Consider the following 67,917-nt stretch of genomic DNA (forward strand, 5'->3'; position numbering starts at 1 on the left):
CAGGGAAGGTGAGCCTCTGAGTCCAGGAGGAGGCAGCCAGTCTCTCCCAGGAGGCCCCTTCCCGGTGGCTGGCCCCCTCCCGCCTCTGCAAATGGAACTGGTCCAGCTCCCTTGGCTTCCCGGACAAGGGGAGGTCAAAGTAAGAGATCCTCAGAGGAGGTTAAGGAGGGGGTTTGTCAGAGCCGTAGTCGGGGGGCACCCCCAGGGCCGCTATTGGGGGTCACCGCCAAGGCCGCTGTAGTGGGGGGCACCCCCAGGGCTTCTCTAGATCCAGCACCTCCTTTCTCTCCCAGAGAGGCTGGCTCACGGCCCTGCTCCATCCAGGCTCTGGGGCACTAGGAGTGCCCTCCTCTTCCATCTTCTCCAGCCCCCCCGCCCCCGTCCCTCAGTCCCCTCCTGTTGTTGTCCAGCATCCCTGGGAGAACTGCCCCCATTTTCCTCTCAATGACCTCTGACCTCCTCACCCACTGAAATCCCTGCTGCCCACTCCCAAGGCCCCTTCTCCATCCCTGGGCTTTCTTTGCCCTCTGCCGGGATGCCATCCCTCCTGCAACATTGGGCCTGGAGCCTGGGAGTTCAAACTGAGCCCTCGACACTCCAGGCAACTCTTTTAGCCTCAGTTTCTTCGACTGCACAATGGAATTAATAGCATCTGCCCCCCAGACTGGTTGAGAGGAACAAATGAAACCCAAGGAGCACTTTAGCACTTCTCTCTTGCCCCTCTCCTCTCACTTTTTGGGACTCTCCCTTGGTCCTCCTACTGGGGCCTTCTTTGCTGGATCTACCTCCAGGCAGCGCCCAATAACCATGGGTGGCCCCGGACTTTCTCCTTCTTCCCTTCTCCCTCCTTACCACCCCCTTGGTGCCCTTTTCGGTTCCTGTGGTCTTGGTTCCCATCTTTCTGCTGAGCATTCCCAGACTTCCTTTTTCAGCCCTAACCTCTCTCATCTCCGGCTGCCCCATGCCCCTCAGGTCACCACATCCCCGCCTGAGCTCATCCTTCCCTCCACCCCGGACCCTTCCCTTCTTCCAGACTCAAGCTCACCCTCCACCCCTCCCTCTCTCATCTCTGGGACCCCATCAGTCAAGGCCTCCGGATTTCACCTTGGGGCCCTCCTGGGTCTCACGCAGGTCTCCTTTCCTGCAGCTGCGCCCCCATGCTGGCGCAGGCCCCTCACCTCCAGCGTGGACTATTATTGCGGTAGCAGCCAAGGTCGGGTTCTGCTCTAACCTCCCCTCCACTCATTGCCCCTTCCACGAAGCTGGCCACGTGGTCTCCCTCCCGTGGCACACACACACCCCATTACTAAGTTGCTGTGGTTCTCCTGGATGAATCCACTAGAAAATCCTGGGTCACAGTGAGAGCACCCTTCGCCTCCACTGACCCTGCTCCCCCTTTTACTGCTCTCAGCCCCAGCATTTTCTCTGGCTGTCCCCCACTGTCCCCCCTCCTGGCCTCCTCTGAGTCCCAACTGAAACCTCCCCTTTTACACAGAGGAGGCTCTTGCCGCCCCGCTAGTTTTCTCTCTGCTAAGTAGCTTCCCTGCGGCCACCGGGCTAGAGTTTGGTTCTAAGGAGCGCTTTGCTTGTGCGTCTCCCATTCCAAGGCAGGCAGAAAGAGACCCGGGGCTCCGGCGCGAGATGGGGAGGGGGCTCCGACGCGAGAGGGGGCGGGGCTCCGGCGAAAAGAGGTCGCGGGGAATTGCCCACGGGCGACCCAAGATGGGGCCGGAGCCGCTGGCCGGGGCGAGAGAGGGGCACCGGGAGCCCCGAGCCCCCGTGACCGCGCCCCCTTCACCTTCAGGCGCTTCTCGCTGCTGCGCATCGTAAACGTAGAGAAGCGCCGGGACTCGGCCCGAGGCAGCCGCTACCTGCTCGAGCTGGAGCTGCAGGAGCGCGGCGGGCACGGCCGGCTGCGGCTATCCGAGTACGTCTTCCTGCGGCTACCGCGGACGCGGGCCGGGGCTGACGGGGAAGACGAGACCGAGGTGGACGGCGACGGCGACAACGGGGCGGCCCCGGCCCGGACCCCGTCCGAGCCGCCGAGTCGTGCCCCCGAACCCCTCCTCTGCCGGCCAGTGCGCCTGGCCTGGCGCCAGGACGTCATGGTTCACTTCGTGGTGCCAGGTACGGGGCGCTGGAGAGCAGGGGCCGAGGTGGGGCGCGCTGTGGCGGGCGAAGGGCTGGGCCCAGCTGAGTCCCGGCCGCCCGCTCTGTCCCCAGTGAAGAACCAGGCGCGCTGGGTGACCCGCTTCCTCTGGGACATGGCTTCGCTGCACGCGCTCACGGGCGACACGCGCTTCAGTGTAGTCCTGGTGGACTTCGACAGCGACGACATGGACGTGGAGCGGGCGCTGCGGGCGGCGCGACTGCCCAGGTAACGCACACCTGGGGCCCCTCTTAGCGTCCTCTCAGCTGGAGCCCGTGCCCCGCCCTCAGACTCCGCCCTGGCCCGTGCCCCTCCCCGAGGCTCCGGAGTCCCGCCCCAACACTCTCCACAGCCCTAACCCACCTCCCACCAGGTACCAGTACTTGAAGCGCACCGGGAACTTCGAGCGGGCCTCGGGGCTCCAGGCGGGCGTGGACGCCATCGAGGTGACCCGCGGCGGGGCGCGCGGACGGGGGAGGGGCGGGGCGGGCCGCGCGGGCTCGGCGGGGCTCGGCGGGTGGAGCTCGCGAGGGCCCGGTCCGGCGGCGGGCCAACCCTCGCCGTGTCGCAGGATGGCAGCAGCATCGTGTTCCTGTGTGACCTGCACATTCACTTTCCCCTCAACATCCTGGACGGGATCCGCAAACACTGCGTGGAGGGAAAGCTCGCCTTCGCCCCTGTGGTCATGCGGCTCGGCTGCGGGAGCTCTCCTGTAGACCCCCATGGTAGTCCCCCGGTCGTCGGGCAGGGAAACGACCCCAGGAGGGACCCCAAACCTCCCCCCCCCCGCCGCCTTCCTGAAGCGTGGTCGTTTCCTTCCCACCTGAACAGAACCCAAAGGTGAGGGGCGGGAGGCGGGAGCGGGGCAGATCCTGGGGTCCCAGATGCCCCCTTTGTCCTCCCTCTGCTCTCAGGCTACTGGGAGGTGAATGGTTTCGGGCTTTTCGGGATCTACAAGTCAGACTTCGACCGAGTCGGGGGTATGAATACGGAGGAATTCCGGGACCGCTGGGGCGGCGAGGATTGGGAGCTACTGGACAGGTGTCTGACTTCCCCTTCCCCCCATTTCCCCCTGTGTCCAGTGCCCAGCTACACGCTGGGAGACAAAGGCAGAAGTCAGTCCCTGCCCTCAGGGACCTTATAATTTAACACAGAGCTAACTTATATTCAAACTATAAACCAGATAAATTGTAGGCTTGGGGAAGGTGACTCCCAGAATAAAGTGGGCTTGGGGAGGGCTTCCTGTAGAAGATGGGGTTTGGGAGCAGCTGGGTGGCAGAGTGGAGAGAGCACCTGAGTTCAAATCTGGCCTCCGACACTAATTGTGTGATCCGGAAACAAATCATTTAATCCCATTGCTTACAAAAGCAAAAAGGATGGTGAGGAGGGGGAAGAGATTGATCTGGGCCTTTCAGGAAATGGAGATGAAAGAATTGGGGGGCTTTGTCCTCCTGGAAGAGCACACGCAGCCCCCTCCCCCTCGAGTGGGGTTCCTGACTCCGCTTTTTCCCGGCCTTCCTCGCAGGGTCTTGCAGGCCGGCCTGGAGGTGGAGCGCCTCCGGCTCCGGAACTTCTACCACCACTACCACTCGAAACGGGGGATGTGGGATGCCAGGAGCAAGAGGGCCCCCCGGGACTGAGCTCACCTTCTGCCGATGCCTTGGAGTCCGTGGGTGGCCTTCCAGCGCACCGTCCCCCAGCCCCTTGGAGGGGGCCGCACCATGGTGGCTGCAGGTCTTCGGACAGGACCCTCGGGGAGCTTCTTTCTCTCCGAGGGAAGGGGACTCTGGGAAAGCTCCCTCAGTTTCAGAAGAGAAACAAGCCCTGTGCCTCCTCCCTCCTCCCACTGCCCCAGAGGAGTCACCTCTGGGACTGAGAGGTACCAGAACTTGTTTCCCTTCCGAAAGGTGAACCCCCTGGATTGGAGAAGAGGATTCAACCTTGTCTTAGAGGCCCACAGGGGGAGAGGGACCAGGGTCCTGACAGAGGAGGGTGGGTCAGCCACATGACCACAGTCTGAAAGAGGGGATGGCCCCAGGGATCCCCCTTCCTGGGGCCCAGAGACATGCCATTCTGACTGAGATCAAGGCAGAAGGGGGAAGGGAGGAAAGGACAAGTCCCAGCCTTCCCTCCAGCACCCAGCCTATTGCAATGGTTGGGTCAGGGTCCCCCCAGAGTACTTGGGGAGCAGGCAGTCATTCCCAAGAACCTGATCCTGGGGCAAGTGACCAGGACCCACACTGTGCAAGATGATTTCTGTGAAATTGTGTCCTAGAGATGAAGTTTTTCACAATTCCTAACTGTTCCGTCTCTTTGAGTTTTTTATTCAAAATAAAATGAAATGTTTCATTTTTTTTTCCTGACTTGTCTACTGTGCCTGAGTCATTGACAGAGGGCCTTGCCAAGGCAGAGCCAGATCCCCCAACCTGCCTTGGGGTGTCCTGGGCAGGAGGGGCCCTGGTTCAATTGAAGGGCCAGCCTCATTCTGACTTCCAGGAGCACTCTTTCTCTCTGATCCAAAAGATGCCCTTCCTCCCCCCTCCCGCATTCTGGTTCACCTGAGATGGAGGCTTTCAGAACAGACTCAGCCTGAAGAGAAGGCTTATAGCAGAGGCCCAGGAGGACAGGTCTGATGGGCCTCAGCTTACAGGTGTCCAGCTCCCATTTCTATGCCTGGCTATGCCTTACCCCAGAAGTCCGGATCCAAGATGACTCCACTGGATCTGCTGCCCAGCATTCCTCCCTTGGACTTCGGGATAGCCTGAGCTGATCCACCGGAGGGGTCTTAGGCTCCAACCCCAGCCTGTTTCTCTCTGGCCAGAGGCTTTCACTGCCTGCCTGTCAAGATTGTTCTGCCCCTTCGCCTGGTTCCAAGTCCATATCTGGGTTTTGCTTTTTCATAGCAAGGCCTTTCCATAACCTCTATTGCAGGGGTCCTCAAACTACAGCCCGCGGGTCAGATGCAGCAGCTGAGGACCATTATCCCCCTCACCCAGGACTATGAAGTTTATTTAAAGGCCCACAAAACAAAGTTTTGTTTTTACTATAGTCCGGCCCTCCAACAGTCTGAGGGACAGTGAACTGGCCCCTATTTAAAAAGTTTGAGGACTCCTGGTATTGCTTCTGCAGATCCCTCCATGGCCAGCCCACAATGTGCCTTAGTGAGTGGGCTTGTTAGAGCATAGTTCATGGTATTTTACAGATCCACACTCCGGAGCCACTCCTCCCCAACCCCCACTGTGTCTAATTTTCATTAGTCAGAAGATGCAATTGGCTCAAAGAAAAGGCATTTACTGAAGTGATGGATTTGTATTAATATTGATAACAATAATAACTCTAAAAGGGACCATAACAGATTCATAAAGTGTCCTAACAAAACACTATCAGTGATACACAGGAGAGATTTCAAACATGTAGTCTTCAGCCATAATCTCCAGAATCAGATTAAAGTGTGATTCAGGAAAAAACCTTAAGTGAAATTTGAAAATATTTAACAATATAAAAATTCAACAAAGCAAATACTATTACATTTAAAAACTCAAAAAGCAGCCTGAAGGGATCCTGCTGTGTGGATGAGTGGGCCAGTGAGTTTGATACCATTGATGTAAAGAACCCCTCAATCTAAGGCAGCTTTAGAAAAATGAACATTTCCTAGCCAAAAAGGAAGAGAGGTTTGATCAGATGAGATAGTATCTATAAAATACAATGTCTGGCACATAGTAAGTGCTATAAAAATGCTGGATTTTTTTATTGATAAGTATTCTTAAAACAATAAAACAAAATAAAAAACATAAAAAAATACCTCCACTGTGATGCCACGGACAGCCTCTACTCTGGTGCCATGGATAGCCTCCGCTCTGGTGCCACGGACGGCCCCCACTCTGGAGCCATGGTGCCACGGACGGCCTCTGCTCTGGTGCCAAAAACCTACAGAAATTTGGAGGGAATGAGAAGACCACTGAACAATTGTCAAGGTATATACCACTGAGTTTGTCAAATATGATAAAAAGTAGCTTACGTCCAGAGGGAGCCTGAGGACAGAGTCCCTGCATTGTAAATGTGGACGGCAAGACAGCTTGGAGAATTCAATCAATAAGCCACACTGCAACCAAGTTGTTCTCACAGACTACTCCTCACAACTGCCTGGGTGCAACAATGATCTATCAAGCCTGAGAATAATGTTTGCACATAGGTCACCATAGCCAGAATTCATAATCGCCAAACTCCCTGGGAGAAACTCTAGAAGCTCGAGTCTAGGAGATCACCATTCCAGAGGGACAGGGCCCCCATCTCCCCACAGTCCCCTCTGCACTGGAACTGTCCTAAGGAAGTTTGTGGAGGGTCTGTGTGGATGACCTTCCATTTCACTACAAGAATAGTTGGAACCCTGCTCAACAGTCCATAGAGTATTAAATAGAAAGGAATCATAATGGGACAGTGACATCCTCCTGCCATTTCTATCTGAACCTCAGTCAGAATAAGGTAGTAAAGATACCAACAATAAGAATCTAATTTTATGTTTTTTGTTTGTTTTTGCCAGTTATCGAGGACTTATTAAATGTTTACTGTGCGCCAGGCATCCTGCAAACTGGGGACACAAAGAGCAAAATCCAGGTCCCTGCTTCAAGGAATTACATGATTTTTAGGCAATTTTTTTTGGACACAGCCCACTCTTCCTGACCCGACCGGGGGTACAGACATGTGGCGGTTGCCATTCCCTTCTCCAGCTCAGGAAACTGAGGCAAACTGAAGTGTCTTGCCCAGAGTCACTAGGAAGTGTCTGAAGCTGGATTTTAGCTCGTCTTCCTGACTTCAGGCCTGGCTTTCCATCACCCTGATGCCCTAATAGTAAAAGTATCTATGCCTATTGTATATTTATTTGATTAAATATTTCCTAATTACATTTAATCTGGTTCCTGCAAATAAGGCATTTAGGGCTCAACACTTCTGCTATTTCAGGTCATGCTTTGGCCATCCAGGGTGTTGAATGGGATAAAGTGAAGAGCACCTGGAAAACGTTTTTTGAAGGGTTATATAAAGGCCCACCGTCTGAAGCGGAACCATCCCGGGTGCTAGATATCACGCTGGGTGAGGGAACAAGAGAAAGCAATGTGGACGTGGCCACAAGGTGGCGCTCCCTCCAAACCACCTCATTTCGGCGCGGCCCGTCTCTCTGCTGACCATCAGGGGGGCTCAGGAAGAAGGCTCCCTGCAGCTTCAAGCTCTGGGGATGCGGACCGGGCCAGGGCAGAATCGGTGCCGGCGTGGAGCCCTTCCTCCGGGAACCGGGAGCTCCAGGGCCTGCCCGTAACCCAGGAGCCCCCGCCCGGTCCCTCTCTCCGGACTCCAGTCACAGCCGCCACCCGCGGAGCCAGAGCCCGGCAGCGGCGCACGGGCCAGTGGAGATGGCCCAGGTCTCCCTAGCGGGGCCTCTGGGGTTCGGCCGCTGCCCCCCGTAGTTTCAGAGCCTGGAGGTTAGGGTTTCCCTCCAGAAGGGAAGGAAGAAATGTCCGTTTCCAATTTCCATTTCAGGATTTCGGGTTTGAGAAAGGAATCGGGGGAGAGAGAAGAGAAGGAAGGAAAGAACTTAGGTTTCTCTTCCAGCTCGCCCGTCCAGGGGAGTCACCATTAGCCGTCCATCTCAGGGCTTAGGATCCTCCCTTTTGAAGTCTGGACTCATGTCTGTTCCAGGGGTGAGTCACCTCCTAAACTGCTTTTGGCTCCTGGGAACCTGCCTCATGACAAACCCAGGACCACAGCCCCTTGCAAGCTGCCATGCCATGGCAGTCAGGAAGTACAGCAGAAAGAAAAAGAGGCAGCAGCTCCCGCTCCTCTGTCTAATTGCATAGCTTCCCACCATGTGTAAGTGTGCTCCCCGCCACGGGGAAGTGTGCTCCCCGCCACGAGTAAGTGTGCTCCCCGCCACGAGTAAGTGTGCTCCCCGCCACGGGGAAGTGTGCTCCCTGCCACGAGTAAGTGTGCTCCCCGCCACGAGAAAGTGTGCTCCCCGCCATGTGTAAGTGTGCTCCCCACCATGAGTAAGTGTGCTCCCCGCCACGGGGAAGTGTGCTCCCCGCTCCCCGCCATGTGTAAGTGTGCTCCCCGCCACGGGGAAGTGTGCTCCCCGCCACGCGGAAGTGTGCTCCCCACCATGAGTAAGTGTGCTCCCTGTGTGCTTCTCTTGTCCCTTCCTGAATCCTCATCAGCCCAGGACCAGGAGGAGAATAATCATTGAAAAAGAGAAGGCCAAATGTGGGCACTGATTCCATCGTGGGGGCAGTTTTTGCCGGCCTCCCTCCCAGCATTGTGAAAGCCGCAGGTATGGCAGGTATGTCATCTACCAAGTCATGGATAAAAATGTGGCACAGACAGCTTTGCGCACATCCCAGGGCACTCGGCTGAAGACCTGCTTCCGTGCTGATAGGAAACTCTTCAATGTTCTTTGGGTCCAGTCAGTGGGATCATAATGAGACCCACGGGGGATGAAAAATGAGGCTGTGAGGTGACACAATTAAACCAAAGAAGCCAGACCTGTGCTCCCCATTACAGGACATCACAGCACACCCACAAGGTCTGATTCACATAGTTAATCAAAATATAGGTTACTTAAATACCCTATTAATTTATTTTTTTTCTGAACTTAAACACTACTCACAGCAGAATACGGAAAATAGATTCTCTATGAAAAGTATGAATCTAAATTTCACACTACCTATTTTTAATTATAATAAATTCTGCACATTATTTTCAAAACTGCCTTACTTGTTTGCATGTCTTTCTGAATTTCCTCCCCCTCTGTGCATTTTTTTTTTCATAAATGAATGGAGCATTTGTTAAGCATTGACTGTGCAAAGCATAGTGATGAGCCCTGAGGTTACAAGTAGAAAAGAAATACATAGCATCTTTTCTGATTGGATGGCTCCCCCTAGAACCTCTGCTGTAACCAATAATAGTTTAAGCCTTTAAAACAATCTGGTACTGGCTAAGAAATAGAATGGCAGAACAATGGTGGTGGATCAAATTGGGTACAAATTATAATAAATGACCATAGTAATCTAGTATATGATAAAGTCTAAACTACAGATTTTTGGAACAAAAACTCATTTCACAAAAACTACTGGGAAAACTGGAAAACAGAATGGAAGAAGCTAGATATAGAGAGACATTTCATACCATATACCATGATAAAGCCAAAATGAGCACATTATTTATACATAAAAGATGATACCATAAGCAAATTAGGAGAACATGGAGTAGTTCAGATCTGTGGATAAGGGTAAAATTTACAACCTAAGAAAATATAGAGAGCATCACAAAATGTAAAATTTTGGTTATATAAAATTGAAAAGTTTTTTTTACACAAACAAACAAAACTGAAATGAAAGCAGAAGCTGAGGTTGCAGGGATTTGCAACAATTATCTCTAATAAAAATCTCTTTTCTCAAATATGTAAAAAGGTGTCAAATTTATGATTTTTGTTATATTAGCCACTGATAACTCCAAAAATGGGAAATGATGGATGTTTGAGGGAATGTGGGAAAACTGGGATACTAAGGCACTATTAGTGAAACTGTGAACTGATCCAAGCATTCTGGAGAGCAATTTGGAACTCTGCCCAATGGGCTATACAACTATGCACAACCTTTGATCCAGCAGTACCTCTGCTAGGTCTATATCCTAAAGACAAGAAAAAAAGAAGAGGGAAAGCTCTATTTGCCTATTTGTACAAAAATAGGGTAGCAATTTTGTTTTGGGGATTGTGTGTGAGTGTGTGTGGTGCGTGCATACAGTGATGAAGAATTGGACATCAAAGGAATGCGCATCAATGGGGCAATGGCTAAACAAGCTGAGGGATATGATTATAATGGAATATTATTGTACTATAAGAAATAACAAGCAGGATGATTTTGGAAAAACCTGGAAAGACTTACATGAACTGATGCAAAATGAAGTGAGCAGAAGCAGGACCTTGTTGTACACAGCAACAGCAGAATTGTGCAAGGAAGAATGGTGAATGACTTAGCTATCTATTCTCAGCAATACAATGATCAAAATGATCCTAAAGGTTTCATGATGGAGCATGCTCTGGAGAAAAAACTAATATTCACTGAATACAGACTGACGCTTTCTAGTTTCTTCACTTTCTTCTTTTTTTTTTTTTTATTTGAGCCTTCTTGTACAAAATGACTAATATAGAAATGTTTTTCATGATTTACAAATATAACATATATTTGATTGTTTTTTGTCTCAGGGAGAAGGGAGGAGAAAAGGGAAGAAGGGAGTGATAGAATTTGGAACTCAAAATGTTAGGGGGAAAGACTTAAAAATTGCTTTGATATGTTACTGAGAGAAAATAAAATATATTTCTTTTTAAAAATAATGTAAGTCTTAGAGTGAGTGTGCTCTGGAGTCCTCTTTTGTGAGATGTAACCTTCAAGGTTCCCACTTGGTCTAGGGGGTTATAGCCTTAAGATTTGCTTCACTTCCTTCAGAGCAGCAGTGCAAACTCACATCTCTGGGCAGCATCTCCGCGGGGTAATTCTCAGTCTCAGCCATTCTTGGGCTGGGATCCTAATCATCATTCCCAAAGGTGGCTCTTTAAGGATATCATGTCTGTGCTGACTGCAAAATCTTGACCTAGATTCAGACTCTGGGATTTTTCTGGCTCAATCTCCCAATCTTTCAAAAGTCCCAAGGTAGCAGATGCCATTCCCTTCATCTAAAACAGGAAATAACCACCACCATCAAAGGTCAAAGTCTATTTTTTAGAGTCACAGGAATCTCCCTGGGAACCCCAAAGGATGACTGAGGCAAAAGGGGAAGTAGCTGGTGCTAACAGACCTTTTGAATCTCTCCCAAACAAGTCAGAGGTCTCCTCGTCGCCAACCACACAATGTCTGTGCTTGCTACAATGTGTTTCTCTGGAACTCATCCTCAGGACTCTCCCAGAAGCAAATCCCTAAGATCCTCCACGGGGAGAGGTCGTACCAACTGAACAAGCCAGTGTGTGCCAGACCTCCATTATGTAGCTGGGTTATGCCATGGTAGACCAAAATTAGGAAAACCCGAGTTCAAGTCCAGCTTTGGACGCTAGATAGGTGGCTCTGGGCAAGCGCTTAGCTTCTGCCTTTCTGCCTCCGTTTCCCCATCTATAAAATAGGGATAATAGCCCCTACCTCCCAAGATATCTGTAAGGATAAAATGAGATGATATTTGTGAAATACGTAGTGCAGTGCCTGGCACATGGTAGGCACTTATTATCCTTGGTTCAGGCATTCCCTGATTGTCTAGAAAGTGACATAAAGTATCCTCCCCCCTCCTTCTTTACTTTTCCAAACCCATCCCCTTTATTTCCTGCTACTTGTTTTGTTTCTACAGCAAACTGTGTGTGTTCAGCTCTCCTTTGAGGGCCTTTTCTGCCATCTCCCGGTTGCTCCTTCTCAGCTTTCTCAGTAATCTTGTCAACGCATGTATTCCATTGATGAGGAATATTGACTTTCTCCCCCTTCTTCTTCTCTATTTTTCTCCATTCCTCTTACCCTCCCATCTTGTTCGTATTTTCAAACTCTCAGTGTAGAAGCCACTCCTAGCCCCTCCCACAATATTCTTTAATACTTTCACTATGCGCTTCAGCTCCATCAAGATTTCAATGTTAGCACCACATCATTTTACAGCTCCTTCCAATTGCTCAGTCAAATTTACCTTTTCTAAATTTCTCTGAATGTGTTTGTATTTCAGAGTTTCTGCCCAACTGTGGTCTTTTCATTGGATATGTCTGAAAGTCCAATATTCCATTAAAAGAGCCATTAAAAAATTTTTTTTCACCTTTAGATTAAACTTAGCTTTTCAAGATGAGCTATTCTTGGTTTCTATTGTATTTTTCTTCTGCTTTTTGGAATCATATTCCAGCATCTTTATGCATTTACCATAAAAGCTTTCAGGTTTTGAGTCATTCTGACTGTAGTACCTTGTGACACCCACATCTTCTTTCCAGATGTTTGCAGTCTTTTTTCTTTGACTTTTAGATTTAGATTAAAATATTCCTGGGACTTTTGATTTTGGTGGAACCTTTTTTTTAAATCTTTTTATTAAAAATTTTAATTTTCAAAACATATGCATAGATAATTTTCAACATTCACCCTTGCAAAACTTTGCATTCCAAATTTTTTCTCTCCCTTCCTCTCACTACCTCATGACAAGGTGGTGAGACACCTAGATGACAAGTAATCTAATATATGTTATACGTGCAATTTTTCTATGTTTCCACAATTAGCATGCTGCACAAGAAAAATCAGATCAAAAAGGGAAAAAAAAAGAAACAGAAAACAAAATGCAAGCATACAACAACAAAAAGAGTGAAAATGCTATGGTGTGATCCACACTCAGTTCCCACAGTTCTCTCTCTGGCTGCAGATGGCTCTCTTCATCTAATGGCTCACCATTAGAACTGGCCCGAATCACCTTAAAGCTGAAAAGAGCCACATGTATCAGAATATGATCATTGTATAATCTTGCTGTTGCCATGTACAATGACCTCCTGGTTCTCTCCACTTCATTCAGCAGCAGTTCATGTGAGTCTCTCCAGGCTTCTCCAAAATCATCCTGCTGATCATTTTTTATAGAACAACAATATTTCACAGCATTCAAATACTATTACTGATTCAATCACTCCCCAACTGATGGGCATCCACCTAGTTTTCAGCCACTACAAAAAGGGCCACCACAAACATTTTTGGACATGTAGGCCCTTTTCCCTTTTTTATGATCAATTTGGGATACAGTACCGGTTGGGACACTGCTCAATCAAAGGTATGTAGAGTTTAATAGCCCTTTGAGCATAGTTCCAAATTGTTCTCCAGAATGATCAGATCAGTTCACAACTTGGTGGATTTGTCCTATCTATATATAACCACTTTTTTTTTTTAATAGATCAGAACTAATAGATCAAATAGGAAATTTTCATTTATAAATCATTCTTGATCCATTTTGCAGGTTAGTTTTTTTTTAATAGCAAGTATATTAAATTTTATTTTTTAAAAAAATATTTGATTTTAATATAATCTTTCCTGAAGTCTTTGATTTCTAATTTTCATTTCTTTCATTTCAGTCCATTTCTTGGGTCTCTGGGTCTTGGGTCATTGCACTCTATTCTAAGCTGTTTTCTTCCAATTCTTTCCTCCAACACTAATTTCATTTTGTATTTCATTTTATTTTTTCTCAATATTCATGTAGGCCTTGTGAAATTCCATTTTTTTTATCTGAGCCTCTGCTTGTAATTTTATGAAGTCATTTTCTCCTTTTTAGATCTAAAGTACTTTAAAAAAAAAAAAAAAAAGTGTTTTCTTCACTTCTCATCTCTTCAGTTCCTTTAACTTAGTTTGTCCAAGCCAGGCTCAGCTCCCTACTAGGGATAGTCAAACTAAGGCGGTTCCCAGGTTCCTGGGCTGACCTTCAAGATACTCTCTGGTACCTCAGCACAGTCTTAGAAATCTCAGACCCACTTGAGTGTGACACCCCCATACTAGCTGCTACCTCTTCCTGATTCTCAAAACCCCTACTATGGGGCTTTCTTTGGGGAGTTTCCTGTTCTTGCTGCCTTCAAACACAAAACCTCATAGAATCCATGTTTTCCCAGACTTGCTCTCATTACCCTGGGCTGATACCGAGAGGCTGCAGGCTCAGTGGACACAGTGCTGGGTCTGGAATCAAAAAGGGGAGCATGGACAAGCCACTTAGCTTCTGTCTGCCTGTTTCCTCAACTACAAAATGGAGATAATCCCACAACTCCTAGGTGGTTGTGAGGATCAAATGAGACAGGACTAAAGCACTTAGCACAGTGCCTGGCACAGAGTATCCACTGGCTCAATGCAGTGTCTTGTACAAGGTAGGCACTTTACACTTTACAGGCTTAGTCCCCTCCCTATTCAGCACTGACAGACAAATCCCACCAGGCTGCTAGGGCAGGGCCGGGCTAGAGGAAGTTGCTCCTGCACTTTCTCATTGGAGTTCTTGGTCCTTCTTTGGCGTGATCCCCTGAGAGTTGCAGTTTGACCAGATTAAGTTTGTCAAGTGTGGGGCGGTCCCTCCTGACAGCCATCTTAAGCAGAGCCAGCTCTCTCCACCTTCTGCCTTGGAGAGTGTCAGGTTCTTTGCTGAAATCCCGGCAGGGAGAATGGCCGGCATCCTTCTGCTGCCCTACCAGTCTGGTAAGCTTGTCCCAAAAGGAAATGTGGTTCGTCTGGCAGGACCTGTTCTTGCTGAAGCCTGCAGCGGCTGCCTGCCTCCCTGCTCCTTGCAAATGTCACAAGCAGCCCTCCCCTAACCCATCCAGAACTTCCTTGGGCCTTCTCTGCCCTTGGGAAGATGGGGTTCGCCCTCCAGCTGTGTAGCAAGCTCCCCAGAAGCTATTCAGCAATAATGGGGCCAGCTCCTTCTGCTGCCCCTTCCCTGTCTCCTCCCTGCCCCTTCTAGGTCTCACCTGCCCCGAGCTCCAGCTGCCAGTCCAGAAGCTCAAAGTGGGGGAAATGAACCAAGGAGGGTTCCAGGGATCCCCAAGACCCCCCTCCCTTCACTCAGCCCCAGGTTTCCTGGATTCTTGGGGTGGGAGGAAACCCAACCTGGTGCCCGTAGGATCCACCCAATGGAGGTTGGCAAGAGGCAGCTGGTGCCAGGAGGGCCCGCTGGTGCCAGGCTGTGGTTCTCCCAGAGAGCTACGGCTCCGCACAAACTTGTCTCCAAAACATTTTTCCACCAGAAATACAAAGTCTCTGATGGAAGCAACTGGTTGGATCAGCAGGGAAGGGGAAGGCAAAGGGCGTTCCCGCAGCTGCTGGATCCACCTGGTCCCACCCCGATCCCCCCACAATCCAAGCAACAAGACAGCCCTGGATCCCAGGCTGGGACCAGCTCAGAGAGCAGCTGAGGAAGCTTGATTCTCTCCAGCCCAAGGATGGACAAAGAGATGAGCAGTGTTCGCAAGATGAACAATGTAGGTCTCTGCCTCCCCCACCTTGCTGCTGACCCCCCTTTACTAACCCCCATCTCCCCCCATTCCACTCTAGCTTACAGTGGGGGTGTATTAAGGCTGGGGGTGGGGCCGCGGAGGGTGGGTCCACCCAGGGTCATGGGCAGAAAGCCTGGCTGTAGGACCCCAGGTTGGGGAGGAGGGGGACTGGGAGGGCTGGGGGGTTTTACACAGCGGACAGTGCTGCTGGAGGGCCTTAGTGTCCAGTTAGGGAGCCAGGGGAGCCAAATGCACTTGAGGGGCATCTGAGCGGGGGTTGGGAGAGTCTCTGGCGATGGGGAAAGCCAGGGAGAATGGAGGGCCCACGGAGGGAGCCTGCTGGGGAGACGGGCTCTGACTCTGGGACATTTTCCTCATCCCCAGAATGGGCCCTTCCAGCTTCCCCCACTAGTTTCACACTAAGCCCGAGAGGCAGGTCTAGCAGGGAGCGCTGACCCCGTCTGCTGAGGAACAGGCCAGAGACGCAGCCCCAGCAGCTGGGGCGCTCAGGCGCCCTAGAGACCAAGCTGCGATTCTGGGATCTTGGGGAGCAGCCGCCAAGGAGGACCCCCGAAGGGGAAGGGGCAGCCCCAGATATTTCTGGGAGCCTGAGCCCCGCCCGCCCCACCCCTGCTAGTGTGGACTTGTACTCCGCTGCTCCCCTTGAGTCACCAGCCTGCTCCTCCCAGCTGAGCCCACGTCACGGAGCAGCCCAGTGGGGAGGAGGGGCAAGGGTCTGAGCAGGGGGGCCTCCCCTCTTCTAGAGCCCCCCAAGCTTGCCCAGGCCTGCCCTGTGTCTCTCTCTCTCTCACACACACACACACACACTCACTCACACATTCACACAACCTGAGCCAGGGAACAAGCTCCCCATCTGCCCTTGGACCTGCCAAGGCTAAGGTGGAAGCCCCAAACAGCAGCCATTTTCAACAAAGGCCAGAGTCCCAAGGAACATCTTGGGGGCACCTAAATCACTAAAAAGCATACAAATTGGGAGACTACCCGGGCACTGTAAGGGAGAAAGGGGGAGGGAGTGATCGAGAATAAGGTCCAAAGGAACCCCAAGGCCCTGCCTGACCCAGCCCCCCAAACAGCCCCAACCTAACCTCTGCCCACCCCGCCCCATCCGCTGCCCTGTCCAGGTCTGAATGGATGCGAGGCTTTGGACATTGACCCGGCCTCCCATGGAGTCCACCTTTCGCCAGGTCCCCACAGAGCGAAGGAGGTGATTGACCTCCTCTCCCTCCTGACCTAGACTTGGCCCGGGCCCAGCTCCTGCCCAGTCCGGCCGTGGGCGAGATGCCAGGCCGGGCTGGGCCCCAGCGGAGCCCTCAGGAAGGCGTTAGGTAAATAGGAGGTGGAAGGCCAGCCCCAGTCAGCACCCTTCCCACTGTCCGAGCAGCCATAATAACTGGGCGCTCCCATCCTGCCCTCCCGGCAGCGTCCCAGCCCTGCCCTGGGACCTCCCCAGGCCTCCAGGGTCCAGAGGAGGGCGGAGGCAGAGGCTGGGGCCCCAGAGGCCCGGGGGCTGGGCAGGGCCTATACTTCCCCAGGAATTCCACCTTGGGGAGGCTGTAGCCCCGCCCCCGGCCTTCCCCAGGTGTCCCCGCCCCCAGGTGAGCTCAGGCCTGGGCGGGGTCTGCTCCTGGGTGCGGCTGGCTGGCCGCCGGGACAACTGGGAGCTGAGCGAGCGCCCCACAGGCCCGGAGCTGTTGGAGGGCCATGCTGGGCGCTGTGGGCCGGCCAGAGTCGGATCCCCGCTGAGACCCCGGCCCCCTCAGACCCAGGCCGCCCCTGCCACCATGCAGGACAATAACTTCCTGCTCTCTGCCCTGCAGCCCGGGACTGGGGTCTGCTCCCTGGCCCTGCCCTCGGATTTGCAACTGGACCTGAAGAACAAGGAGGCTCTGGAGGCGGAGCGGGAGCGGCTGAAGGTGGCCCGGGTGCAGGAGCAGGTCCGGGCCAGGATGCTCCAGCTGGGCCAACCTTCCAGGATCAATGGCTCCCTGGCCAGCCCCCCGACGGACTCTGCAGCCAGCACAGGCCCAGATGCCTCCAAAGGTACCCACTGCCGGGAGGGGGCCCGGGGACTCAGGCTGGGCCGTTGGGAGGTGGAGAGGGAGCCATGGGAGAGTTCTAGAGGAAGGAGGGCGGGCCAGCGGGAGGCTGTGCCTCCCTGACTCAGATTGACTCAGCCTAGGGAGCCCCGGCCCCACCCGGGCCATAGAAAGGAGCTCCTCCGAGGTCCCTAAAAGCCTTTCCCGGAGCTCCGCGGGAGCCCACGTCTGCCTTGGGAAGGGGAAGGTGGTCAGGACTGTCTGGGAGGAAAGGAGCCAGCTGTGTTTCCTTAAAGCAGCGGGGGCCCTGCGGCAGAATCACCCCAGAGAAGTCCCCGCTCTAGTTGGGGGGCAATCACGGGCAGGGCAAGGGCTCTGCGAGAGGTCGACATCCCCTTGAGCTTTCTAAGCCAAGCTGGGGACCCCACTTTCCAGTCTCACTGTTCCCCTGGGGCACAAAGGAACCCAGGCACAAGCCAGGGACAGGTCAGGAGCCCCCAAGACTCCCTCCTGCCCCAAGAACGAGGGGGCTGGGGAGCCAGCCCGTCAGGGAGCTCCCGGACCTTCTCTGGGACAGGGAGGGATCCAGATGGTACACCCTCTCCTAAGGAACCCTGCAGACTGCTCTGCTGAAGGGCTAAAGCCTGGGGTGGGGGGGGGCGGCATACAGCCTCCTGGGACCCTGGAGAGCCGGGACACGAGGCGGAGAAGGCCTCAGGCTCCAGAGCAGTGACCTCCTCCCTCGGCCCTGGCTTTCTCAGCCACACAATGGAAGCTCACCAGTTGGGGGAGGGCAGGAAGTAGGCAGCCAAATATGGACACTAATTACAGTTTGTAAAATGCATCAGAGATGGCCACCCATGGCCAGCCCTGACAATTAGGAGGGTGATTATAATTTGGGGGGAGAGGGGTGCAGGGAGCCCAAAATGGGGGTGTGTCCCCCCCTGGCGGAGCCTCCCTGGCGTCAAGGGGTTAATCTCCCCACCCATGAAGCCTCATTAAACCCAGCTGACAGGGGGGCCTGGGGGATGGGAAGGCCTGTGTGGGGGAGGAAGAGGGTGTGTTTACCCCTGGGGGTGGTTGATCTGTCTGACCAGGGAATGAACAGGGCTGGGAACGGGGAGCAAAGGCATCAGGAGAGCTGGCTACAGGGTCCCCAATGAGGAGCTCCCTGAGAGTCCTTGGCTCTCCTCCTAGGCCCCCTAAATGCTGCCCATCTTGCCAAACATTTGGGAAGTGTCCGTGCGCCTGTGACAGACACAGAACAGCCTCTGCCCCGAGGTGGGGAAGGGAAGGGGCAAATGAGAGAGCAAGGAGCTCAGAGAGCCTCGCAGTGGGGGAGGGAGATCGGGGAGGGTCCGAGCCCTGGGCGCTGAAACTCAGACATTCGGAGAATCAGAGTGCAGGGTCCGCACCAGCTTCTGTCCGAAGTTCCTTAATCCTCCAAGGGCACAGGGCGCCAGGCTGGCTCATTGACCTCTGATGCCCTGAGGCAGGGAGGGCCTGGTCCAGCCCCAGGGCGGGAGACATTCTGTGTCCCCATCCCCCCATCTCTCCCTGCTCAGAATCCCACCACCTGGAAGGGACCTCGGAGCCCTGTGCTCAGTCCAGGCCCAAATGGAATCTCTCGGATGCTGACTCTTGAGCAGCAGGCGTTTGCCCATCGTTCTCCAAGGAAATGCCTCCCCTTTCGCTAAGGGCCGGCTCTCCCGGTTAGGAAGCATCTCCCAAGATGGAGGCAAAACCTGCCTCCTGCCATTCCCCTCCCCCAGCTCCAGATGTCCCTCCAAGCCAGGGACTTGGCCCTTCTCCTTCCTTGCGCCCTCCTCCAGCCATGATTCAGCTTGTCAAGGACCTTTCTAAACACAGTCCTCTGGGGTCCCTGCCTAAAGCAGGGACCAACGGGAGCCTGGCACCCCTTCCTGGGGTTCAAGATCCAGGAAGGACTCACGTAGGTCACAAAGCCCCCCAGATCTTCTTCAAATGGCCGCCTGACCTTCTTCCCCAACTTAGCCGCAAGCACTTTATTTTGCAGAGCTGAAGGCAAGACTTGGGTTCCCCTTCTTGAATCTGTTCTTTAGATTGAGAAGCAGCTGCCTGTCAGCCATTCCCATCAGCTTCCCATCCCTCCCAGCTTTGTGCCATTTATAAATGGGGTGAACCTGCCCCCTCTGCCTTTTTCCAAGTCCTTGAGAAAAAGGTTAGCCAGCCCAGAGCTACAGGGACCCCCAGGTCCCTTCCCTGGAGCCCTCCTGTCACCCTGACCTTAGACCATTCGTGACTTGTCTGACTGCCGAATTGTACGATCTTTGCACCTGCCCTTGCAGAAGAACACAGACACTTTTGTCCAAAACTTGAGACTTCAAGCTAGGAAAACTCCGTCCACAGCGTCCCTTGTCTCCTGTCCCAAGCAACTTCCTTTGGCAAGACAGCCTGTGCTCGCTGGAGCCGAGGAGGGGAGAGGAGGGTGGCAGATTCTTTTTCTGCTTCCCCTTCAAGATATTAACCTACTATCTCTTGGGATCTCTTTGGAGATCTTTCCAGGAGTCCAAGCTCCTGGTTAGTTTGCAGGCTCTTCCTTTTATTTTTGGAAAAATGGACTGACAGTTGTCCTCCTCCATTGTGTCCTCCCTCTCCTTGACCTTTCAAAGAAACCCAGCAGTGACTGTGCTCACGTTCTTTGAGGAGGCGAGGCTGCCCCTCTTCTCAGAGAGGAGCTTGAATTCATCAGAGACAGGAAGGGGCTCTCGCTCTTTGTGGATCTCAGGCTTCTGTCCTGCCATTCCCCGTGCAAAGGTCTACCATTCTCCTTGTCTGAGAAAACCAAAACAAGTCCGCCCAGAGCCTCCCTGCCTTCTCTGATGTCACGGTTACCACTGCATCCACCCTGAGCAAAGTTCTCGTTCTTGCCTCCATCGCCTTTCCCTCCCGACGAGCCCAAAGAACACAAAGCCCGAGTTGGGCAGCTTTGGCTCATTTCTTGGGCCATTTGTGCCAGACCCCGACCCTTGGCGGTCCCCGGGGCCCTACTCTTGCAGCTACTTCTGTACAAAACCTGCGTCCCCCTGCAACGGGGGGACCTTCCAGCTACTGCATTTCCCCTCCTTTGGGGAATGATGATCCTCTGCCTTCAGAACGTCATTCGGGGTTACTTCCGGCCCCCCCCTATATTTCCAGCACCGGTCCAGCACACAGGGCTGATAAATGGCCGTCAGCCTTCTAGAGCATGTTTGTTGCCTCCGCTAGCCTGAGGGCTCCCCGAGGATAGGCAGAGGATGCTTAGGAAGGGCTTACTGAGGGATTCCCAACCTGATTTCCCTGCCACCTTTTAGTCTTCAGGATCCAAACTTCAGGAAGTTTGTCCTTCCTCTGGAAACTTTGAGATCCACTCTCAAAAATCGGGGGTGCCGCCTCTCAGCATCATTATCCCAGACCCCAGGAAGGGGGGGGGGGCGCTCTCTTCCTGGCACTTTGCAGCCGCTAGTTCCTTAGCCCAGCCTCCGGGAGCATGCCACCTCTCGGAGTGCCCCATTTTGGGGGAGCTGGAAGGCAGCAATGTTGGGCTTTCGAGGAAGTTAGAATGAGGCAGGGATTGGGGGGAGAGACCACCGCTGAGGGGGCAGCTCCATGGGCTCTGCGTTCGGACGTGGGGTCTGAATTTGGACCCCAGTTCTGATGCTCGCTGCCTTTACAACCTTAGGAAAATCATTTTGTCTCCCTTCACTTCAGGCTAAAATGGCAGGCTTGGAACCATGGGCCCGGAGCTTCCTTTTAGCTCCAGACCTGTGATCCGATCCAGGGCCAGAAGCCTGGTTCGGCTGGGAAAGGGAACGTTTGGAGACAATGCAAAACTATCCCAGGCGGGAGAGGGCTTCGAATGCCAAGCTGAGGAGTTTGCATTTGTCCTGGGGTAACTGGCCAAAAACAGGGCAGGGGCCGGAGAACGTGATTGGGCCTGCGCCTTCGTGACTGGTTGGCCCGTGAAGGGTAGAGTGGAGAGGGAAGGACCCCAGGAGGGATGCAGGGAGGTGAGGACAGCCTCAGGAGTGGAGAAAGAGGATGGGCGGGAAGAGAACCAATAAGACTTGGCAACTGAAGGGATGCAAGGGCTGAGGCAAAGGGGAGGAGAGGGATGACCAAAGGTGACACTGGGAGGATGGTCCTGCCAAGCTGGGAGGAGGCTCCGGGAACGAGGATGTGTCGGATCAGATACTGGGGAGAGGCTCCTGGTCTGGCAGGGCCAGCTAGTCCCATGGCAGGGTTTTCCCAATGGGGAGACAAGTTCCCGCAGAGATTACCCCAAGGAAGTGTCAGCAAGGAGTGAGAGCTCCTCCCAGTGACCTTTCTGCATGGAGAAGGCCGGGCCAGTTGAGGAGGCTTGGGACTTGATGCATAGATTTGTGAGTCACATGATAACCGGGTCCACTGGAGTAAATAAGCTCATTAAGGGAGTGAGTAAAGAAAAGGCTCCCATGGAGCCTTGGGGCACACCCAGAGACTGGAAGATCCAGTAAGAGGCTGAGAAAGCTCGGGAGCATCTCTAAAGCCAGGCAGGAAAGAGCCGTCGCTGAGGGAGGCTGGGGGGAGGCAGCCGGAGCACCCCGGGCCCCAGAGAGGGGCCTCCCACTGAGCGGCAGGGTCTGCAGGGAGCCAGAGTGAGTGAACGGTGGGAAGGGGAGGCCGTGAACGGGACAGGCTTTGGGAAAGGGAAGAAGGAATCTTTGGGAAAGAGTCCTCCTGACCTGAAGCCTGGGGGCAGGGGGATGGCAAGGTTGGGGAGGCTCTCGGCAGGCAAAGAGTTGGGTAGGATTGTATGGGGGGGGGGGTCTGGGCAATGGGGTCCGCCAAGAGACATTAGCAGTGTGGATGGGGGAGCCCAGACAGCTCAGGGAGCAGGACCTCTGCTTTCTCAGCAGAGTGACAGACGAGGTTCCCCCTCTGCGGGGATGGGGGAGGCTGCATGGGGGTGTCACTGATCCAGAAGCAGTCAGTGTGGACCGGGGAGCCCGGACAGCTCAAGTAGCGGGACCTCTAGCTTTCTCAGCCAAGTGACAGACAAGGTTCCCCCTCTGCGGGGAAGGGGGAAGCTGTATGGGGGTATCGGAGGAATGTGGTCCATCCAGAGGCAGTCCGCAGACCCGGAGGAGGTGACAGAGAAGGCAGGCAGCACCAAGGGTTAGCCCCGGGTGGGGTCTGGCCAGCCACGAAAGGCTGAAGTTCACTGGGACGGACACTTTGGCAGAGAACATCTCAGCCACTTGGGTTGGCCAAGTGGGAACAAAGACTGAAGGGAGCCGAGGCAGGGAGGCCCGGGGAGAGGCAGCAGCAACAGCCTCGTGGCTGGAGAGCCCCAGGCCCAGATCGGGGGCCTGCTTCTGAGCACTCTGAGATGGAGCTGCCCGTGGGTCTGTCCTGGTGAACATGGCCCCCCAACAGGTGGTCCCCACACCATGAAACTGCAGGCTTGGCCACAAAAAGTCAGGTTGCTCCGTGACCAGGGTTTACGGGGGACAAAGAGGCTAAAGGGGGCCTCCCTTCTTCAACCTTGGACTCTTTGGGGACACGAGAGAGACCGGGGTGAGAAAGGGGCAAAGGAGAGCCCAGAGGGGAGCCGCCTTTCCAAATATCACGTTCCAAATCTTGCTGAGTGGGGACTGAGAGGATGGAGAAGGGGCCACAAAGGAGCACTGGCCCCCCCATAGCAGAGAGGGTGGCCAGAGTGGGGGAGGAAGGTGTTGGGGGTGAGGGGGAGTGTTAGAGGGGCCAGCTATGCCAGAGGATACGGTGGAAGGAGATGCCGGAAGAGGGAAGAGCGGGACGGAGATGAGCGCTGAGGTCGACCGCCTGGCAGACCGTGACCCCAAGGGATCCTAGGAGGGAGCTAAAGGGCAGGAGGGGTACCAGGAAAGCAGGCTCTGGCCCTCTAGATTCCTGCAGGATAGGACACCGGGCTGGCCAGTTCCTTGATCCTCTCCCAAGCTGGGAGGGCGTGCCACATGCCCAGGAGATACTCTGTGGGCAGAGACCAAAGGAGGGAGACTGTGACCCCTGCGTGGGGGTAGGGCTGCACCGCCATCCTCCCTGGCTCAGGGACGAGACCGTACTCTCGTGGGCAGGGATGCAGGGCTGAGGAGCAATCACGCCACACCTGGTGCCCATCTACCTGCCTTCTCCTGTTTGGTGATACACTCCTAGGCTCCCATAATGGCTGTTTGCAAGTGAGGGCCCATCCCCCTGCCCTCAGGGCCCCCCCCAGGGATGTAGGACAACCAGAAAGGATGGCCTGATGAGGCTGGGGAAGCTTATGTAGATCAGGCTGGTCAGGCTAGAAAGCGGCAGGACCCTCCACACAAGGGAACCTGAGGGAGAGAAATCCAGCCTCAAAAGCTAAGAGAGGCTGGAATATGAGTGAGCAGAGCTCCCCTTAGGACACTTTTCAGTCCTGGACTGGAAATCCAGACTCATTCTAACATTAACGGACAGAAGCCTTAGTGTCCTGGGAGCTGATTGTTGGCGGAAACGTACTGGAGGCGTGCGCTTCCTTCACACGGTCTCTGAGCTCCGGACTCCACTGGGCACTTCCCAGCAGCCGTTCCGCTGGGGGCACTTGCTGGGGGGTGTTCTCTGTAGGAACACCAAGCTCCCGGGGCCTTGGCCGAGGGTCTGCTTTAGCTATTTCTGGGCTATGTCCCTCAGACAAAGGCTTCTTCTAACTCACTGAAACGCAGAAGCTTGTGGGCGCTAAGCACCGTTACCATCGCTGCTAAACGTCCACTGGTGACAACATTTGGCAAAGCTCAAATCCAAGACGTTTTTGGCTTCGGACCCGGGCTGGGAGCCACGCAAACGACTTTCCCTTTAGCTTAAATTTTGTTTTCTGAAGGGATTCTTTGTTTTGACATCTTGCTATCTTATAGGAGGATTGTATAAAAGCTACTGACATAGGAACTCACAGGAGGGCCTTTTTTCATTATCTGTGAAATGCGTTCAGATGTTTGTGACTCCTATGTTCCTCCAGTAGCACACATCCCAAAATAAAATGGAATAAACAATGGGAAAATGGGCAGGAAGGGGACAAAGAGGAAGGTGGAATGATGTCCCCAAGGGCCATGGAGGAGACCACCCCAGCTGGAGGGTCCAGAGTGCAAGATGGGGCTGGTCAGGAGGCTGGGAGCAGACTGGAGGAAGCGGGATGGAAATCTTAGTTTTTATCCCAGAGGCAACAGGGAGCCATTCAGATTCTGCTCAGAGAGCCACCATAGACTGCCACGGGCTTGGGAGAAATCACTGGCTGCAGAGCAGAAAATGGGTTGGAGAGGTGGGGGGAGGCTGAAGTGGCAGTTAGGTGCCCCTCTATGGTGACAACTAGTTCATTTTGTACTGACACACAGTAGGTATTCAATGTTCAGTGGTACAGGCTGAAGTCCATGAGTGGAGATAGGGTGGGGAAAAAACCTAGGGTTAGGGTTAGAGTTAGACAAAAAACCTGGGGAGGGGTGAAGAGCCCCCGAAATGGAGCTCTCTGTAATGTCCGAGGATTCTACAAGGTCAAGGAGGATGAGGTCCACAGGAGTCTCCCCAGCTCAGAACTACACAGGGGGAAGTGTGCTACCGGGAACCCGTAATAGTGGCTGCTGGAGATCTACCCCAGACCTGCAGAATGGGGATCCTCGTGTGAGAGGATGATATAAGGAGACTGAAAGGGTCCCAGAGACCTCCAGGTCATCCCCTTACAGAATTCTGTAGCCTCCCAGCTTTGGCTTGAAACACCCCTCCTCCACAAGGGCCCTCTCCCACTGGGAGAGGGGAGCCTCTGTAATCCGGCTGGGCCTGCCCTGGGGGGCCTAATATCTCCTCCCCTAGAGGAGAGCAGACATCTCTCCTGTTGCCCTGAGCCATCCCTTCTCCAGACTGACACCCCAGCTTCCTCAAGCTCACTCTCATGCACATGGGCTCCAGGCCTTCCCCCTCCAACTGCTTTCCAGTTTATCTGCACCCATGGTGCCCAGAACCCAACAGTCCTTCAATCTCTATCCCTTCCCGTGTCCTTCAGAGGACCTAAGGTCTGACCGACAGAGAGCTTAGGGCATCTGCTGGGAGGGTGGCGGGTGTCTGGCCATGGAGGACATAAGTCTGGTGACCTGCCCTGCCCACTGACCTCCTGCCCTCCCTTCACCCCTCCCCAGGTGCCCCCAAGTGTCAGTACCACCCAGCGCAGCCTGGGGCCGGCTTCAGCTCCCGCTCCCAGGGCATGAGCATGGACAAGGCATCGGTGAGCTTTCCCCCAACCTCCCTTCTCAGAGTTGTTCCTTAGACCTCCGGCTGGGGTGGGGGGAGAGGCCTGGCTTGGAGACAGGGGGCTGGCCCGTCTCCCCACCCCCGCCTCCTCACTGCCTTCTTCCCCTGTCCCACAGACTTTCCGGCCCATCTCCAAGCCGGCATATGGGACACCGGCCTGGTCCTCCCGCTCGGCCGTGGATCTGAGCTGTGGCCGGAGGCTGAGCTCAGCGCACAATGGGTCCGCGGGCTACGTGGGGGCCCAGCCTGCAGTCCCCATGGCCCCGCGGCCTGTCTCCTATCACGACCGCGGGGGCCCTGGCCCTAGGACTGACTATGACACTCTGAGCCTGCGTTCTCTGCGCCTGGTGGGGGGGTCCCATGGGGGCCTGGACGACCGCTACAGCGTCGTGTCTGAGCAGCTGGAACCTCCAGGGGGGCCTTCCTACAGGACCTTCGGCTACGAGCGACAGGCCAGCTCAGCCTCCAGCCGTGCAGGGGGCCTGGACTGGTCCGAGGCCGCAGACGGGGCCCCCGGACGGACCATCCGGGCCCCTGCTATGCGGACTCTGCAGCGGTTCCAGAGCAGCCACCGCAGCCGGGGCACGGCCTCCATGGGAACTGGCGGAGGCTTGGAGCATGTGGCCCGGGCCCCCTCGGTCCGTAGCCTCAGCCTTAGTCTGGCCGACTCCGGACACCTGCCTGACGTGCGGGGACTGGACTGCTACGGGGGTCACCGCACTCTGCAACGGCTCAGCAGTGGGTGAGTCCCTGGAAGCCAGGGGGGAGTGAGGGAGTGCTGGAGTGCAGGGTATGGGGGAAGGGGAGGGAGGAGAATGGGCGGAGAAACAGGGAGAGGCCCTCAAAGCTGACCCCACCTCCATCCTTCTCCCCACAGCTTTGATGACATCGATCTTCCCTCAGCTGTGAAGTACCTCATGGCCTCAGACCCCAACCTGCAGGTGCTAGGGGCTGCCTACATCCAGCACAAGTGTTACAGCGACGCCGCTGCCAAGAAACAGGTGGGAGTTGGCCCGGGCTGCGGGAGCACCCGTTGCTCCCTGGGCAGGGATGCCCCTGGACGGCAGCCGCCCCCGGCCCCGTAACCCTTGACCGTGTCTGTGACCATGTCTGCAGGCCCGCAGTCTCCAGGCCGTGCCCAAACTGGTGAAACTCTTCAACCACGCCAACCAGGAGGTTCAGAGGCACGCCACGGGGGCCATGCGGAACCTCATTTACGACAATGCCGACAACAAGCTGGCCCTGGTAGAGGAGAACGGCATCTTTGAGCTGCTGAGGACTCTGCGCGAACAAGATGACGAGCTGCGCAAGAACGTCACGGGTCAGGCTGCCTCCCCCCCGCAAGGCCCGCCAGCCACACCCAGAGAGGATTCAAGGCCCTGGGGAGGGGGCGATGAGAACTGGGGGGGGTGCCCATCATCGGGCTCCTGGCCATGGGGGGGGCGGCGATGAGAACTGGGGGAGGTGCCCATCATCGGACTCCTGGGCGTGGTGGAGAGAAGCCCATAATTGGATTCAAGGCCACGGTGGGGGGACGGTGAGAACTGGGGGAGGGTACCCATTATCAGATTCCTGGTCATGGAGGGGCACTAATGATGAACAAGTCATGGGGGGGCTCCCCATTCCTTCTCAGCAGCAGCTCTCCAGGGGTGGGGAGCCTGTTGTTGACCCCTGACATCTGACACTCAGGAATTCTGTGGAACCTGTCATCCAGTGACCACCTGAAGGACCGCCTGGCCCGAGACACCCTGGAGCAGCTGACAGACCTGGTGCTGAGCCCGCTCTCGGGCTCCGGGGGGCCCCCCCTCATCCAGCAGAATGCCTCTGAGGCCGAGATCTTCTACAACGCCACGGGTTTCCTCAGGTACCCAGATCCCCCCCCCCCCCCCCCCCCCCCCCCCCCCCCCCCCCCCGCCAACTTAGAAGCGCCTCCTGCCCATCACTGCCCTCCTTGTCTCCAGTCTGTCCTTGGGGTGGGGGTGCCCCATCCTGAGGGGATCTTGGGGGGACAGAACTTGCCAAGACCACAGAGGGAGTCAAGCTGCCCCGTGAGCCTCCCAGACCAAGCTCTTCCTCCAGAGGGGCCCATGGCCTCTGACCCCCTCCCCCGCCTTTTTTGCCCTAGGAACCTGAGCTCAGCCTCACAAGCCACACGGCAGAGGATGCGAGAGTGCCACGGCCTGGTGGACGCCCTCGTCACCTACATCCACCACGCCCTGGACGTGGGCAAGTGTGAGGACAAGGTCAGTCGGACCTGAGCCGGGGAGGGGGGAGAAGACCGAGGGCATCCCCGTCTCTGCCCCACCCTTGTCCCTCCTTGTGTCCTGGGCCTTCTCCCCTCCCCTGGCTGGCTCCATGGGAGGGGGCGCTGAGAACCAGGGGGAGGCCCTCCAGCCACGGCCACTAACACGTCCCAATGTCCCCAGAGCGTGGAGAATGCCGTGTGTGTGCTCAGGAACCTCTCCTACCGCCTGTATGACGAGATGCCGCCCTCGGCGCTGCAGAGGCTGGAGGGCCGAGGCCGCGGGGAAGCCGGGGCTGGGAGACCGGGGGAAGTGGTGGGCTGCTTCACGCCCCAGAGCAGGAAGCTCCGAGAGGTAGGTGGGGAACACAGAAGGCCCAGGGGATGCCCTGGGGACAGGAGGCTGGGGAGATGGGGAGGGTTCTCTCCCTGCAGCAGCCCCACAAGCCTACATAGCCTGTTTTATAGAAAGGTAAACTGAGGCTCAGGAGGGTGACACCCGGCTATACAGCCCGGATGATCTTGGAGAGAGGTCTGAGCAAAGAGGGGCTGGGAAGCCGCTAGGGCTGTGAGTCTGGGAAAGGGAGGAGAGGGGCGGTAGTGTGGCTCGGTCAGCGTGGCCAAGAGCTAAGGGTGACCCGTGGGGAAAATGTGCAGGGGATGGGAGGGATCCAAGGGAAGGAGGGTGGAAGGAAGCAGTAGAGGTTGCTGAGAGCTGGGCATGGGCCTAGGGCTCACAAGCCCCTCCTCTCCCCAGCTGCCCCTGGCCACGGATACGCTGACCTTTGCGGAGGTCTCCAAGGATCCCAAGGGGCTCGAGTGGCTTTGGAGTCCCCAGATTGTGGGGCTCTACAACCGGCTCCTCCAGCGGTGTGAGCTGAACAGACACACGACAGAAGCCGCTGCTGGCGCCCTTCAGAACATCACCGCTGGTGACCGAAGGGTGAGGGTGCAGTGAGGGAAGGGGGGTGAGGGCACGGCGAGGGGGGGTGAGAAACAGGAGGTTCCGGGGGATGAGGGGCGCTCCCTGATGGGAAGCCAGGGGGCTGAAAGGTGTCCTGTCCTGGAGGGGAGCTGATTTGGGGGATCTGAGGGGCAGAGAGACGGGGGATCCCCCAAACCCCTCCGTCCTTCTTTGGCCTTCAGTGGGCGGGTGTGCTGAGCCGCCTAGCCTTGGAGCAGGAACGCATTCTGAACCCCTTGTTGGACCGAGTCCGGACCGCTGACCATCACCAGCTGCGCTCACTCACTGGGCTCATCCGGAACTTGTCTCGGAATGCCCGCAACAAGGATGAGATGTGTGAGTCTTCCTTGGGGCCCCGGGGCAATAATGGCCCTTTGGGCCAACTGACCCCTTTCTTCCCAGATGAGGGGCCGGAGGGGAGGAACCGAGGGCGCTGGGGGAGTGGGGACAAGGACCAAGAAGAGGAGGGGCTGGGGCCACTGCCTGACCCTGTCTGACTTCTGCCCTCTGCCCTCGAGGGAGACAGCCACCAAGGTGGTCAGCCATCTGATTGAGAAGCTGCCGGGGAGCGTTGGGGAAAAGCCCCCTCCGGCCGACGTGCTGGTCAACATCATCGCGGTGCTGAACAACCTGGTGGTGGCCAGCCCCATCGCCGCCCGGGACCTGCTCTACTTCGACGGCCTCCGCAAGCTCGTCTTCATCAAGAAGAAGCGGGACGGGTTGGTAGGGGCTCTGGGGGAAGGGAGGTGGTGGGAAGGGGGGAGACCGGATTCCCCTCCCCTGGGGGGCATTTCCCCTCCACCTTGGCTCTGCCACGGCACCCACTAACATCCCCGCTCTTCCCACCAGGCCTGATAGTGAGAAGTCCTCCCGGGCGGCCTCCAGCCTTTTGGCCAACATGTGGCAGTACAGCAAGCTCCACCGGGATTTCCGGGCGGTAAGTGAGCCCGGGTGAGGCAGGTGGGGGAGGGGAACCCCAGTGAGGAGCCCCTCCCCAGCAGACGGACAACACAGGGGCTGGCGCGACCCGTTGACGTCTCCCTCTCCGCATTGCAGAAAGGCTATCGGAAGGAGGACTTCCTGGGTCCGTAAACAGTCGGAAGAGGAGGACGTGTATGGGCAGGGGGGCGAGTTAACCCCCCTCTGCCGCTGCATGGGACAACGTTGGCGCTGTTCTGCCCTCGCCTCTTGGCTCCCAGTCCCGCGTCCCTGAACCTGCCCCGGTCCGGTCTCTCGACCCCCGCCGCTGTTTCGGGAGGGACACTGAAGCTTACGGGTGGGCAGGAATGGCAGGCACTAAGAACAGGTCCAGGACTCGGGGAACTCTGGGGCTTTGCGGGGAGCCTGGCTATCAAGATGGGGTCAAAGCCCCTGGCTTGCGGGTGCGGGGATGCTTGGGGATCCTTTGGTATTTTAGGGGGCCTCCGGTCTGGGTTGGCCACCACTGCTGTGGCTCCCAAGTCTCCCACTGATGTTTGGTGAAGGGAGGAGCTGAGCCCAGCCAGACTTGCCCATAGTCACCGCCGCAGATTAGGGCCGGGGGCCTGCCTGGGATGGGCTGGGACAATAAAGAAGCACTGGTCTGGTGGGTGTGCGTTGGCATTTTCTGGGTGTGGGCAGGACTGCAGTGACTGTCGAAGGGGCACCGTGGCTGTGGCTGGTGGGGGCACAGGGGCCCTGGAAGAGAAGCTGTCCCAGATCTTCACACCCTCAGGAAGAGCCGTAACTCCAAATGTAGGAATTGCCACTTTATTGGGGGAACAGAGGAACAGGATGAAGCCCAGGGTTCAAGGCCATCTGGGCTCTGGGCAGCCTGCATCTCACGAGAAGGAGCAGGGGCACAGGGGCCTACACCTCAGGCTGAAAGAATTATCAGGGTGTCACTCAGCCCAGGCTCTCGTTCCATAGAAGAAGAAAGAGGCTCAGTTGCACCCACTTGTGATTTAAAAGAAGGAAGGGCTCTTCTCTTCCCTGCTGCTCCCCATCCAAAGTCATGCTCCCCAGGCCAAGGTTCTGCTCCTCTAAGGGTCCCTCTTCTCCCAGGCTCTTTCCCCAAATCTAAGGCACTGAGTCCCCCTTGTCCAAGGCTCTTTCCCCAAGTCTAAGGCCCTCAGCCCCCCCTTTTCCCAGGCTCTTTCCCCAAATCTAAAGCCCTGAGTCCCCTTTGTCCAAGGCTCTTTCCCCAAGCCTAAGGCCCTCTATCCCACATTTCCAAGGCTCTTTTCCTCTGAGTAAAGGCAGGTGGGACGTCCTTCACAGCCTACATGTCATCTTCAGTGACCAGGCAGTAAAAGTCAGTGCGGGCCCCATAGTTACGGGACCCCAGGTCAGAGACATCAATCTCATTCCGCTGGATTTCTGCACCAGAAGCCTTAAGGCTTGGCAGCTCGGGGATGGGGTTCATGCGTGGAGGGGGGAGGTCTTTAAAGATGGGTCCCCTAACACCTGTGGAGAGAGTTCAGGTCAAAGTGATTGGCCCCTCTCTTTCCCCCCCCCCCCCTCCCCAGGCCAGCCCCTCCATTTCCCAAAGTTTTGTTGCCTTCCTTCTGGCTTTGAGGTCCTGCCTAATCCGCCCTGGCTTTCAGCCTAGCAGTAGAAGGGAGGAAGGGGCAGGGAGGAGGCAAGCTAGTGCTCGACTCGGGCAAGTGAGATGTGCAGAGGTGGGCAAGGGATCACCCGTGGGGTCCCCCAAGTTGGGAGAAGGTCACACATACCCATCCCTGAACAGCACATGCTGGTCCTACAATCCTGCCAGCTAAGGTCTGGAGCTCACTCCGTGGGTCATGGAGCCATGTTCCCAACCCAATCGGCCTCCCCAGGCCTTCTGTCCCTCCAGGCCCTCATCTGTCACCCCTTCTTCCCCAGACTATTCCTGTGCCAAAGCCGGGCTGCATGGCTCTCACCCAAATCTCCTTCAGGATCGGGATCGGGGTCTGGGTCTGGACCAGGCCGACCCTCCAGGAAGCCACCGTGGAGAGTCAGCATGGGATCTTTGTCCCCCTGCAGCCGAGTCTGGGGGTCACTCATCAGGGCCCTGTAGTGTACCTTTCGTGGCAGGGCTAGATGCAGTTCCTTCCAAAAATCAGAGGAGGGTGTCTGCAAGGCAACCACAGGGAGTCACTGAGAGGGTGCCCAGGGGGTTCTGGGCTGGGGCACACCCACTGAATGAGAGCTTTCTGCGCATCGACTATCAAAACAAGCTCAGTGGTCCCAGCAAATTTGCCGTACACGCTGTGCATATACATGCACTGGGATGTGCTCCCCAAACATGGAGACCCCACCATACAGTCCCTCCAAGGGGACCAAAAAGCCACCTTCTCTTCCTGCCATAGTTCCCTTTATCCCCAAAGGTCCATGGCACACCCTTCTCCCATGTAGCCCCTCTACCCTTCCTGATGCTTCCTCCTTTTATCCCTCGTCCCCAAAGGGCCATGGCACCTCCCTTCTACAGCCCTTGCCCCCAAAGCATCACAGTGTCTCTTCCTCGCCTTTCATCAAGCCCTACACCCCCAGTGGTCCCCAGTGCCCCCTTCTCCTACCACAGAGCCCGGCTTCCACAGCAGCAGGGTCACAACATGCCGGTGCTGCCGAAGCAGTCGGAGAGCAGGGTGTGAAGAAATGTGGGTCTGACCCTCAAATGTGATGAAGATGGGCTTTCGGGACAATTCGAGGAGCCTCCACAGGCCATCCCTAGACCAGCCAGTTAGGAGCAAGGGTTCAAAACCAGTGAGATCTTGAGCTCTGGACCCAGAAGTCCCAGTGACCACCAAGCTCCTTCCCAGTCTGCCTCCTCACCCAGCCCAGCTTTCCCACTGTGGCACCTGAAATTGTGTCTGCACCAGGCCTGAGCCAGGAAAGCATCTGACAGGACCACAATAAGCCGCCGGCACCGGCTAAGGTTCATAATCAGGTCTGCAGAGGGCTCTGAAGGGGACGAGAGGGAAGGAGAGCCTGAATTCGGGCACCTTTGGGAAGAGAAGGCTGGCGGAGGTGGCCAGAGGATTTTGGAGGGGCCCATCAGAGCAGGCCCTGGGTGCTCACAGGGGAAGCTGCCCGAGTCCAGCTTGGCCAGTACCTGAGTTAGGAAGGACATCTCTGTCATCTAGGAGAAGCTTGTAGCCATGCCGATTCTCCAGCTGGGGCTTCAGGATGAAGTTCACAAACTTCCTGTCTTCTGGAGAGCTGGTGTAAGAGATGTAAGCATCGTAGAGCTTCCCATCTGGGAATGAGAGAGAGGGAGGGAAGGAAGGGAATGGGGAGAAAAGGAGGGAAGAAGGAAGGAAGAAAGGGAGGGAGGAAATAAGCACCTATTAAATGCCTACAATATACTAGGCACGTTGCTAAGTGTTTTATAATAAATATTATCTCATTTGAGCCTTGCAACAATTCTGGGAGATGAGTGCTGTTATTTTCCCTACTATACAGATGAGGAAACTGAGGCAGACAAAGGTAACATAATTTGCCCAGAATCACACAGCTAGTAAAAATTTGAGGTTGTATTTGAACTCAGGCCTTCCTAACTCCATCCATTCAGCTGCCTCCCAGCAGAACAAGACTAGTGATCAGTTGCCTGTTGCCTGACCCTGGGACTATGTGTTTCTGGCACCCTGGCCACACAACTGGTATCTTGGCAGGAGCAAGGGTTTTTTTTTTTTTTTTTTTTTTTTAGTAGTAGCCTAACTTATTTTTTTTATTTTAATTAATTTAAAATTTATTTTTTTAAAAATAAAAATTTTAAATAAATTTAAAAAAAAAACATTCTTTTATTTAAAGTTTTAAGTTCTGGGAGATGGATCTGAAATGGCAGAGAAGCCGGGAAGTTGCCTGAGCTCTCCCCAGTTTCCCTCCAACACCACACAAAAGCCTCTAAAAGAATTCTGGAGTGACAGGATACACAAAAATGTGAAAGGAGACAATTTTCTGGGAAAAAAATCTATTTCACTTGGGCAAAAGGAGAGTATACCTAACACAAGCAGTGTCTATACAAGCCAGTGTGAGGCTCTCGGTCACAATACAAATCACTAACTGAGGCTCCTCTGTTCTGGCACAGCAGGGTGAGGCCACCAGCCCTAGTGCAGAAAGCAAAATGGCAGCTCCAAAATCCAGCAACAGGCGTGACCAGACCAGGTCATCCTAGAACAGTAAGCAAGCCGCAAGCATCTACAGCCCATTACAGAAAGCCAGGGACCAGCCCATCACAGAAAGCACAAGATGCTTAGGACAGTGACCCCTGTGCCCTAGGAGCAGAGACCAATTTAAAAATGAGAAAGAAAAAAAAGGGGGCTGACCATAGAAAACCTCTATGGTGACAGGGAAGATTAGAACACAAATTCAGAAGAGAATAGCAATGACAAAATGTCTATATGTGAAGCCTCAAAGAGAAAGAGGAATGGGTGTGAAGCCCAAAAAGTTCTCTTGGAAGTCCAAAAAGGATTTTAAAAATCATGTAAGAAAGGTAGAATAAAAACTGGGAAAAGAAATGAGAGCTATACAAGAGAATTGTGGGGAAAAACAGTCAACAGCTTGGGAAGGAAAGCACAAAAATTGAAGAAAACAACTCCTTACAAAATAAAATTGGTCAAATTATTGGGAAAAAAATCCAATGAAGAAAATGATGCCTTAAAAAATTAGAATTGGCCAAATGGAAAAGGAGGTACAAAAGCTAATTGAAGAAACTAATTCTTTAAAAATTAGAATTCGACAAGTAAAAGCTAATGACTCTTAAGAGACATCAAGAATCAATTAAAATCAAAAGAATGAAAAAATAGAAGAAAATGTAAAATACCTTATGGAAAAATAGATCCAGAAGATGGAAAAAAAAAAAAAAAAAAAAAAAGCCTGAACAGCATCTTTCAAGAAATTATCAAAAAAAAACCCAAAAACAAAAAAACTGTCCTGACAAGCCAACAGCTAAAATAGTCACCAATCATTTCCTGAAAGAAATCCCAAAATAAAAATTCCAAAGACTATCCTAGCCAAATTCTAGAACTCTCAGGTGAAAGAGAAAATACTACAAGCAACCAGAAAGAAACAAGACATCAAAAAGTCACAGTCATTAGCAATTTCTACATTAAAGAATTAAAAAGCTTGTAATATGATATTCTTGAAAGCAAAGGAGCTTGGATTAAGTGAAAAATCAACTATCTAGCAAAATTGAGCATAATCCTTCAGGAGAAAAGATGAATATTCAATGAAATAGGGAACTTTCAAACTTTCTTGATGAAAAGACCAGAGCTGAACTATATATATATATATATATATATATATATATATATATATATATATATATATATATATATATATAAAATCTTCAAATAAAAAAGTCAAGGGAAACATAAAATGGTAAACAGAAAAAAAAAAATAAACACAGTATTAGGTTAAACTGCTTACATGGGAAGATGATACTTGGATACTTGGGAAGAATTAAATCTCTACTGGGGCAGTTAGGAGTCTACTTAAATAGAGAGAGGATATGATGACAAAAAATTAACGCATAAACAAAAGGATCATATGGGAAAAAAGGGAAAAGGGAGATAGATTAGGGTAAATTATATCATATGAAGAAGCACAAAAGACCTATTACAGTATAGGGAAAGAAGGGAGATGAGCATTGTTTGAATCTGACTCATCAAATTGAACTCAAAGAGGGAATAATATATACACTTAATTGGGTAGAGAAATCTATTTTTAACCTACAGGGAAGGGGGAGTATAAAGGGAAAAGAAAAGAGGAGTGCTGATAGAAGGAAAGACAGATTGAAGGAGGTGGGAGTTAGAAGACATATTTTGATGATGAAAGGACAGAGAAAAATATAAAATAGCGGATAGGATGGAGGAAAACATACAGGAGTAATCATAACTGGGAATGGGAATGTCAAACTCTTCCATAAAACAGAAATGGATAGAAGAGTGGATTAAAAACCAGAATACCACTATATGTTGTTTAAAAGAAACACATTTGAAGCAGAGACATACACAGAGGGTAAAAGTAAAAGACTTGAGAAGAATCTATTATGCTTTAGTTGAAGTTTAAAAAAAAAAAGGCAAAGGTAATTATCCCCATCTCAAGGTAAAAGCAAAAATAGATCTAATTAAAAGATATAAGGCATGATACTATATCTTGCTAAAAGACATCCTAAACAATGAAGGAATATCAAAACTAAACATATATACCCCAAGTAATATAGCACCCAAAATCTTGGAAGAGAAGTGGATTATGGGAAGAAATAGAGATCAAAACTACAATAATAATAATAAATAACAATAATAATAAACTGGAATCTAAATAATCTAATTCTAAAGAATGAATGGTTCAAAACAACAAATGGCATAAACAATCAGTAATTTCATTAAAGAGAATGACAATAATGTGACAAATATACCTAAGTTTATAAGATACAGCCAAAGCAGTATTTAGGGGAAATTATATATCTCCAAACACTTGGATGAATAAAATAGAGAAGGACATCAATGAATTAGACATGGAACTAAAAAAATCCCCCAAAAGGAACAAATTTAAAATCTCCAATTAAATGCTAAATTAGAAATTCTGAAAATCAAAGGAGGGATTAATAAAATTGAAAATACAAAAACTACTGAGCACATAAATAAATATAAGATCTGGTTTTATGGGGGAAATATCAAGTAGATAAACCATTGGTTAATTTGGTTTAAAAAAAAATTACCAGTATTAAAAATGAAAAGGAAGAATTCACCACCAATGAAGAGGAAATGGAAGCAATAATTAGGATCTATTTTGCCCAACTATATGACAATAAATTTGGCAATCTAAGCAAAATGAATGCATATTTACCAAAATATAAATTGTGCAGATTAACAGAAGAGGAATTGAGATACTTAAATCATCCCATTTTAGAAAAAGAAATATAACAAGCCATCAGTGAACTCTCTAAGAAAAAAAAAAACTCGAGGACCAGATGGATTCTACCAAATTCTACCAAATATTTAAAGAACAATTAATTCCAATACTACATAAACTATTTGGAAAAATAGGTAAACAAAGAGTCCTACCAAAATCCTTTCATGAGACAATGATTGTGCTGATACTTCAACCAAGAAATCACAACAGAGAAATTATAGACCAATTTCCCTAATGAATATTGATGCAAAAATTTTAAATAAACTATTAGCAAAAAAAAAAAAAAAAAAAAAGATTACAGCAATTTGTCACCACGATAATATACTATATCCAATTGGGATTTATACCAAGAATGCAGGGCTGTTTCAATATTAGGAAAACTATGAGCATACTTAACCATATCATTAACAAAATTAATAGAAATCATATAATTATCTCAATAGATGCAGAAAAAGCTTATGACAAAATACAATATATCCATTCCAATTAAAAACACTAGAGACCATAGGAATAAATGGAATTTTCCTTAAAATGATAAGCAGCATCTTTCTAAAACCATCAGCAAATATTATATATAATGAGGATAAGCTAGAAGCATTTCCAATAAGGTCGAGGGTGAAACAAGGATGTCCATTATTATACCTATTATTCAATATTGTACTTGAAATGTTAGCTTTAGCAATAAGAAAAGAAAAAGAAATTGAAGGAATTAGAACAGGCAATGAGGAAACAAAACTATCATTTTTTGCAGGAAAAATCTTAAAGAATTAACTGAAAAACTACTTTTAAAAATTTTACATCTTTAACAAAGTTGCAAGATATAAAATAAACCCACATATATTACCAACAAAACCCAGCAGCAAAAGCTAGGGAAATTCCATTGAAAATGACTGTAGATAATATAAAATATTTAGGAGTCTATCTGCCAAGACATATTCAAGGAGTATATGAATACAAATTAAATTATTAACATAAACACTGATGAAAGTACTGAATACTATTTTCACTTTTTTGTTTTTCTTTCTTGGGGGTTTTCCCTTTTCTTCTGATTTTTCTTTAACAACATGACTAATGTGGAAATATGTTTAAAATGATTGTGCACATATAATCTATATCATGTTGCTTTCTTCCTTGGGGAGGCGGGTCTTAAGGAAGGCAGGAGGGAAATTTGGAACTCAAAATCTTAAAAAAAAAATGAATGCTGAAAACTATATTTACCTCTAACAGAAAAAAAGTAGTATTAAGTGAAAAATTTAAAAATAAAATAAAAACTATAGACAATATAAAATTTGGGGGAGTCTCCTTGCCAAGACAAACCCAGGAACCATATAAATACAATTATAAAATACATGCATATATGTTTTTTAAAATATAACATAAAATATAGAACATTTCATACAAATACAGTCAAATCTAAACAAGTGGAAAAGTATAAATTGCTCGTGTGTAGGCTGAACTAACATAATAAAATGGCAATTCTACCTTAATTAATCCACTTATTCAGTGCAATACCAATTAAAATCACAAAAATAAAATTTTATAGAGCTAGAAAAATAATAACAACATTCTTGTGGAAAAACAAAAGATCAAGAATATTAAAAGGAAATAATGAAAAAAAGTACAAAGAAAGGTAGCCAAGCTATGCAAGATCTAAAACTATTTTATAAAGTGGAAATCATTAAAATTATTTAGTACTGTCTAGGAAATAGAGTGGCAGTTTAGTGGAATAGATTAACAAGACACACTAGTCAATGACTATAGTAATCTATATTTGATAGTCCCAAAGATTCTAGCTTCTGGAGTAAGAACTCAGTATTTGACAAAAACTACTGGGAAAATTGGAAAACAGAAATTAGGTACAAACCAACATCTCGTACCTTATACCAAGATAAGATTTAAATGGGTACACAATTTACACATAAAGGATGATACTCTAAGTAAATCAGGAGAGCAAGAAATAGTTTACTTGTCAGATCAATGGAAAGGGTGGAAAATATGACCAAATAAGAAATAGAGAACATTACAAAATGCAAAAGGGATAATTTTGATTAAGTTGAAAAGGTTTTACACAAGCAAAATTAATGCAACCAAGATTAGAAGAAAAGCAGAAAAATGGGAAACAATTTTTATAGCAAGTATTTCTGACAAAGAGAAATTTCTCATTTCTCAAATAAGTAGATAATACAAACAGGAAGTTTCCATATGAATAAATTAAAGCAATCTGTAAACACATGAAAAAACTTCCTCTTGATCAGAGAAATGCAAATGAAAACAATTCTGAAGTACCATCTCATACCTTTCAAAGTGGCTAATAGGACAGAAAAGGAAAATGATAGATGTTCGAAAATTGGAACACTAATGCATTATTGGTGGAGTTGTGAACCAATCCTATCATTCTGGAGAGTAATTTGGAACTGTGCCCAAGGAGCCGTAAAACTGTGCACACCCTCTCATCTATCAATACCACTACTAGGTCTGTAACCCAAAAAGATCATTAAAAAGAGGGAGGGACCCACTTGTGTAAAAATGTTGCAGTTCTTTTTGTGGTGGCAAAGAATTGAAAATCAAGGGCGTGTCAATCCATCAATTAGAGAATGGGTGAACAAGTTATAGTATGTGAATGTAATGGAATAATATTACACAATAAGCAATTTCAGAGAAATCTAGAAAGACTTACATGAACTGATGTTGACTGAAGTGACCAGAAGTAGGAGAACATTGTATACCATAACATCAACATTCTGTGATAATCAACTATGGTTCACTTAGTTCTCAGCAATGCAATAATCTAGGACAATTCCAAAAGACTCACGATAGAAAATGAGAGTCATATACAAAGAAAGAACTAGGGAATCTGAATGCAGATTGAAATGGAATATTTTAACTTTTTTGTGTGTATGGCTTTTATCTTTCATTCTGTTTTTTCTTTCACAACATAACTAATGTGAAAATATGTTCAACATGATTGTTCAGATATAAAACCTATATCAGATTGCTTGATGAATTGGGGAGAGGAGATGAGAGGGAGAAAAAATATGAAACTCTAAATCTTATTTAAAAATAAATTTAAAACTATCTTTACATGTAATTGGAAAAATAAAATACTATTTATCTCCAAAAGAAAAAAAAAAACAGTATGCAATATAATGATAAACAATGAGATATAGGTTATGTATACACAACTATGAAACAGGATTTCTATATTAATCTTTTTGTGCAAGAAGACTCAAGTAAAAGAAAAAGAATGGAAGAAAATGAAAAATAGCATGCTTCAGTCTGTGTTCGACCAATATCAGTTCTTTCTCTGGGTATGGGTAGCATGCTTCATCATGAGTCTTTTGGAATTGTCCCAAATCATTGTATTGCTGAAAATAGCTAAGTCATCCACAATTCATTGTACAATACTACTTTTACTGCATACAACATTCTCCTGGCTCTGCTCACTTATACTTGATGCAAGTCTTCCCAAGTTTTTCTGAAATCATCCTGCTTATTTGGAACTATGCTCAAAAAGTTATCAAACTGTGCATACCCTTTGATCTAGCAGTGTTACTATTGGGCTTATATCCCAAAGAGATCTTAAAGAAGGGAAAGGGACCCACACGTGCCAAAATATTTGTGCCAAAAGGCAGCCCCTTTTTAGTGGCTAGAAACTGGAAATCAAATGGATGCTCATCAGTTGGAGAATGGGTAAATAAATTGTGGTATATGAATGTTATGGAATATTATTGTTCTGTAAGAAATGATCAGCAGGATGATTTCAGAGAGCTTTGGAGAGACAGACAGGAACTGATGCTAAGTGAAACGAGCAGAACCAGGAGATCCTTATACACAACAAGAAGAAGATTATACGATGATCATAATGAATAGAATCTGTTACACCCAGAGAGAGAACTGTGGGAAATGAGGATGGACCACAACATAGCTTTTCCACTCTTTCTGTTATTCTTTGCTTGCATTTTTGTTTTCCTTCTCAGGTTTTTTTCGTTTTAGATCCAATTTTTCTTGTGTAGCAAAATAACTGTATACATATATTGGATTTAACATATACTTAACGTATTTAACATGTATTTTAACAGGGACTACCTGCCATCTAGGGGAGGGGATGGAGGGGAAGGAGGGGAAAAGTTGGAACAGAAGGTTTTGCAAGAGTCAGTGTTGAAAAATTACTCATGCATATGTTTTGTAAATAAAAAGCTATAATAATAATAATAATGATAATAATAAAGAAATTATTCTGCTTGTCATTTCTTATAGCACAATTATATGCCATCACAATCATAATCCCAGTTTGTTCAGTCATTCCCTAATTCATGGGCTTTCCTTAGATGTCCAATTCTTAGCCATCACACACACATACCTATTATAAAGACTTTTGTATTTTTCTTTTTCTTTTTTTTTTTTTTTGACCCTAAATGCATCCCTAGTAGTAGTATTACTGTATCAAAGGATATGCACAGCTTTATGGCCCTTTGGGCATAGTTCCAAATTGCTCTCCAAAATAGTTGGCTCAATGCAGAACTCAACCAACAGTGCATTAGTGCCCTAGTTTTCTCACATCTCTCCAACATCTAACATTTTCCTTTTTTTTGTCTTATTATCCACTTGATAGATGTGAGGTGGTATCTCAGAATTGTTTTAAGAAATTGCATTTCTCTAATCAATAGTGATTTCATATGAATAAAGATAATTTTGATTTTTTTGTCTGAAAATGACTTGTTCACATCTTTTGACCATTGATCAATTGGGGAATGACTTGTATTTTTATAAATTTGATTCCATTTTTGGTATATTTGAGAAAAGAGGCCTTTATTAGAGATGTTTATTACAAAAACTGTTTCCCATCTTTCTGCCTGCCTTTTAATTTTAGTTGCATTGGTTTTGTTTGTGCAAAACCTTTTAAATTTTATATAATCAAAATTATCTATTTTACATTTTATGATGCTTTCTATATTTTCTTTGGTTGTAAATTTTACCCTTATCCATAGTTCTGAACTATTCCATGTTCTCCTAATTTGCTTATGGTGTCCCCACCTTTTATGTAAAAATAATGTGCCCATTTTGGCTTTATCTTGGTATATGGTGTAAAATGTCACTCTATACCCAACTTCTGCCATACTTTATTCCAGTTTTTGAGGAATAATGACTTTTTGATCCAAAATTTGGCTCTCTGGCTTTATCTTATGCTAGATTGTCATGGTCATTTGTGCCTAAATATAATCCATTGATCCACCACTGCATTTCTTAGTCAGTACGGATTGCTTTGATAATTATATCTGTTTTGTTAAAGGGGAGCATGATTCCCTCCTCCCCCACCTCCCCATGGTATGACATGGGATGGACAGTTCTTTGTCATAGCTCACAGAGCCCAAGCTTTCTCACCATTCATTTCCACATCCCCATACTTGTCCCGGTACCAGAGCAACACACGGAGGCGACATTTTACATAAAGCAGGGCAGCCACGAGCAGGATAAGCAGGACCAGAAGGGAGGCTAGGACAGCTAGAACGTGGCCAGCAGGATCTGGGAAAGGGAAAAAGGGGTCATCATTAAGCTGGGCACCTCCAAGGCAGCAGGAGGACCTCCAAGGCAGCTGACTCCTGCCTGCCCCCAGCCATGGCCATACCTGTCCTCTGCAGAGTGAATGAGGTGCTACAGTTCCGGAGTGCACAGGTGAAGGTCCCATAGTCCTGGACACTTGTTAGGTTGACTCCCAGGGTACTGGACACAATCCTTTCAGACACGTTAACCCCATCCCTGAGGAGATCCAAGGGCGGCCCCAGCCACACTCAGCCTCTGCAGTTTGAAGGCTGAGCCTACAGCTCTGAGTCCCTGAAATGGGGGCTACAGGCAGGACATACTTTCTTTGACCAAACAATGAGTGAGCTTCAATAGAGGCTGGGGGGGGGGAGGTTCAGAGAGGAGTTGAGGTCCAGAAGAAGATAATTCTAGAGCACAAAGGCCCCAAGTGGTTTCAGGACACAGTCCCTTAGGAAGAAGTTCTATTTAGAATTGTGACATGGGGAAGAGGGAGAATGGAACAGGGAGAAAGCAAGATGTGTCCTAGGTCACCATTCCTCCCTAATACTCTTGTATATCTCTCCTTCTAATGTCCATATACTCTCTCCCACCTTGACCTGTGTCCCAGATAGTCATTTGCCGATTTAAGTTATGTTGCGGTGAGTTACTCCCCCAACACTTCTCCCTTGTATCCCTCTTGGCCAACAAGAAACTTTTCGCTTTCCTCTACATCCCCTCTCTAGTGTCCAGGACAGTCACTCCCCTATCCAGCTTCTAGAGGGAAGAGGTGGGGGGGGGTCTCCCCCTACAACCTTGAAATTAGGGATAGTTATAGGGCCCCCAGGCCTTGGATAAAAAGGGCCAGTCCATGCTTGGAGTGGTCACTCCTCCCTAGCTCCAATGCTCCCTTCTATAACTAGACAGTTTCTCCATTTCTGGGGTGAGGGAGGTCTCTATAACTGCTCGAGGCTTTCTTGCCCCTTAAGTCTGGGAAGGAAGTGGCACTTTCCCTTCCCCCAGTCTCTGGGCACCTAATATTTATAGCCATCCTTACCAGAAGACTTCCTGAATGTCATAGAGGCTTTGATTTCCCAGCAGGTGATCGTCCTTCAGCCACTGGATAGCAGGGGGGCAGTGGCCCTCGAACGCCACTGAGAATGTGCAGTTCAGAGTGATCTTGCTACCCAGGGTTGGCACCAGGACCTGATTCTTCGATGGGTAAAGGATGTTGGGAGCCGTGTCACAGAGATCTGCAGAGGAAAGCCACATTTACACTGTGAGCCTCAGACAGGCCAGACCTTGAGAAACATCACAGTTACATGGCCTGCCTATCCAGCCTTCCCTTCTTCCTTCCAGCCCATTGACCAAAGGAGCGGCTATTTCACAAGTGATTTGCCCTTGACCTCCTGAACATGGGTGTCTTCCTGAGCCCCTGTGCCATATGAGAAGTTCACAGATACTCCAGCCCTTCAGAGCATGTAGACAGGGTCATAGGCAGATCCTGTGCTAGAGACTCTGGCGTCTCTTGGCCAGTGAACTCTGTCGCCAAAGCCCCGGAGCAGGAATGGTCCTGAGCTCCACGCATGGTGTAGGTTGGGGGGTAGGCTGGTGGGAGAACATTGAGTCACTGCTGTGCTGCTCCCTACTCCCCTGCCATGAGGTCAGAAACTTCTGGAGCTCCCCATTCTGCTGCTTCTATTCAGCTAGCATCTGTTGCTGCCAGGTGCTTCTATGTCAGGCTCTCCTGTTTCCCACTTGCTCTGAACCCCCAGGAGTCACCTGTGTGACCCACTTATGGTTCCTTGAATCTCAGAGTCAGGCAAGGACTCGGACATCACTTGGTTCAACCCCCATGTTTGACAGATGAGGAGACTGGAGGCAGAGAGAGGAAGGGCAACCCCTTGAAACTTAAAATATGTATTGTGCAGCAATCACAATTTTCTGTGAGAGTGGGCTATGGGATAAAGGGAATTAGCCTCATGGCAGGGGCAGGAATCAGGGCCCAAGACTTCAGCTTTGGAGTCTGGATTTCTCCATATCACACAACCTGGGGATTCAAAGTAGCTCTTTAGGACCAGGAGTCTCCCTCCTTCCCCAAGTACTAGATGACCCTCTGATTGACATTTAGAGCTATGTGCTATCTTAAAGGCATCAGAGCAGTTCACCACAGGGGAGGAGGTCAGGGCCCATCCCGTGGAACATGGTGGAGAAAATATGCGGTCAGGACTCAGTTCTGACCCAGGGAGAAAGCACAACAAGTAGTTCCCTAGTTTTTCCCAGCAAGCCCTTCCAGGACTCTCCCTACCTGCCATGACCTTTATTCTGGAATCTCTCTCTGTGAACTGCTCAGATAAAGGCCGATATCAGCTTTCCTCCCAGCCAGGACCAGTCCAGAGGAATCCCCTGAGAGCTTAGCCAGAGGGCCCGCAGCAAAGCCAGGAGCTCTGCTTTTTCCTGTCTTGTCTGGTCTGGTTCCTGCGGTCAACTTGTCCCAGGCCAGTCAGGGTCTACATGCACTACACAGAATGAAGACATTGGATAAACAGGTAAGCACGGGACTAGTTAAAGGGTAACAGTTAAAGGGCCCCTCACAGTATCTATGAAACACCGCCCTCCCCCTTCCTCCCCCACCACACTCTGACCTCTGTACCCTAATTTTCCTCTATCTCTTCCCTCCCGCCAGTCGCAAGTTGCTCTCTTCACCCGAGGTGAGGGCCCAAACTGGAGGAGGTCGGTCACCTGTCTTCAGCCGCTTTCTGCCGGACTCGGGTCCAGCCATTTGCTTGGATTCAAAAACAAACCCTTCCAAAGAAGCCAGGCCCTGCTGCCTGCCACGGTCCCCACAGGTGAGAGCCTCTGCCAGCCGGCTTTTCACTCACCCGGAAGTGGTTATGGGCTTGTTTGGGCTCAGAAAAGCTTGTGAGCACACAATCATAAAAGAACTCAAGCATGTAGGGGTTGGGTTTTTTTTAATCTGACTTTCTCCCTTGTAGCTTCCTGGCTCAAATGGTCACATCCTTTCCTCAACTCAAACCCCACCCAGACATTATTAACCCCATAGCTGTCACCTGGCAGCAACAATCAGCGTCCTGATTGGAAGGAAACGTCTAACAGTTTAGCAAGGCATCAAACAGTGAAGCAAGTCTCCCAAAAAAACATCCTAGCCAACACCCAAACATTGTGGCAAATCTCCAAACATTGTGGCAAATCCCCTAAGAAATGGAAGCAAACACTCAAACATTGTAGCAAGTCCCTAGTTGTGACAAGCTCCTAAAATTGTTCAAGCCCCAAAGAAACATTGTAGCAAAGACCCAACCATTAGAGCAAGTTCCTAAACATTGTGGCAAGCCCCCAAGAAAAGGTAAAGCAAGCTTTCTAAGAAGCTTTCTGTTTATTCTAATAAACATCCGTATACTGTAGCAAGCCTCTAAAGAAACATCACAGCAAAACAACATTGTTGCAAACTCCTAACCTTCTAACAGCCCCCAAAGAAACATTTTAGCAAACACCCAAACATTGTAGCCATTTCTTACAATTGTGGCAAAGGCTCCAAAGAAACGGCACACACCCAAACACAGAGCAAGTCCCTAAGCTTTGGGTTACAATGCTTGGGTGTTTGCCTTAAATGTTTCTGAAACTTGAAAGTGGCTGACCCATTGTGGCTGTTCATACCCCGAAGCCCCCTCAAAACATTTTGAAACAATCTGGAGGTTAGAAGACTTAGAGAAGCCTTCAAGAAAAGCTGTTGGGTTGTCAGAAGCAGACTGTTTGGCTTCATTGAATACCAGGTCCCCAAGGATGGGAAACACCCAGCACCACTGATCCTGAAGGAGCTGCAGGAAACAGCCTCCGGCTGGATTCTAGGTGCCAGTAATGGGGGTGGACCAGGCCAGCCTTCCAGGCCTTAGCCCAGACTCAACAGGGAGGTGATTCGGGCTCTGCTGCCCTCACGAGGGTTTGGGTATCAGATAAGGGCCAGGGGACTAAATAGTGACCAAAATCGGTCCAATCAGCCACAGCCCGGAAGCAGCAAGGCCCACCCACGGAAGCCTGCCTTCTCCCTTTCCCTTCCCCATAGTCTTTCAGTTTATCCTCAATCATCCCACCAACCACGCCTCCCACCTATTGCAGGGAAAGGGGAGGCAGCTGAAGGTGGTGGGGAGGAAGTATCACAAAAAAAAAAATAAGAATGTGAGAGAGGAAAGATTTCTCACACCCCCAATAAGGCCTTCTAAGGTGAATCAACAGTCCTCTGATGGCCCAGCAGACAGGCCAGGTGGCCCTGGTAGTTTCCTGATCCAGTCCAGGTCCCTCTCTCCCTCACCCCTCAGTGACCTTCCCCCTTTTCATTTCCCGTCCTCTGGGGCCAAGGAGAAGGAGAACCTTCCCAGCAGTAAATGGGAAAGGGGAGGGACTAGTCCTTCCACTCAGGCAGGAAGCTGGGCAGGCAGGCCTGAACTGAGTGACTACCCGTTGGCCTGGGAAGTTTCCTCCCCCCCCCCCCCCCCCCCCCCCCCCCCCCCCCCCCCCCCAGGCCTGCTGCCCGTGCCAGCCCTGGCTTTGCCCTGAAGCTCTGCTGTCCCACTCTAGTCCCACCTTCCCCCAGAGCCATCAAGAAAGGTCCAGACCTGAATCCCGCAGGCCGCCTCATTGCTTCCCAGGTCCCTCTTATGGAGGCTCGGCCAGGCAAATAGGCGAGCCGCCTCACCTGGACAGGTGCTCGGCAGCTCTGGCAGGTGCAGCCCCGCCCTCTCCCTCCCTTCCTCCCTCTGGCCCAGGGAAGGGGAGGAGCAGCACTGGGACCGACTCTAGAGGGACCTAGCCTCCAGGAACCTGCCCCCAAGCTCTACTGGAGGAAAAGAGAGGAGAGGAATGAAGGAGGGAGACCGGAGGAGTTGGCCCCCAGGATTCCTCTCTTGGAACCCCATTGACTCAGGTTGGGAGATGACCCTACGTTCAGAGCCCGAGGGGCAGACAGGAAATGGCCTGTTGGCTAACCATTCCCTTCCTGCATTTGCCCCTCCCTGCCTCCCTCTGCTGCTTCCCTTCCCCGAACTGCAGTCCCACCATCTGACCCCTTAGTCCCTATCTTCTCCACAACTTTCCCCATTTTCCTGAGGCCATCCTGAGGTTGGATTCAGTCTCCTCCCTTCAATTCCATACCTCTCCCACCATTGAATCCTTTGTTAAGTCTTCTCAGATCAACACCTTCACTACCTTCATACAGACTCTGATCAACCACTAAAATGGCAGTGCACCTCTGACACTTGCCTTCTCAACCTTCAGTGGCTCCCTATTACCCCCAGGCCCCAATACCCCCTACACAAGTTGGCATTTAATGGTTTGTTCCCACCTTATTACACATGTACCGAACCCACCAAACTGACCTTACTGTTCCTTCCATGGGTTCTTTATAGGGCCTGGCTTTCCCCCTGCCATATCATTGCATTGTTCATGCTTGCCCAGTGTAACCAGTCTGGGGCCTGTCCCACAAGAGGCAGTAAAATGTGCTCCCTTCTTAGGTCTTCCTCTTAATGTTCCTGGCTTCCTACACACCTGAGCTTCCCCTCGACTATCTCTTATCAATATTCCTTTATCTAGATCTGTGTTTGTGCAGATTGCTTCCCAGGGTTAGACTGTGGTCTCTGTGGATCTTATGTCTCCAGTATCTGGACTATTGTAACTCTATAAGCAACCACTGATTCTCTCTCATGCAACCTCTGAGCCTGAGAGAGCCTCAGACCATCAAGGCCACCTGGAATCCTCTCTACAAACATTTCTGAAAGGGGTCATCCAGCCCGTCCTTGGAACCACTCCCCCCCCCCCCCCCCCGGGGGGGGCGGGGGCCCCCCCCCCCCCCCCCCCCCAGACAATCCTCCAGCCAGGTCAGCCCTTATCCTGCTCAGAGCTCTAGGTTTTATGTTGACGTAAGTAAGCGAGGCCCAATGAGACTGATCTCTGCAGAACAACAGCCTTTTCCACACTGCTCGCCTGTTCTTCCACACAGCTTCTCTTCCCGGCTAAACACCCCAATTTCTTCAACTGACTGTTATTTTTTTAAAGCTGTTTTCAAAACATATGCCCAGATTTTTCAACATTGCATAGCTTTATGTTTCAGATATTCCCCTCCTTCCCCCCAGCCCCTCCCCTAGATGGCAAGCAATCCAATATATGTTAGAACATTAAAATATGGGCGAAATCCAATATGTGTAAACTTATTTATACAATTCTCTTGTTGCCCCCCCCCAAAAATCAGATCAAAAAGAAAAGAAAAGAAGAAAACAAAATGCAAATGAACAACAAAAAGAGAATGTCATGTTGTAGTCCACACTCAGTTCCCACAATCCTCTCCCTCGGTGTAGATGGCTCTCTTCATCACAAGATCATTGCAACTGGCCTCAATCATCTCATTTCAACTGACTCTTTCACTATAAACTAGAGGCTGCCTGGGGGTTCATAGTGCCTCGAATACTAGGCCTGGAGTCAAGATCATCTGTGTTCAAAATTGATCTCAGACACTAGCTGTGGAACCCTGGGCAGGTCTCTTCCTCTGCCTCAATTTTCTCTTCTGTAAAATGGGAACCATAATCATAGCAACTGCCTCCTAAAATGATGTGAGATCAAATTAGATCTTTTTTTAAAACTCTATTAATGCTAGTAACTGTTTTATGATCTGAAGCCTTGCTCTGGCTGGCAATGGCTGCCTGCCTTTCCTCAAGTTCTTCCATTGCCGAGTCCTTTCCCGATTTCCCCCAGGAATCACCTGGTTGGACATTTGCAGACCTTAGCCCCATTTCCATCCCAAGGCACAGGCTTCCGGGTTCTATTCCAGGGATGCTTCCTTCCAGAGCTCCTGTCACTCACAGGAGGGGTTTCTGTCCACGCTGCTTCCCTTTTAGACTAAGGGCTTCTCAAGGGCGGAGCCTCTGGCCTCCTGATTCATCCCCCTGGCTTTAACATCACAGAATAGGCTCTGAGTCAACATTTATGTGGAGACCTACAGGGGACTGCTCATGGCTGTCCTGAGAAGGGGGGGAGAGCTCTTTGGAGGAAGATTCCAGGCCCTAATTTAGCCCCTGGGGAGAGAATGGACAGGGACACTCTTGCAACAGCCACGAGCTCTGAAATCTGAAACTTGTGGGAGAGGGTGATCCCGCATGGGAAAAGAGGCGATGCTTTGTACCAATTCTGACCCGGCCACATTAGCGAGTGTAAGTGGAACTGGCCATCTGCTATTGACTGATGAAACTGCCAGCTAGGGTACTGGGGGAAAACCCAGTTCCCTGAAAACTCGGAGGGGAAGAGCCGGTCCTGCTCTGGCAAGCCAGTCTGCTGCCAAGAATAACTTTCTTTCCAGGTCCCACATCTCTTACTCAGAAACACACATTTTAAAAAATCACTTTATTACCCACAAGGGTTTAGACAGCCAGTGCTGCCTGGGTGGGACACCCCTCCGGACAGCGAGCATCCCAGAAGCTGGGTTTGAAGAGGTGCATGAAGTCCCATCCAGGGTTAATGAGTGGATCCAGGGTCCAGACTCTGGGCACCAAGTCGGTGGGCTCAGGGCTTGTTCACAAAGGAAGGAGGGACGTACAGAGGGTTAGCCCCTCCTTCTAATACTGCTGCCCATCTCCTGGGACTCCAGGGGCACAGATGATGTGAGAGGAAGATCACAGAATCCAAGGGACCCAGAAGTCACACAGCATCCATGCTAGACAGAGGCTACTTTGGGCAGCCTCGGGTGCTTCTAAGTCATCTTCTAGCCTTCCTACACATCAGTAACCCTGGAGTTGAGGCTGTGGAGGCAAGGGAAGAGAGGGAAGAAGGAGAGATGAGAAAAGAGGAGGGAAAAGAGAAGGTGGAAAAGGAAGCAGAGAGGGAAGAATGTGGGGAGGAGGAGGAGAGGAGAGGGAGGAGGGGGAGAAGGGAGAATCAGATTGGAGACTCCCCAACTATTCTGCATAGGTCCAGCATCAACTTCAAAGGAAGGAAGGAAACCCTAGGGAGTGTTCTCAAAATGACACCCTTCCCCCTTCCAAACTCAGGGGAGGAGCCAGAAGGGGAGTGGGAGCACCCTCAGGGAATTGACTGGGGAGGGGGGAGCTAACCCTAAAGCTAACCCTTTCCCTTTCCACCGTCAGAGGAGGGGCCAGGGGTGGGGCTGGAATTAGCTTCTCCTACCGTAGTTTGTTTTGCAAATCCACAAATTTTTCCTCCAGGACTTTGTTTTTCACAGTCTGGGGGATGTCAGGAACGAACCAGGCAGCAATAAGCTTACCACACAGGGCCACATGCTGAGGGGTGAGAGGGCCACATCAGGGAACACGGGGCCCAGGGTAAGGCGTTCCTTACCCTCCTGACCCCCCCCAGGCAGCTGGACCTTACCTCAAAAAGAATGACAAAGACCAGCCTGGAGGCCAGGAGGAACCAGAACTCGGCTGAGTAATTGTAATCGTCCTTGTTCCGGTAGTCTCGGTACCTGGCAGTGAGAGAGGGGGCCATGAGGGGTTCCGTGGGCAGAGCCAAGTGCTCCCCTCACCAGTCCAGGCCCGACTGCCTCTCTGGCCCGTCCACACCTCCTCATACCGCCCAGGGACACCCACTGCTAGTACCACGTGATTCTCCCCAACCCACCCCACCTCCTTGCCCTAAGTGAGCCTTTGTGAAGGAGTCCCTGGCTCCCTGGCCGTGGTGCTGATTCTATAGGAAGTCATCCCCTTGACGCCATCTCTTTGGTTCCGAAAGCTCCCGGCACTCTTGGGATGGGGACGGACCCAGGGGTAAGGGAATGGAGGCCAAATGGAGGCTTCCCTCCCGGTCTCCCAGCCCCCCTGGGGCCAGAGGGCAGAATCAAGCTGCGGCCTCTCAGAGCTCGGAGCCTGGCTGCCCTTCGAGGCCAGGCTGCTCTCCCTCCCCTTGACCTCCGATCCTCCCTTCCCCCCAGTCCCTGGGCCTGAAGAAAGGAGCCAAATGGAGAGGACTGGAGTCTAAGCACGCCGGCAGCCTGCACACCTGCACTCAGTCACTTCCTCTATTCCTTGATCCGGAACGTGGTCCTTGAAATCCTTGGTTTGGAAAACCGAAAGGCTGTGGTTGACGTATCCGGTCAGACAGCTGTGGGACAGGGAGGAAGAGATGGGATTGGGCTCTGGCCCGTCTGGGGCCATGGGAAGGGCAGAGCGGGCTCCCGGGACCGATTATGGTGACAGTGAGCGCCACACTGGCAAGGGACGGAGGATGCTCTGCCAAGGGCCCAGGCTGGACCAGAACCACCTGGGTTCTGTGGGGCCCTGGAGCCCTCCACTAAGTCCTCTCGTTGTCTCCTCAATGCAGAAGTCAAAAGGCTAAGAAGTGAGCTCGTTTCCTCCTCTGCCTCTAAGTCTCCCTCTCTATCCTTCCGTCTCCTCCTCCTCCTGCCACACAGGGCCCCCCAGGTCAGAGACCCGGAACGGGGAGGGGGGCCGGGGGGCCGGGTGCTGCCCAGGCCCTGCTCACTCAGCTGTGGTGTTGCCCCGGCTGCACGGCCCGTAATGGTACTTGTACACGAGGCGGGGAATGAATTCCGACGTGAAAGCGATGACCATCCCATTGGCGATGACAGCCAGCACCCCGATGGCCTCGAGCACCTGCAACCAGGTCCCTGGGGGGTGCGGGAAGACGGGGACTCAGCCACGGGGAGCCAAGGTTGGGGGCCGGGGCTTCCTTTCTGCCGGAGGCCAGTCTCCCCATCTAAACTCTCCCCTCTCCCTGTCTCCCCACCACAAGGCAATGAACTCCCGCACCCTCCTCACTTCCGCACACCCCCACTCCCGCATACTCCCCCCACTCCCGCTCACCCCCTCACTCTTGCAACCCCCTCACTCCCGCAACCCCCACTCCCACACCCCCCTCACTCCCACATCCACATTCCCGCACCCCCCTCACTCTCACACCCCTCCCTCCACCCCCCCCACCGGAGCCCGGCCCAGTCCCTGGCTGGGAGCCCTCACCGATGTCCTTGGCCTTCCGAGGCACCAGGCGGCGCTGCAGACGTACCATCTTGATGGCATCCAGGCGGATCTCCACGAGGTTGCTGAAAAGCGCCAAGAGCGGGGCCAGGGGGAAGGCGGCCACAAAGATGGTGGTGAATCCGTACTGGATCACTGGAGACCCCAGGGACACAGAGACCTGAATGACCTCCACCCGGGCAGTGCCTCCCTCCCCCCTGCCAAGGGGCACCGAGGGCCCGACCCCGACAGCCCCCCTTCCTCCCAGCTCACTCACTCATCTCCATGAACTCATCAAACAGGCTGAAAATGTTCACTTCGTTCAGGAAATAGTTTTTGCGCCATTCCTCCAGGTTCGGATCATCCGACGTCTCCATCTGGGCCTGTTCTCTGAGCTTGTGGATGTGGTAAGTCAGCCACCTGGGCCGGGCAGATGAGGGCCAGAGTAAGGGAGGACTGAGGGGAGGGGGCAGCCTGGGGGCAGGGGCAGGGGCAGGGGCAGCAGGGTCAGAGGGAAGGGACAGCCTGGCAAGGCTGCAGGGTCAGTGGGGTCCAGGGGAGTGGGCAGAGCTGGGTTCTGGGGGCAGCCTGGCAGGACGGGAGGGGAGCTGGGTCCCAGGTCCCGGGTCCCACTGGTGTTTGCTCACGGGCTCAGGTACTCCACACAGTTGCTGAGGGTCTGCTTCAGGCCCATGATGATGGCCATTTGCACAAACAAGTCCATCATGCAGCCGCTGGGATGGCACTGGGCAGGACAGGGGAATCAGGACCCGCTCCCCAGTCCGGGGCCCAGCCTCCTCCCCCTGCCGCCCTCTCTCTTCCAGCTCCCCCACACCTGCCCAGGGTTAGGGCCCATTTGATGCTCCTCCTTGTCCCCTTCTCCCACCTGCCTGTGTCCAGGCCTGAGGCTTTGGCCCCTCCTACCAGTCTCCAGAGCCCAGCAAGGGTCTCTTTTCTCCCCCGGAGAGCCTGACCGACACAATATGGACACAGTGCTAGGCCCTTGGGGGTGAGGAATGAAAAGGCAGCCATTGGGACCCCAAACTGACCTCCTCCAGCCTCCACCGACCACCGATTCGGACTTGGTTTCCTGGGTGCCCGTTTATCCTGGAGAAAAGAAAGATGAGAGCCCAGAGAAGAGGTGAGGAGAGAGACCCTGCCCCTCAAAGCTTGCCCTAAGGGTCTCTAGCCCCTGGAAAGTAAAAGGGCGGGGTGGGGTGTGAGGAAGGCCACGGGAAGCCCCAAAGGAGGGAGGGGGGACCCTGGGCTGGAAGGGGGTGCCAGCAGAGCAGGCTTCTGTTCCTCCCCTGGAGGGGCTCAGTGGCTCACCCCACCTGGAGGAACTCAGCGGCCCCCTCCCCCAGAGGAGCTCAGCACCCCCTCTCCCCCCCACCCCCGGGGAGGAGCTCAGCGGCCCCCCCTCCCCAGAGGAGCTCAGCGGCTGCCCCGGGGGCTCACTGGCCCCTCCCTTTCCCCCCAGGAGCTCACTGTCCCCCCAAGGGGCTCACTGCCCCCCCACCCCACCACCCCCAGGGAGCTCACCGGCCCAGGAAGAAGGCTGTGTAGATTAGGGAGGAGAAATGGGCAAAGAACTGGAACGTGAAAAATTTGACAGTGAAGTTGCTCTCTGCTCCGAAACGTCCAGTTTCTCAAAGGAAGAAGGAGGAAGCCAAGGAAGAAAAAGAAGGCTCCTGGCCCCAGGGCCCCCAAAATTAGCCGCCCCTCAGCGGCCCCAATTTCCCTTGCCCCATTTCGGCCAACTCAAACCCCATCCCAAGGACCTTGAACAAGTACTTCCCCAAACCCGAAGATCAGGCAAGGGCAGTAAAACCCCCCTCCCTAGTATGGAAAACTCTTAACCCTTCCCCTCCCCCCCCAATTCCTCCTCCTTACCAAATCCAAAACTTCACCCTCCCTATTCCCTAGAGGGGAAGTCTGGGCCATCCTGACCTCGGAGCCACCCCCCCCGCCCCGACCCCCAAACTAACCCGCCATGACCTTCGAAAACAGTATAGAGAGCATGAAGTCCTTTTGCCCCCTGCTTTTTAGAAATCGTCCCTCCCCCCCTCAACCCCTCCCCCCTCCAGGGCCCATACCAAATCAATACAATTTTACATGTACAAACTCCCGGTAACCACCACAACCGTAATCCTTTCTCTCCAGGAAAAACAAAACCCGCTAACAAAAAAAACCAAACCCCATAAACGACAAAATTAACCCATCAACAAAATCAAAACACCCCCTCCCCCCAACCCCTCTCCCAACCCCCAAGAAAACCCTCCCCCCCATCTGTCCCTTTCCCCCAACCCCACAACACAGCCACACCAAACACAAAATAAAACTCTATCAAATCTAACCAACATTTAAAATTTTAATCACTCATACTCCCTCCCCAAAACACGGGAACACCCCAATTCAAACTCCCAAAGGGAAAACAAAACAATCAAAAACCTTCCCTCCCCCAAAATTTCCCCTTTTTCCCCCCCTTCCAAAACTCCAAACACGCGAAAAGGGAAAAAACGCAAACATCTACAAAAAACACAACAAAAAAACTTCCCTCCCTCCCCATCCCAATCTTTACTCACCCCAAACCGAAAAATAAAAATCCCCTCCTCTTTCCAAAAAGGGGCCCTCAAAAAATTTACTGGCGGGCGCCCAAACTCTTCCTCCCCAAAACTCTTCCCCCAAAACTCTCCCCCTCCCTTTTTCCCTCCCTTCCCCCCGCTCTCCCCAATTGCTCAAATTAAACCCTCCACCCCAACCCGCCAAACCCAAAACTAAGCGCAACCTTCCAAAATCAAAATCTTGGGCCCAATACCTTTCCCCAAACCTCCCCCCAGAAAACAAAAAACCCCAATCTCCCCCTCTTTCCCCCCTTCAAACCCCCCCACCCTTCCCCCAAAACCACAAAAACCCCAAACCCCCCAACATCCCAAATTACCGCCCCAAAACACCTTCTCCCCAAATACTCTCCAAAAACACCCCCCCTTCAAACCCCCTCTCCGTTCCCTTTCCCCACCCGACTCCCCACCGCCCCTCCTATCCCCACCTAAAAAAACCCCCCCTCATCCAGTCCCCATCTCCCCTAAAAACCCCCAACCCCCCGCCCAAAACCCCTTTCCCTCCCCACTCCCCCAAACAAAATCCACCCCCTCCCTAAACCCCAAACCCCCCCGCCCCCCAAAATCCCTAAAATCCCCCAACCCCAACCCAAAACCCCACACAACCCCCCAAAACCACCCTCCCCTCCAACACTCCCCACAATTTGCCCAGCCCCTTAAAAATTCTCCCACCCAAAGCCCTAAATCTTCTTCCCCTGGGGGGGCCAAACCCCTCCCTCCCCACCCCCCTCCCCCACCCCACCCCCCACCCCCAACCTCCCCCAAACCCCAAAAACCCCAACCCCAACCCCTCTCCCCCCCTACCAACCCCCCCCACCCAACATACCCTCAGGTCCCAAATTCTCTAAAAAAAGGCAATTCCCTCCCCCTTCCTCCCACCCTCCCTCAGGGCTCCCAAAACTCGCCCCAAAACCTCCACCCCAAACCCCCCTTTCCCGGGCGCTCCCCAAAAACCCCCACCCCTCCCCCTTTAATCCTCCCCTCTCCCCGGCTCAATCCCCCTTCCCTGGGCCCCGGCAACCCCCAAAATCCCCCCCAACCCAAAACCCCGGGGGCCCCAACCCCCCCATTTCCACCAAAACAATCAAAATTTACACGAAAAACGCACCCCACCCCATTCCCTCCTTCTTCCACAAAAAAAGCAACAAATCCAAAAAACCGCCCCGGGCCCCAAAAAACGGCAGGGGCTTAAACAAAAGTCCAAAACCCCCTTTTGGGGCCCTTATCCTTCCTCCCTCCCCAAACTCCCCCAAACCGGAAACCCCCCTCACCCCCCCCCCTTTTCTCCCCCCCCCCCCCCACCAACGGGTGGGGCCAAAAACGGGCTTTCCTCACCGCTTGCCCCTTTCAGGGTTGAAAAAACACTGGGCCTTACCACTCCGTTACTTAAAACAATATGCCCGCTTCATTTCACCGGGGTGGCCGGCACCACAAAACCCCCCCCCTTCCGTGGGGCTTCCCCTCCCCCCAAAAACCCCGTCGTCTGCCGGAAAAACCAAGACCCCCCGGCCACCGTCCCCGGGCCCCCCAAACCACCTTGCATAAAACCAAACCCCGCTTTCCCCATACAGCCCCCCCCTTTTCCCCTTTTCATTAAATTACCGCTTTCGCTTTATTTTTCCAAAACAAAAACAAATCCCGGTTCTCCCAAAAAAAAAAAAACAATGTCTTTAACCCCTCCATCCGGCACCTTACCCTCAGACCCTAACTCAATTCTTATCCCCTTTTAAAAAACAACCTTAAAGAACTTTCTGTTCACTGGGGCTTTCCCATCGAAAACACCCGCTGCCCAATAAACTTTAAAATATGGCCAAAACCCAACCCCAAAAGAAAAATTTAGCCCAATTACTTGTCTCCTCTCCCTTTTAAACCGCCCCCTTTCCCCCTTCCCCGGGCTTTAAACCTCCCCCCCAAGGCAAACCCCCACCCCACACCCTGGCACCCCGGGCTTCCCCTAAGGGGCTTTCTCCAAACAAACCCTTATCCCTGGGAAATTAAAAATGGGGCAAGGGTCTTTAAACCCCTCAAAGGTCCCATACACCCATCCACAAAACAAGGCCACTTCCTGGCTCCTGGGACAAGTCCTGCCCTCCACGGATGCTGGGTGGACAATGGGCATGGGAAGACAAATGGCCAGAACAAAAGGGAAGTGGGAGGAGGGTCCTGGAGGGTCCTTGGAAAGGTGCCAGCTTAAACATCACAAAGCAGGGGGGCCTTGGAGCAGTCAGGGCCCTGCTGAAACCTGACCTCAGATACTGACTGTGGACTTTAAGGCCCAAAGTGGGAGAAGGAGTTAGGGCCTCATTTGGGAGGTCCCAGGATCCGGGTCAGCCTGTGTCTAGTTCCCAAATCCACTCCAAAAAGGAGCCAGAAGCCTCCGAGCACATGAATGAGGAGACAGAAGAGAGGCTGGAGGCAGAGGCCTCATAGAGAGGGAGCCCATTGCCACAGGGATTGCAAGTAAGGAGGCAGGGATGAAAGGGGAGGTGCCAGGGGGCATCCTAACTGTTGACCAGTGTCAGGGGCCAGAGGCAAAAGAGTCCCAGCTCACTTTGCCCTTGATATAAGAAAGGATATCTAGGAAGAAAAAGGAGCTCGGTCTTTGGTCAAGTTTGAGAAAGAATTGGAGGGAGAGACCGATGAAAACACCTCTGAGGGACCCACTTCATACCTGTCAAATCAGCCAATATGACAGAAGAGGAAAGTGATCAATGTTGGAGGGGACGTGGGAAAACTGGGATGTTGATGCATTGTTAGTGGAGTTGTGAACTGATCCAACCATTCTGGAGAACAATCTGGAACTGGGCCCAAAGGGCCATCAAACTCTGCCCACCCTTTGATGCATCAGGTCTGTGTCCCAAAGAGATCACACATGCGGAAAAATGGAAAAGTTCCCACATGTGCAAGAAATATGTATAGCCCTTTTTTGTGGTGGCAAAATATTGGAAATTGAGGGGATACCCGTCAATTGGGGAACGACCGAACAGGCCGCGGTGTGTGAATGTAACGAAATGCTGCTGGGCAATGAACGGGCAGACTTCAGAAAAACCTAGAAAGACTGACATGAGCTGGTGCAAAATAAAACAAGTAGAACAAGGAAAATGCAACTCGGACGCGGTATCAGCAACATCGGATGAAGTATTGACAACATCGGACGCGGTATCGGCAACGTTGGACATGATATCGGCAACACTGTCTGATGCTCAGTTACAAAGGACTCGGCTCTTCTCAGCAACACAATGATTCGAGACGAGTACAAGAGATTCCCGAAGAAGGTGACCAGAACCAAATTAAAAATGGCTGCACTCGGGGCAGTTAGTTGGCGCAGTGGATAGAACCCCAGCCCTGAAGTCAGGTGGACCTGAGTTCAAATTTGACTTCAGACACTTCCTAGCTGTGTGACCGTGGGCAAGTCACTTAACCCTAATTGCCTCAGGGAAAAAAAAAAGGGTAAAATGGGTGCACTCAACCTGAAGGTCAAAGCATGTTCTCTTCACTTGTTCTTTTTTGTGTTTTTTCTTTCCTTTTGACCACACTTCTTTTACAACTGTGACCACCATGGTTAAGCTTCATGTGACAGCACACGTGTGAACTATATCCAACTGCCCAGCATCCGTGGGAGAGGGGAAGGGTGGAAGGGTGCGAGAACAGTGCGGAACTCAGAGTCTGGCAAAAATGAATGCTCGGGGAAATGTGGGAATGGCTGCAGGAGGACTGCACGTCTAACCTGCGCTGGATTACTTGCTGGCTAGAGGAGGGGCTTGGTGGGGGGAGAAAAGTCAGGACACAAGGTTTGCTAAGGGTGAGAGCGAAAACGATCTGTGGTTATATTTTGAAAATAAAAATCTGCCATTAAAAAAAAGAATGCTAAAAATCTTGACATGTCGCTGGGGGAAAATATTAAGAAGAGACCCATGGAGACCGACAAGGAAAGAGAGAGGGAGGGAGGGACCCGTGGGGATGGACACAGAGAGAAAGAGACCCCCAGGCAGGAAGCTGGAGCAGAAACGAAGGGCCAAGGGCTCTGTAATCTACCCTTTTTACTACCCGCGAGACTCCAGGATCCCAGGGCTGAGGTGTGGGAGACATGACAGTCCTGGGCCATCAGCCTGGCAGCTCCCAAACTCTTCCATGTATTGAGGGACTCTTGAAGAAATGAGGAGGGGGAGCAGCCCCTTGGTGTCGAGTCCTGTGGACTGAGGCAAACTGGGAATCTCCAAAACGGGAAGGTTGATGCAGACAGCTTTTAGGGCCCCCCAGCCTCCCACTGGTCTAGAGAGCCAGGCTACCTCCCACTTCCTTCCTGGCGGGGTCACCTAAGCAGCAGGTGCCAGCTTTTCCCGGAACTTGGAGAGCAGGTTACGCTGCCACAGCTCCCTCCACACCCAGCTCCTCCCCAACCTTTGTCCCGCCAGTAGCCAGACTGGCATGGCCCAGATGGCCAAGGTCTATGTTGCCCAGACCTCCCCTCTCTCAGGGCTGGTCCCCCTCCTGTTTCTGGGTCTGCTAGAGAGCCCAGACTTCCCCTGACTTAGCCTCAGGGCATCTGTGGACCTCCCTTCCCTGTCCAGAAGCCCCCAGGGCCGCCAACAGCCTCCTGGTTAGAGGCTGGACTGGGTTCTGACATGCAAAATTTCTCACAGTCTGGCCTCCACCCACTCGCAGGAGCTGGAATCATGGCCACCACTGTCCCTCCACCCCCAAGTTTATGGTCCATAATCTCTGGATCTCAAGGGCTGCCAGCCCTCCCTTGCACCCCTCCTTGGGCTCCCTCTTCCTCTCCCCTCCCTTCCTTTCCCTGCTCCCAGTGGCTCTCCCAGCCCCAACGTCTCTCAGTGAAAACCCTGCCTCCTATTCTAAAGAAAAAGTGGAGGCCATTGGTGATGACTGCCCCTCCCCGCCTCCCATCACTCAGATTCCTTCTACCCCTCCCCCTTCTCCTCTCCTTCCCCTTCCCCCTCTCTTCTTCTCCCCTTCCCCTCCCCCAGGTGCTTTCTGCCACTCCCTCCTTCCCCACCCCTCAGGACCAGGTCACCTGACTCCCAGCCAGGAGGATCCCTCCACCTGCCTAAGGCATGGGGGGGGTGGGGGGCCCTCACTTGGCTTCAGTGACTCAGTGGCCTCCGGCTGCTTCCTAAACCCCACTGACCCCACTGTCTCCCAGCCTCAAGAACCCCTCCCTTGACCCTTCCATCCCCACCCACTGCAGTCCTCCATTTTATGGCTAAATTCCTCAAGAAGGCTGTCTACACTGGGGTCTCCACTTTCTCTTCTCTCACTGTATTCTTAGTCCCTAACAATCTGGTTTCTGACTTCCATGGAAACTGCTCCAGGTGACCCGGGATCGCTTAGTGGCTAAACCCAGCGGCCTTTTCTCCATCCTCATTCTTAGAGACCTCTCTGCAGCCTCAGGTACTGTGGGCCTCTCCTCCAGGTCTGGGGGGGATCCCAGCCTCCTGGCCTCCGCCTCCCTCCCAGACTGCTCCTCCTCCAGTCCATTGCTGCATTTCATTCAAATTATCCATACTGGTCATGGGTGCCCCTGCCCCCCAATCTGCCCTGGGGCCTCTTCTCCCAGGATTTTATTTCATGGAGTGATCTCATCAACTCTCCTAGATTTAATTCTCATCCCCACCTATCCTGCCCCAACCCTGCTGCTGACCTTCAGGCTGGGATTTTCAGCTGCCCATTGGCCACCTGGGACTTGATGTCTCAGACACTTTTGGGGGGTAAACGAGCAAGGTCACCCAGCTAGTAAGTATATGAGACAGGATTTGAACTCAGGCCTTCCTGACTCTGGAGACCGTTGCTCTATGTACGACACTACCCGGGTCCAAAAGGGAAGTCACTACCTTCTCACCCCAACAGGGCTACCATCCTCCTCTAAACCAGAGTGTCTTAAACTTTTCCCACTCACACCTCCTTTGTGCCAGAGAAATGACTGGGAATACAGGGATAGAAAAGGGGTCTGCAATCAAACAATGACGGATAATAAATCATACCCAGTTACGAGACTCCAGATGGGTCATAACCCACAGTTTAAGAAACCAGACAGGCTTAAAACTGGTGGGCATCATCATTAATAATAATAATAATAACAAATAGGATTTCATTGAATACTCACAACCACTTTGAAAGAGGAGAGTTATTATGCCCATTTTACAGATGAGGAAACTGAGGCAGAGAGAGTGATAAAGTGACTTTTCCAGAGTCAGTAAGTGTCTGAAGATGAATTTGAACTCAAGTCAGGAATGGCCTTGTCTACTCCCCACAGCCCGAGTACCCAGAACCCAGCACGGCTTGGCCAAAATCTGAGGGGTGATCACCACGGAGCCTAGTGGTCATCGCTTTCCCATATCTTTTTCCAAGAGGGGGCTACACCCCCTCCCCCCCAGGAAGAAGACTCAGCCGGTGATACATCCCAGGAAGGCTGTGGTCCTTCAAGAAGGATGGAGGCTGCATCCTCTCAAACAGCTCAGTCAAGCAGTGGTCTCAGGACCCAGAGCCCTGCTGGTGTGGGGAAAGGGGAAGACATCCCCTGATTGCTGCCCAGCCCCCAGTTAGGGACAGGGGGTATCCTACCTGTGAGAAAATCCAGCCGGCGGGACCTTTAAATCCCACCTTACAAGGATCTGAACCTAAACTCCCCCCAGCAGACCCATCCACGGAGGGACAGATAGGAAAGGGGGTGTCCCTCTCTGCCTCCCACGAGGGCCGCAGGGCAGTGTGGGGGGAGCAGTGGACTGCTCTCAGGTGGTTCTGGGGGCTGGAGTTCAAGGTCAGAGAGCTAGGCACCAGCCAGGGAGGGCAGGCCCAGGCGTTGGTTCAGAGCCCAGGACGGGGCACCCACATCACATTTCTGCAGAGGGCTGGGCTGGCCTTGCGAAGGCCTGTGTGGGTGACTGGGTTTCACTCGCTCTCGCCCTCCTCCCGGACAGTTTCTGGGCCTCTGGGTTTCAGGAGGAGGCCCCAGGGCTTTATCTCCGAGCTCCTCCCTTTGGCTACCTGGCCAGCTGCAGCCCTGCTCCGGCATCTGCTCCAAGCAGCCGAACCGGGGCCTTTGCCGAGTTGGGGGCCTCTCTAGCCGGTCCCCACGAAGGCCGGAGGGAAGGCCATGGATCTCCGAGCCACCTCAGCCTGAGTTGGGAAGCGTCCGCCTGGCCGGGCCTTTTCCCTTTGCTCTTTCTCCCTCGGGTGCCCTCCGCTCTCCTCCAATCGGAGCCAATCTCTGCCGTATTCCACCGGCCCATGATTATTATCATTGGGATTCTGGATTCTACTCTAGCTGCAGAGTTCCAGGACCCAGAGGCTTGAGCACTTGCAGGCTTCTGGGTTCCACACTTAGGCCGCAAGCCCAGCACCCCATCAATGGCTGTCTTACGGGTTCTCCCCAATCACGTCTCTGGCCCCGAGAGGCCTTGGTTGAGCTGGGCTGCACTAGAGACTTGGGAGGGCCCCTCCAGGGCCCTTCCAGGTTCCCCGTTGTCCATCCCCGCCTTGCCCCCAGTGCGCGGGGCTCTCCATCCCCTCCATCATGGGTAAGTTTCCGGAGGGCAGGCCCCGGTGCAGAAGGCAGAGCGCCACTTTCTGGGCCATCAAGCTTCCCCTCGGGAGCGGAGGAGCTCCAGGGCCCCCTCTGCCCAGCTCCCCTACATTCCCGGCAGGGAGGATCAATGGGCTGCGCTGAATGGAGCAGGCGCAGTTTGTTTTCTGGCTGGAAGGGGCCTTGCCCCTGCTGCTGCCATGACAACCAGGGATGACCGCTAGTTTGTCCCTAAGGGGCCCCCGGAGCGCTTTAGCCGTGTGGCTTCCTTCTGCCCACTCGGCAGATGAGGAAATTACATAGTCACCGGCTAGGTGAGCATGGCGGGCTGGATTTGAACTTGGGCCTTCCTGACTCCAAGCCTGGACTCCTCCCCACTCCGTGCTAAGAGATGAGAGTCAGAGAGGGCCAGCCCCTTGCTTAGCGCCCCACAGGAAGTTAGCGGCAGAACCGAGACCAGATTCCGGACTTTGGGACTCCCAGGCTGGACGAATTCCCTACTCTAACCCTAAATGCGCGCTGGGATCTCATCCCCTCCGGCCGGCGGCGCAAGAGGCAGGAGATGCGCGCGACCTCAGCCTGGGGCTGCTCCCTGGCGTTCGGAGCCGGATCTGGACCCGCTTGGGTCTGGGGGAGGCTGGGCTCCCCCCCTTCTCCCTCCCCCCCCCCCCCCCTCCCCCCCCTCCCCCCCTCCCTCCCCGCCGAGTCCAGAGCCCACCCAGAGCTGCACCTGAAGCGCCTGGGGGCGGGGCTCACCTGCATGATGGAGAGCTGAGCGCGGACTCCCTTCCGGATCTGGCTGGGCCGGGGCGCGGGCAGCCTCGGGGCGGGACGGGGGCTTCGGCGGCCGCTGGGCCCCCGGGGCCAACCTGCCTGCTCACCTGTCCCGGGAGCGCCCGAGTGCGCTCTGACTCGGGAGCGCCGACTTCCGCGTGGGACTCTCACCCCTCCCTCCGGGAGTACCGGCTGAGAGGGAGGGGCGGGAGGAAGGGGAGCGGCCGCCACTGGGCCCCCTCCTCACCGGCGGGGCCGCTTGGGGCCAGGGGCGGCGGGGCGCGCCCTCCGGTGCGGAGCGGGCCGGGGCCCGGAGGGTCTCCCACGGGGCGCTGGGGAGAGGCGGCCGGCCGGAGGGCTCACTCTCCCGCCCGTCCTAGCCCTGGGGGGATGGGCCGGGACCCTGTTTCCCGCTGGCGGGGCTGCATCGGGCAGCCGGGCCGGGAGCCCTTTGTCGGGAGCTGGGCAGCTCCCCGGAGGAAAACGGTGGCTCTTTTGGGGGGCGGAGCCAACCGAGTGCCCCAGTGCCTGGGCCGGGCCGGGCTCCAGAACCAGATCCGATGAGCGGTTGCTCCAGGGGCCGGAGCCCGAATTCAGACCTCAGCTGCGTGGGGCTGTTCAGTGGGGATCTTCCGACCCCATTTGGGGCTTTCTTGGCAGAGATACCGGCGCGTCGGCCATTTCCTTCTGACTCATTTTACAGATGAGGAAACTGAGGCAAGTAGCGTGAAGTGACTGGCTGGGGTCACATAGCTAGGAAGCGTCTCAGGTGGGATTTGAACTCAGGAAGAGGAATGTTCCTGACTCTCTGTGCCCAGTGGCGCCCCCTAGTTGCCTTCTACAAGGAGCACTTTGCCTCATTTTTCTCATCTATAGAATGGGAGGGTAATAGTACTTCCTCCCAGAGCTGGCAAAGGCTGGCCAGGTGTTAGGAGTATGATCTCTCTGGGCCTTGGCTTCCATTCTTCCAAAGGGGGAGATTAGACAAGGTGGACCAGGGTCCCCTCCAGCCCCGCCATTCTGTGCCCTCTGGAAGGGTCCTGGTCTGGTTTAGGCCAAAGCTTTCCCCAGGGCCGTCTCTCAGCCCTGACCAGCTGCTGCCTGGCTGTGTGTCCTTGGGCAGGAGCAGGAGCTCTCTTGCTCTTCTTCCCCTGTGGGCAGGTCCTAGGGACGTGCCAGGCTGCCAGGCTGCAGACCTTCCTGGGACTGGGCAGGCGGTCCCAAGGCCACGCCTCCGTTGCTGAAGCCCCTGGGAGCAGCCAGGCTGATCCCTGAATGCCGTGTAATGAGCATTTGTTAAAAGTCCTACTATGTGCCAGGCACAAGCTCCAGCTCTTGAGGGGGCCTCCTGTCAGAGGGGGCATCTCAGCTGGGAGCACTCTGAAGCAGAGGGGAGGAGGGAGGCCCCCCATGGGGGGGCCACCGGTGCAAAGGCCATGCATGGGAAACAGCAGACCAGTGTGACTATAAATAAGATTGGAAAGGTAAGAGTGAGCCAGCCTGGAGAGGAGGACTCAGGCCGGGCGGGGGAGGACTCCTCAGGCCAGGATGAAGGTGTCGGGAGGAATGACTCTTCAGTTCAGGCTAAAGGGGTTGGGGAGGACTCCTCTGGCTGGGCTGAGGGGGTTGCATATAGATTATATAGAGAATTATAGAGGATTATATAGAATTATAGAGGATTAGAGAAGACAGTGAGGAGGAAGCAAGAAGAACTGGGCAGAGCAGGAAGAGGGAATGATCTCAGATCTTGCTTAGGTTTGGACCATCTCGGCCAAGTCCTTGGGATCGGATTCAGATGCTCCTGGAGAAAAGGGGAAGAGTCTCGTTGGGAAAGGTCCGAGAGTCAGGATTGCGGAGGCTGGGGCAGGGCTAAGATCCCATCTTTCCTTCCAATGCTCTCAGGATCCAGCGCAAAAGCACCTGGGCTGATTATGTGAAAGACATCGGGACAGCGAGCACACAGATCCGAGAAATCCTAGTGGGGGCGACCGAGCAGTAGTCATTGGGCTAAGTTGGTTGTGCCCCCTAAGAAGGGGCCGGGGCTTGTAATTAAGGGGCCTCTTCTCCCTCAGTTTCCCCGCCGGGCCTGCCTCTGCTCTCCTGCAACAGCAACATCCTGGGCTCGGGTCCCTCAGCCACTCAGGAGAACCGTCTCCCAACAAGGGGGCTGTCTCTCGGGGGGCCGGCTCAGCCCCCTGAGCTTGGGGTTCGGGGCAAGCCAAGATTTGGGGCAGCCCCTCAAAGCCTGACCGCTCTTGGCCAGAACCTCATGGCAGGGCTCTCTGCTGCTCCCAGCAGGCAGCCTGGCCTGAGCCGGGGCGGCTCCTCCCAGGGCTAAGTGTCTGCCGTGTTGTCAGCCTCAATAAGGGCCGGTCAGCCTGAGGGGCCGCTGTGAGGTCCCCGAGACAAGGAGCACGTGGTCAGGGTGGTCCCCGGTGAGAGGGAGGGAGAGGAGCCCATCCCTACAAGCACAGGCCAGGAGAAAGGGGAGAGGCTCCAATAGGTCCCGATGGAGCCCATCAGGCTGCCTGTCTCTGTCTCCAGGGCCGTTGGGAGCCCAGGACACTGCCCAGGGAGAGGGCTGAGACACCCACAGAAAGCCCTGGAATCGCTTCCAGGACGGGGTTCAGGAAAGTCACAGCCAAGAGCCAAAGTCCGGAGCTGCCACGCCATGGTTCCTCTGGCCTCCACCTCCAAGCTGGAGCTGCAGGGCTGGAAGGTCCTCGTGTGTGTGTGTGTGTGTGTGTGTGTGTGTGTGTGTGTGCACTTGTGAGTGTGTGCATGTGTCCCCAGCTGGGCTTACTTCTCTTTGGACATATCTGGGAACCCCCAGTGCTGGACAGCAGGACACAGTAGGTGCTTGATCATTGCTTGTTGAATAAATAATGAATCGGGTGACCAGGGGCCCCTGATGCGCAGTGGATGCAGCGTGGAGACTTGGGTACAAAACCGGACACTCACTAGCTGCATGGGCCTGGGGAAGTCTCTTTACTGCCATCTGCCTCAGTTTCCCCAATTGTAAAAGGGGGAAACCCCCCTTAACTCAAGGAGCAGTAAATCACTTAGCCCAGTGTCTGGCACATATTAGGTTTTACACACACACACTTTCACACTCTCTTATTCCTTTCTTTCCCCACATTTCCACTTTTTCCTCCTCCCCGTCTTCCCCCCTCCCATTATTTCTCCCTCCCCTCCCTCCTGCCCCTTTCCTCCTCCTCCCCCCCATACCCTGTCAGTTGTGAAGTTTGTGACCCTCACTCCTCGCCCTTTCCCTGGGCTAGCTCAGGCTCACCTGCCTCTTGCCTGCCCGTAGTGATAAATCTTCCCACTGGCGCACAAACACCCGTTCTGCTCATAAACCCTCCCCCGCGCCGCAGAACCACAATGCCCCCAACCACCGGGTGGTTTTAAGACCTTGTGCCGCTGAGGCTGACATTTACAGGGTGCTTTCAAGCTGCAGAGTGCTGGAGGGCCCGTTTTATAGATGGGACAGCTGAGGCCCCAGAGGAGCCTTCTGAGCAGGAGCCTGGCTCTGCCCCCGGACACACATGCTCCCCATCATTCTGCCGCAGCCCATGTGCCCAGCCAGCTCCGCTCTGGGGCGGCTTCCTCCAGGAAGCCTCCATGATCTTCCCCCATCCCTGGTGGGCCCCAGGAAGTTCTCTTGCCTGCCCTCCCCCAGGGGATTTGGGACTTCAAAGAGTCGAGGAAGGGGGGTGTGGGTAATGGGCCCCTTGTGCTGTCTGGGGCTTGGGCCCCCACTGCTGCCTCCGTCGGTAGGTGGCGCTTGCCGGGGTCTCCCAAACCTTCCCCTCCGCACCTCTGGGTTTGCTGTGAAGGGAGCATGGGCGGCCCGGGCCCTTGGCTCTTTTGGGGCCACAGGCCTCTTGGCAGCCAGCCCAGAACCGAAGCCCGAGGATTTCGGAAGAAATGAGTCCTCTCCAAACGCAGCCATGCCCGGACTGCCCGGCCTTCGGCCTCGTCCCCCAACTTGGCAGAGCTGGGTCCTCGAGAGCGCTTTCTATTCCCAAGTTCTAGGGGTCCCCGAGCCTTAGCACAGTGCGTGGCACACAGGACACTTTGTAAATGCGCACTGCCTGCGGACTGTCCGCTGCCAAAGCTCAGGAGCCCCATCAAGGGCTTTCCTTCTACCAGTCGGCCTGGAGACGCGGCTTTTTTGCAAAGCCCTTTATTAAGGAGCCAGAGGAAAGTTGGGACCTACTAGACATTCTTCTGCTCCACCTGGGACGGACCGTCCCCCAGATGTCCGCGGAACCCTGGAGAGAGTGGCCCAAACTGCAGTACTAGCAGAAAGGCAGACCTGCATGCGAGGAGTCCTCCTCGCTGCTCCCCCTAAGGGGAGTCCTCTTCCTCACTGCTCCCTCCCTCAGGGGGGAATCCTCCTCACTCCTCTCTCCCTAAGGGGACCTCCTCCCTCCTCCCTACGGTGGGAGTCCTCCTTCTCGCTCCTCCCTCTTGCTCACCAGGAAGAACTTTCTCAAGTCCAGAAATTCCGTTCTTCAAAGCTCTGACTGAGGCAGCGACCTCCCAGCCTTTAGGTCTGTCCAGTCCCTGCCCCTCCCATACCCGGAACTGCCCAATGGCGGCTGGGCCAGCTCCGGCTCCCGGTTCTGACCCGCCCGCCTTTGTCTGAAGGCACAGTCTCCTGCCCCGACCTGCCCGTGTCCGCGCCCATAAAGGCCAGTGGCGCTAACCCCGTGGTCCGGACCGTCCCACAGGCTGAGGAAGAGGAGGGAGGTGGCGAGAAGAAAAGCCGGGATTTTAGACTGAAAGGGAGGGGGTGCTTGCGCTTAAACTCCCAGGCTGCTGCTCCAGCTCAAACTGCAGGGCAAGGGGAGCGGGCTGGGAGATGGGGAGTGGG

At 52.7% G+C, this 67,917-nt stretch overlaps 4 protein-coding genes and 1 long non-coding RNA gene across 9 annotated transcripts in view; 3 read left to right on the forward strand and 2 right to left on the reverse strand.

Moving 5' to 3' along the window:
* Positions 1–4,512, forward strand: part of B4GALNT4 (beta-1,4-N-acetyl-galactosaminyltransferase 4) — a 13,176-nt gene extending 8,664 nt beyond the window's left edge. For both annotated transcript variants that reach the window (XM_031942509.1, XM_031942510.1), the window contains exons 15-20: positions 1,805–2,127; positions 2,224–2,377; positions 2,523–2,595; positions 2,721–2,874; positions 3,064–3,190; positions 3,675–4,512. In XM_031942509.1, coding sequence (XP_031798369.1) covers positions 1,805–2,127; positions 2,224–2,377; positions 2,523–2,595; positions 2,721–2,874; positions 3,064–3,190; positions 3,675–3,789 — 946 coding nt within the window. In that variant the 3' untranslated portion in view covers positions 3,790–4,512. The remainder of the gene's footprint in view (positions 1–1,804; positions 2,128–2,223; positions 2,378–2,522; positions 2,596–2,720; positions 2,875–3,063; positions 3,191–3,674) is intronic.
* A 10,355-nt stretch (positions 4,513–14,867) lies between these two features.
* On the forward strand, positions 14,868–30,300 carry PKP3 (plakophilin 3). Of its 2 annotated transcripts, XM_031942518.1 has the most exons (14): positions 14,868–15,137; positions 16,991–17,213; positions 25,396–25,481; positions 25,624–26,249; positions 26,385–26,508; positions 26,624–26,828; positions 27,197–27,371; positions 27,633–27,750; positions 27,934–28,104; positions 28,507–28,692; positions 28,896–29,049; positions 29,240–29,432; positions 29,563–29,650; positions 29,770–30,300. In XM_031942518.1, exons 1-14 carry the CDS (start codon positions 15,099–15,101, stop codon positions 29,803–29,805), a joined length of 2,424 nt encoding a protein of 807 aa, XP_031798378.1. In that variant the 5' UTR covers positions 14,868–15,098; the 3' UTR covers positions 29,806–30,300. The 2 variants fall into 2 exon arrangements, with proteins under 2 accessions (XP_031798378.1, XP_012408374.2); XM_012552920.3 differs by lacking the exon at positions 14,868–15,137 and having other exon boundaries at positions 16,787–17,213.
* Positions 30,301–30,446: 146 nt separating this feature from the next.
* Positions 30,447–46,851, reverse strand: SIGIRR (single Ig and TIR domain containing). 3 transcript variants are annotated; one of them, XM_012552922.3, is made up of 10 exons: positions 46,740–46,851; positions 44,417–44,627; positions 43,166–43,361; positions 42,218–42,348; positions 41,974–42,114; positions 32,789–32,932; positions 32,535–32,637; positions 32,253–32,403; positions 31,617–31,809; positions 30,447–31,158 (listed from the first exon to the last, which is right to left on the reverse strand). In XM_012552922.3, the coding sequence occupies exons 2-10, from the start codon at positions 44,421–44,423 to the stop codon at positions 30,974–30,976; spliced, it is 1,251 nt and encodes a 416-aa protein (XP_012408376.1). In that variant the 5' UTR covers positions 44,424–44,627; positions 46,740–46,851; the 3' UTR covers positions 30,447–30,973. The 3 variants fall into 3 exon arrangements, with proteins under 3 accessions (XP_012408376.1, XP_023362396.1, XP_023362395.1); XM_023506628.2 differs by lacking the exon at positions 46,740–46,851 and adding an exon at positions 44,991–45,197; XM_023506627.2 differs by lacking the exon at positions 46,740–46,851 and adding an exon at positions 44,851–45,197.
* On the forward strand, positions 44,574–44,892 carry LOC116419923. Its single transcript, XR_004230246.1, has 2 exons — positions 44,574–44,657; positions 44,795–44,892. It is a non-coding gene; the product is annotated as an uncharacterized LOC116419923 (long non-coding RNA).
* Positions 46,852–49,475: 2,624 nt separating the features above from the next.
* ANO9 (anoctamin 9) lies at positions 49,476–57,897 on the reverse strand. The gene is made up of 11 exons (XM_031943577.1): positions 57,680–57,897; positions 53,640–53,747; positions 53,147–53,204; positions 52,745–52,842; positions 52,375–52,517; positions 52,101–52,253; positions 51,607–51,751; positions 51,124–51,225; positions 50,497–50,590; positions 50,293–50,405; positions 49,476–49,907 (listed from the first exon to the last, which is right to left on the reverse strand). Exons 1-11 carry the CDS (start codon positions 57,895–57,897, stop codon positions 49,880–49,882), a joined length of 1,260 nt encoding a protein of 419 aa, XP_031799437.1. The 3' UTR covers positions 49,476–49,879.
* Positions 57,898–67,917: the final 10,020 nt, after the last annotated feature.

Source organism: Sarcophilus harrisii, chromosome 6, assembly GCF_902635505.1.
Source record: "Sarcophilus harrisii chromosome 6, mSarHar1.11, whole genome shotgun sequence".
In the NCBI taxonomy this organism is placed as follows: Eukaryota; Metazoa; Chordata; class Mammalia; order Dasyuromorphia; family Dasyuridae; genus Sarcophilus; species Sarcophilus harrisii.

What these genes read in the sequence shown, in the direction of transcription:
- PKP3 (XM_031942518.1), top strand. Translation starts at nt 15,099, where the DNA reads ATGGACAAAGAGATGAGCAGTGTTCGCAAGATGAACAAT. An exon ending in AGGCCCAGATGCCTCCAAAG is followed by an intron (nt 17,214 to 25,395) that starts GTACCCACTGCC and finishes ACCCCTCCCCAG; the next exon opens with GTGCCCCCAAGTGTCAGTAC. An exon ending in ATCAAGAAGAAGCGGGACGG is followed by an intron (nt 29,433 to 29,562) that starts GTTGGTAGGGGC and finishes TCTTCCCACCAG; the next exon opens with GCCTGATAGTGAGAAGTCCT.
- ANO9 (XM_031943577.1), bottom strand. Translation starts at nt 57,897, where the DNA reads ATGTCCAACGTTGCCGATACCGCGTCCGATGTTGTCAATACTTCATCC. An exon ending in TCGGAAGGCCAAGGACATCG is followed by an intron (nt 51,752 to 52,100) that starts GTGAGGGCTCCC and finishes CGCACCCCCCAG; the next exon opens with GGACCTGGTTGCAGGTGCTC. An exon ending in GAGGAAGTGACTGAGTGCAG is followed by an intron (nt 50,591 to 51,123) that starts GTGTGCAGGCTG and finishes TCTCACTGCCAG; the next exon opens with GTACCGAGACTACCGGAACA.
- SIGIRR (XM_012552922.3), bottom strand. An exon ending in TGTGGAAGCCGGGCTCTGTG is followed by an intron (nt 31,810 to 32,252) that starts GTAGGAGAAGGG and finishes GTTGCCTTGCAG; the next exon opens with ACACCCTCCTCTGATTTTTG. An exon ending in CGATCCTGAAGGAGATTTGG is followed by an intron (nt 31,159 to 31,616) that starts GTGAGAGCCATG and finishes CTCTCTCCACAG; the next exon opens with GTGTTAGGGGACCCATCTTT.